Genomic DNA, 72,089 nt, shown 5'->3' with positions numbered 1-72,089 from the left:
TCTGTGAACCCTCAGGTTCTAACTCTGGGAACCTTCCGGTTCCAACTCTATAAGCATGCACAACATAAATCACATAGACATCATGCAGTACAACACATAGCATACATATAACATACACATACTCTATCACATAACTCTGATTACCTACTCAAGGTAAAGTATAGTGAGAAGACTCACCTCGCGTGTCTCGGTATCTCACGATCCCTGGAAATCCCTCGTGCTCGATCCTCCGAGCTCTAATCCTCCTATAACATCACAAGACTCTAATTAACACTTTTTATCTCTAAGGTTGACTATCCCTAAGAAGTCAACACAGGTCAACGGTCAACGGTCAACGGTCAACTTTGACCGGACTCGGCGAGTGCACACGGCAACTCGGCGAGTCTAGACGTTCTCACCAACTCTCTAGGATTCCCTTTCTACACGTCGAGTACTCCCCCCTGACTCGACGAGTTTCACCTGGCAGAAAATCGCGGGGCCACCCCGACTCAACTCGCCGAGTCTCAAGAACGACTCGGCGAGTCCCAGCTCGACTCAGTCCACTTTGACAACCCTCTCTAACTCGCCCTGACTCACTGAGTCAACCCCTGACTCGACTGGACCACTCACTGACCGGTCCAAGGCAATCTTCAAGCTACTCGCCGAGTCTGCTCATCGGACTCGGCGAGTCCATGCCATGCAATCACTCAAACTTGCTTCTAAGGTCAGATCTACTCCAACAATTCATAGATCTGGCCCTCCTAGACTGATTCATCACGTAAAGTCCCAGTCTTGATGCATTAACAACCTCTATATGACCAATTATGAAGAATCATCAACAAATCTCACTACACAAGGTCATGACCTCCATTGTTCTCTATAAAGCTTGATGAATGAGGCTCTCTGGACCTCTATGGATCCAGATCCGAAGTCTCATCACTAGCATGGGACTATTTGGCCATCAAATCAACTCAACAAGGCCACAAGAAACCCTAAAATCGATTATACTTCACAAAACAGGAGATGAGCCGAAATCATACCTTTAGATTGAAGGGTCAAGCTTCAAATCCACCAAATAGCAGTCTCCTTTGCCTCCTCTTGGCTAGAGCCTCCCTCTTCTTTGCTAAACAACACACAAATGTCAAGAAATGCCTCCTTTCTCTCTCAAATCGCTAAAGCACTTTTAGGGTTTCTCTCTATGGACTGATGGATGCAAATGACGGCCATAAGGCCATTTAAATAGGTCCCAAACCCGAGAAATTAGGGTTTCATTAAACAGCGTGGACTCGCCGAGTCCATATCCTGGACTCGCCGAGTCCAGACGAATCCCGCGTCCAGAATCGCGACCCTACTCGGCGAGTCTGAGCTCCAACTCGCCGAGTCCCTTCTCAAAACTCAAAAATATCAAAACAATAAAATACCTGGAAATCCGGGCTGTTACAATTCTCCCCCACTAGGATTAGACTTCGCCCTCGAAGTCTCGCTCTAAAAATAGCTCCGGATGTTGTTCCCGCATCTCGCGCTCCGGCTCCCAGGTCATCTCTGATCCCTTCCGGTGTTGCCACTGAACCAACACCAGACGTACCTCCTTGTTCCTTAGAACCTTGATCTTCCGATCTCTGATGGCTACTGGTCTCTCGGCATAATTCAGGCTCGCATCCACCTGAATATCCTCTAATGGAACTACTGCCGACTCATCGGCAATACATTTCCTCAATTGCGACACATGAAAAGTGTCGTGGATTTACCCCAACTCTGCTGGCAATTCCATCCGATAGGCTACCCGTCCTACCCTCGCAATCACACGAAATGGCCCAATATACCGGGGCCCCAACTTGCCCCTCTTCCTGAATCGAATCACTCCTTTCCAAGGAGAGACCTTCAGGAGAACGAAGTCGCCGACCTGAAACTCAAGCTCTGACCGGCGTCTGTCTGCATAACTCTTCTGTCGGCTCTGGGCGGTCAATAACCTCTGTCTGACCTGCTGAATCTGCTCTGTCGTCTGAAGCACGATCTCGGTACTGCCCATCACTCTCTGCCCAACCTCTCCCCAGCAAATGGGGGTCCGACACCTCCTACCATACAACAGCTCAAAGGGTGGCATACCAATGCTCGAATGATGGCTGTTGTTGTAGGAAAACTCTGCCAAGGGTAAATATGCATCCCAGCTACCCCCGAAATCCAACACACATGCTCGAAGCATGTCCTCAAGCGTCTGAATCGTCCGCTCACTCTGACCGTCTGTCTGGGGATGATATGCGGTACTAAAATGCAATCTAGTACCCAACTCCTCATGAAATTTCTTCCAGAATCTGGAAGTAAAGCGCACATCACGGTCCGAAACAATCGAGATCGGCACCCCATGCCGAGATACCACTTCTCTCACATATAACTCCGCCAACTTCTCTGCTGAAGAACTCTCACTGATGGCAAGGAAGTGAGCGCTCTTCGTCAGCCTGTCCACAATCACCCAAATTGCATCAACTCCTCTGGCAGTTCTCGGCAATTTGGTGATGAAATCCATAGTGATCTGTTCCCATTTCCATTCGGGAACCTCCAATGGCTGCAACTTGCCATGCGGTCTCTGGTGCTCGGCCTTAACCCTACGGCAGGTCAAGCACCTCTCAACGAACCATGCGACGTCCCTCTTCATACAGGGCCACCAATACTCTCTCCTCAAATCCAAATACATCTTCGTAGCCCCCGGATGGATCGAAAATTTCGACCGATGAGCCTCCTCCATCATGGAAGTGCGCGTACCACCCACAAACGGTACCCAAATCCGACCCTGAAAGTCATAAGCCCTCGACCATCCGTAACGAACTCTGAAACCAAACCCACAACCCGTTCCCTCTTCTGCATCTCCGGCTGCACAGCCTCGGCCTGTGCCCCACGAATGGCATCCACTACCGGAGCTATCATGGTCAATCTCAAACATACATTTCGCAAGGGAGTGCTTTCCGCCCTGCGGCTCAACGCGTCAGCCACCACATTGGCCTTGCCCGGGTGGTACAGGATCTCACAATCATAATCCTTGACCACATCCAACCACCTCCTCTGACGCATATTGAGGTTGGGCTGATCCATCAAATACTTTAAGCTCTTATGGTCCGTGTATATCGTACATCGAACCCCATACAAGTAGTGACGCCATATCTTGAGGGCGAACACTACTGCCCCCAACTCTAGGTCATGCGTGGGATATCTTGTCTCATGAGGCTTTAGCTGCCTCGATGCATATGCTATCACATGACCCCTCTGCATTAATACCGCACCCAACCCCAAAATCGATGCATCACAATATACCACAAAATCCTCCATCCCTTCCGGGAGAGCTAACACCGGGGCTTCGCACAACCTCTGGCGAAGTGTCTAAAAGGAGATCTGCTGCTCAGGACCCCATGAGAATGCGACACCCTTCCGGGTCAATCTGGTGAGCGGCACTGCGATCTTGGAGAAATCCTTGATAAATCTCCGATAATACCCTGCTAATCCAAGGAAACTCCTGATCTCAGAGGGTGACTTTGGCACCTCCCAACCCATCACCGCCTCAACCTTGGCCGGATCGACCAGAATCCCTTCCTGGTTAACGAGATGTCCTAAGAACTGGACCTCCCGTAACCAGAAATCACACTTGGAGAACTTTGCATAAAGCTTCTCCGATCTCAGCACCCCAAGGACCTCCCTCAAATGCTCCTCATGCTGCTCTCTAGATCTCGAATACACCAGAATGTCATCGATAAATACAATCACCGACCGGTCCAACATCGGCCTGCATACCCTGTTCATGAGATCCATGAACACCGCCGGGGCATTGGTGAGCCCAAAAGGCATCACCACAAACTCATAATGCCCATATCGCGTTCTGAAAGCTGTCTTCTAGACGTCCTCATCTCGCACTCTCACCTGATGATATCCCGACCTCAAATCGATCTTGGAAAACCAAGATGCTCCCTGCAAGTGATCAAATAAATCGTCGATCCTCAGCAACGGGTAACGGTTCTTGACCGTCAGCTTGTTCAACTCCCGGTAATCGATACACATCCGGTGTGAACCATCCTTCTTCTTTACGAACAGGATAGGCGCTCCCCACGGCGAGCTGCTCGGCCGAATAAATCCCTTCCCCAGCAACTCCTGAAGCTGCGAGGATAACTCTTGCATCTCTGGAGGTGCAAGACGATACGGCACCTTAGCTATAGGCGCGGCCCCCGGGACCAAATCAATACCAAACTCCACTTGCCTCACAGGAGGTACTCCCGGCAGCTCCTCGGGAAAGACATCTGGGAACTCACGCACCACCGGTACCTCCTCAACTGAACTTGGTCTCCCGGAAGTCGCCCGCGTATCCAACACATACGCCACAAAACCCTTACAGCCCTGCTGTAGACACTGCCTCGCCCTAGCGGCAGAACAAAAGGCTGATCCCGAACGAGTACCCTCGCCGTACACCGAAAGAACTCCCCCACTAGGGTCTCGTATAGTTACCAGCTGACGCTCACAGTCGATAACCGCGCCGAATCGGCTCAACCAATCCATGCCCACAATGATGCAAACATCACCCATCGCAATAGGAATCAGATCAATCGGAAACTCAACCCCGAAAATCTCTAACACACATCCCCGGAAAACCTCCGTGGCACAAATCACTCTATCATCAGCTATGGAGACTCTCAGAGGCCGACTCAGTGCCTCATGACTAGCACTGATATGCTGGCTAAAGGCCAAAGATACAAAAGACCGACTCGCACCCGAGTCAAATAACACTAAAGCAGGTACGGAATTCACAAGAAAGGTACCTACACATAACATAATATAAGCATAACATCATATATCCAATTAAATACAAGAAAGGAAACATACCAGCCACAACATCGGGCGCAGCGCGGACCTCCTCCGCAGTCAGCTGGAAGGCTCTCCCTCGAGCTCTCGGCGTCTCGGCCTTCACATGCCGACTCTCTGTAACTCTGGTGGCGGCAGGAGCAGACCCCTGAGATGCTCCGCGCAACTGCGGACACTCGGCCTTCCGGTGTCCGGTCTGGTTGCAGTGAAAGCACACTGCAAACCCCTTGGGGCAGTCCTTGGCCATGTGCCCCTCCTTGCCACATTTGTAGCAAGACCCCGCTCGGCAAACTCCGTCATGACCCTTGCCGCACTTTCCGCAAGTGCGGCCCTTCTGGCTCCCTGGTCTGGGATCAGCAGGCTTGGCCCGCTTAGCAGCCGGCTGCAACTGTGCCGGTCGCCGATCCCTCCCCTGAGACTCCGCCTCCTCCCTGGCCTGAGTCTCAAGCTCAATCTCCCTCTTCCGGGCATTTGCCTGAAGCTCGGCAAATGTCCGGTACGAGGAGTTCGCAGCGAACTCCCGAATATCCCGCCTCAAGATGCTCAAGTAGCGGCTCATACGTGCCTGCTCAGTGGACACGTGCTCAGGGCAGAACATCGCCCTCTCATGGAACATCCTCGTGATCGCTGTAACAGACTCAGTACCCTGCTTGAGGGTCAGAAACTCCTGTGCTAAACGCTCCCTCTCCACCTGGGGAACGTACTCATCCCGAAACATAGTGGTGAACCTCTCCCAGGTCACCGCAGAAAGCTCAGCAGGCGAATAATGCGCCGTCACAAACTTCCACCAGTCCTTCGCTCCCAAGCGAAGCTGGTTCAGCGCGAACCGTACCTTCAAATGCTCAGGAGATGAGCAAGTGAAGAAGCATCCCTCAATATCAGATATCCACCTCATAGCTGCCACCGGATCCTGAGTACCATCAAACTCTGGTGGTTTTGTGTTGCTGAACTCACGGAACAGCAACGCATCCCCACCCTGCGGTCTCGCAGCAGGAATCGCTACGGTAGCCGCTGCAGCAGCAGCCTCTGAAAGAGCGGCATAACGCTCATCAAACGTCTCAATCAATGTGGTCTTTATAGACCCAAACATCTCCGGTATCTCAGCCCTGATGGCCGCAGCCACCTCCTCCTGAATGATACGGCGGATCTCCTCCTCACTGGTACCACCGCTCTCGGGCATCAAACGTGTCCTCACCATGATCTACCTCTGAAATACAACATACGATAAATTAGAATCCACACGAGTATTACTCACACTCATCAACTCTTTCCTACTTGATTCTTGGCATTCCAAAGATTCTGACTTGGGCTGTACACCGCCCCGGTGCTTCCAGTAGTACGGGCCCAATACTACTGTCTGCACCGCACCAGAATACACTCCAAGCCCTTCTCTTTGGATCCCAGGTCTCAAGTACTCTATCATGCTTAGACCACTCTCTAATAGATCTCTCATAAATCCATCACTGCTACTTACTCATTCTCAAGCATCTCACAGCAGCTCACCTCTTCCTAGGCTAAGGCATCACAATTCAGGCCACTCTAGTCCTAATAGCAATACCTAGCCTACTCTAGCATGCGAATACAGCATAACAATATCATTATCTCATAATATACAAGGGTATTTTGGGAAATCACCGTTTGGGCGCTGACTGATCGTACACACATCTCTTGCTCTGCATTTTTCAAAAATCTTTTACTCTCTTTTTTTTTTTTTTTTTTTTTTTTTTTGAAATTCATTTCAAATCCTCAGTTTGAGTTCAAATACGCCCGAAGGTGTACTCGAATCCCTCAAACCAAGGCTCTGATACCAACTTGTTACACTGTGAATTTTAAAATAATTTTTCGCAATAAAAAAAAACATTTCTCGTTTAATTTCATAAAACATTAAGTTTCAAAATATGTATCATACAAATCCCAAGATCACATAAATATATCGAAACCCCCTACGTGTGTACAGATCAAGCCGGCGCCTTCCCACGGTCATCGATGGTACCTGAAACAACAACACTAACACTGTAAGCACGAAGCTTAGTGAGTTCCCCAAAATACCACATATAACACATATTAGCCACTCAAGGCTATAACTCTGTGGGTCCGTGCACCCAAACTCTGTGAACCCTCAGGTTCTAACTCTGGGAACCTTCCGGTTCCAACTCTATAAGCATGCACAACATAAATCACATAGACATCATGCAGTACAACACATAGCATACATATAACATACACATATTCTATCACATAACTCTGATTACCTACTCAAGGTAAAGTATAGTGAGAAGACTCACCTCGCGTGTCTCGGTATCTCACGATCCCTGGAAATCCCTCGTGCTCGATCCTCCGAGCTCTAATCCTCCTATAACATCACAAGACTCTAATTAACACTTTTTATCTCTAAGGTTGACTATCCCTAAGAAGTCAACACAGGTCAACGGTCAACGGTCAACGGTCAACTTTGACCGGACTCGGCGAGTGCACACGGCAACTCGGCGAGTCTAGACGTTCTCACCAACTCTCTAGGATTCCCTTTCTACACGTCGAGTACTCCCCCCCTGACTCGACGAGTTTCACCTGGCAGAAAATCGCGGGGCCACCCCGACTCAACTCGCCGAGTCTCAAGAACGACTCGGCGAGTCCCAGCTCGACTCAGTCCACTTTGACAACCCTCTCTAACTCGCCCTGACTCACTGAGTCAACCCCTGACTCGACTGGACCACTCACTGACCGGTCCAAGGCAATCTTCAAGCTACTCGCCGAGTCTGCTCATCGGACTCGGCGAGTCCATGCCATGCAATCACTCAAACTTGCTTCTAAGGTCAGATCTACTCCAACAATTCATAGATCTGGCCCTCCTAGACTGATTCATCACGTAAAGTCCCAGTCTTGATGCATTAACAACCTCTATATGACCAATTATGAAGAATCATCAACAAATCTCACTACACAAGGTCATGACCTCCATTGTTCTCTATAAAGCTTGATGAATGAGGCTCTCTGGACCTCTATGGATCCAGATCCGAAGTCTCATCACTAGCATGGGACTATTTGGCCATCAAATCAACTCAACAAGGCCACAAGAAACCCTAAAATCGATTATACTTCACAAAACAGGAGATGAGCCGAAATCATACCTTTAGATTGAAGGGTCAAGCTTCAAATCCACCAAATAGCAGTCTCCTTTGCCTCCTCTTGGCTAGAGCCTCCCTCTTCTTTGCTAAACAACACACAAATGTCAAGAAATGCCTCCTTTCTCTCTCAAATCGCTAAAGCACTTTTAGGGTTTCTCTCTATGGACTGATGGATGCAAATGACGGCCATAAGGCCATTTAAATAGGTCCCAAACCCGAGAAATTAGGGTTTCATTAAACAGCGTGGACTCGCCGAGTCCATATCCTGGACTCGCCGAGTCCAGACGAATCCCGCGTCCAGAATCGCGACCCTACTCGGCGAGTCTGAGCTCCAACTCGCCGAGTCCCTTCTCAAAACTCAAAAATATCAAAACAATAAAATACCTAGAAATCCGGGCTGTTACAAGAGATATAGATTCACCTTATTCGGTGTATAGATCAGGATGGCAACGACCCGTAGCGGAAACGTGAATGCAAATGGGAACCGAGATCAACCCCTAGTGATTGAGCAAATACCTGTTGTAGTAGCCACTCCTGTGCCAATCACGATGGCCGGAGTTCAAGCGTTGATCCAGTTGATGTTGGATCGTCAAATGGAGGAAACAAGGCGTTTACTTCAACAAACTCGAGAGGAACTTACGATGCCTATTGAACAGCCCGAGCTGAATGACGGGCAGTCTGAGGAAGGGAACGACAGCAGGACCGTTGGTCAAGCTGATCCACCGGTGATTAGGAGGAACAATCAAGATGACGAAGTCGAGAGGAATGGATGCATGTTCAAAGATTTTCTAACTTGCAAGCCATCGAATTTCACTGGGAAGGAAGATCCGATCGGAGTCATGGATTGGATCTTAGAAATGGAATTTGCCGTCATGACATGTGGTTGCAAAGGCAAGCTACAAACCTCGTTTGCAGTACATCAATTCAGAGGAGGCGTTGTTCGCTGGTGGACCACCCTGGGGAAGACTCTAAGCCCCAATGAGCCCCTGCAATTGACATGGGTAGAGTTTTTGGTGCAGTTCAAACGTAAGTACTGCTCTGCCCAAAATCTACTCAAGCTAGAAAACCAATTCCTATCCTTGAAGAAAGGAAGCATGACCATCGATGAATACACTAACTGATGGGTTTTAGCCATAAGAACTTTCCTATGTGCGCATGCAAAACCCTAATGCTTGGATCTAGGCTTTCTAATTAAACATGCTTTAATCCAAGACTTGTAATGACTAATTAGGTATAAGAACAATACAAAATCAGATCTAGAAGTTTACCTTTGAATCTCTTGTTTGATCTTGTTGTCTTGGAGCTCTAGAGTCACAATTGTCACTCCTCTAGAGGCTTACAAACACCAAATAGCAAAGAGGATGATTTGAGAGAGAGGTTAGGAGGAAATCAGCCAGGGATTCTCTACTTTAGATGAGATGCCAATTTCCCTTGGCCATGGGGTCTATTTATACTTGTAGACTCCTTAAGGGTTTCACCTTAAACCCTAGTTGGATAATCTTTCCTTAAAGCAATCCAAATCCTTTCCTTAGATAAGCATTGGACGATTGGAGGCTATCCCTAGCCCTGGAATCCGTCCACCCTTCATCCAATAAGGATTTACAGTCTAAAGTGTAACTATCAAACAATTGACAGTTTATACCCTCTTATTTAATTAATCTCTTTAAGTCACCAAATTAATACTAATTAATTTATGACTTATATTAATCAAATAACAATATTATTATTCCTTATATTATTCTCATAATATATTAATAATATTTATTATCTCATAATAAATCATCCTATCAAGTTGCTATGGTGAAGGCAACCCAAAAGGACCATGCACAATCGGGCCAAATACTTGCCTAATATAGTTGCAGCCTTAGACACTATTCCAACAGTCTCCCACTTGGATAAGTCTAGTAACTATATGCACAAGCACAACACGATTTGCAATCATAGCTCTCAAAGACGCTGTCAAACTCTGATCTAATCAATCTTGTCCTTTAGATAAGGGATCATACAGTCGTCTGTTAGATATCATGCTGACAATTCTATGGAATGATTAGTCAAGCATTCAGGTTTCTCGATCTCTGATTTATTTGACATAGAACTTAATCGAACACATCAATTCAGTTCTGACCGGGCCCGACACATAAGTCAAATCAAATCATCGAGCGACTGAGATATCGCTTTTACCTTCTTAGGATAAAAGTTACAGATAAAATTCGACTTATATGCATTTACTTATTCATTAATCAACTATACACAACAATGTGTTTTATAACATCGAGTTACTGATGCGTTTTCGCATTATCAATGTACAATCAATTAACAAATAACAAACCATATATCTAGGTTTTAAGACTATATGATATTATCGTCTTGCGATCACCCTTTTATATCATATTCCATAAGGTGATTCCAACAAGCGCGGGTTTGTTCCAATGCTCAAAACTAGTTCATAAGCACTCATGAACATTGCAGCAACCCTTTGCTATGTCTGAAACCATTTAGACAATCTACACACCAATTCATGACAATCTTCATTCATATCTACTTCCAACATATGAACGATTGTGGACAATTTGAATAATTCGATTATTCTTAATAAACTCAATTATTCTGGAAGTCAAAACATGCAAAATGAAACAATAGTAAACAATTAACATAAGACAGTAACATTACTCATAAATAATACTCTTTTATTTAATCATCAAATGTTAATTACATTTATCTATTACACGTTTCTACTACTATCTAATCTATGCTAATATCATCCTTCAGCCCAATACTCCTAGCATGCTGCAAGTGCTTAACCCTACTCAGTCCCTTCGTAAGCGGATCTGCTGGGTTATCTTCCGATGATATCCTCTTCACTACGTGTTGTCCTTCTTCTACACGATGTCTAATAAAGTGATATTTTATGTCGATGTGTCGAGATCTACCATGATCCCTTGGTTCCTTGGTCAAGGCAACCGCTCCTTCATTATCACAGAAAATCTCCATGGGCTCCTTTATGGCAGGTACAACTCCAAGATCACCGATGAAGTTCTTCAGCCATATTGCCTCCTTCGACGCTTCGCTCGCTGCAATGTACTCTGATTCGCACGTTGAATCAGCTATGGTTTCCTGCTTGAAACTTTTCCATGTCACTGCTCCCCCATTCAGGATAAAGACCTAGCCCGACTGCGAATGGTAGTTGTCCCTGTCGGTCTGAAAGCTGGCGTCACTATACCCTCGCACCTTCAAGTCATCACTCCCTCCGAGGACCAAGAACCATTCCTTCGTCCTCCGAAGGTACTTAAGGATATTCTTTACCGCAATCCAATGGGCTCTGCCAGGATTCCCTTGATATCTGCTAACCATGCTCAAAGCAAAGGCTACATCAGGGCGAGTACAAGTCATAGTGTACATGATTGAGCCAACTGCGGAAGCGTATGGTACTCGGCTCATTTCTGCTATTTCAGCTTCGGTACTCGGACTTTGAGTCTTACTCAACTTGGCATTACTTTGTATCGGTAATTCAACCTTCTACAAGTTTTCCATACTAAAACGTTTTAGTACCTTCTCTAAGTAAGTGTTCTGACTAAGTCCTATTAGTCTCTTACTTCTTTCTCTCACTATCCTTATTCCCAAAATGTAAGAAGCCTCTCCGAGGTCCTTCATAGAAAAGCACTTCCCGAGCCAGGACTTAACCTCCTGCAGAGTCGGGATGTCATTTCCTATGAGTAATATGTCATCGACATATAGAATGAGAAAGCTTACTATACTCCCACTGGCTTTGACATATACACACGATTCATCTTCGCTTCGTACAAATCCAAACTCTTTGACTTTCTCATCGAAGCAAAGATTCCATCTGCGAGACGCTTGCTTAAGTCCATAAATGGACTTCTCAAGCTTACACACTCTATTCGGATGCTTCGGATTCACAAACCCCTCTGGCTGAGCCATGTATACATCCTCAGCCAACTTTCCGTTAAGGAAAGCGGTCTCGACATCCATTTGCCAAATCTTATAATCATGAAATGCGGCAATAGCAAGCATCACTCTAATAGATTTTATCTTCGCAACTGGTGAGAAGGTCTCATCATAGTCAACTCCGGGAGTTTGAGTAAAGCCCTTCGCAACCAATTGCGCTTTATATGTGTGTACGTTTCCATCCACGTCGGTCTTCTTCTTGAAGATCCATTTGCACCCAACGGTCTTACGTCCGGGCACATTATCAACCAAATTCCAAACTTGGTTATCATACATGGATTGGATCTCGCTATCCATTGCCTCTTTCCATTTCGCAGACTCCGGGCCTGCCATGGCTTCCTTATAGCTATTAGGTTCATCAAGGTTTATTAGTGTACCATCACTAATATACGTGTCCCCTTCGGTAGTAATATGAAAACCATAAAACTGGGGTTGAACTTTATCTCTTTCGGAACGTCTAGGAGGTAAGGACTCGTCAATCGGTTCAACCGGAGTTTCCTCCTTGGGTTGAGTGCCAGCGGTAGAGGTTCCTTCATCTATCGACTCTTGAATCTCTTCAAGCTCGATTTGCCTCCCACTGTCTCCTTGGCTTATGAGTTCCCGCTCTCGGAAAACTCCTCTCCTTGCAACGAAGACAACATTGTCCTTCGGTCTATAGAAGAGATATCCAAAGGATTTCTGCGGGTAGCCGATGAAAATACATCGCTCACTTCGTGGTTCGAGCTTGTCGTGAGTATCTCGTATTACGAAAGCCTCGCAACCCCAAACCTTGATATGTGCTAACGAGGGAGCCTTCCCTGTCCACATCTCGTGAGGTGTTTTGGCAACCTTCTTAGTAGGGACTCGGTTAAGGATATGGGCAGCAGTCTCTAAGGCATACCCCCAAAAAGAGATAGGTAGTGAAGCACGACTCATCATAGAGCGAACCATATCCAATAAGGTTCGATTACGCCTTTCTGCCACACCATTCAATTGTGGTGTCCTAGGAGGCGTCAATTGTGAAACTATTCCACACTCCTTGAGATAATCGTCGAATTCAAGACTTAGGTACTCTCCTCCTCGATCAGATCGAAGCATCTTGATTTTCCTGCCCAATTGATTCTCCACTTCGTTCTTGAACTCTTTGAACTTTTCAAAAGTTTCTGAATTTTGCTTGATTAAATAGATATACCCATATCTACTATAGTCATCGGTAAAAGTCACGTAGAAGCGGTTCCCATCATTCGTGGTTGATCTAAACGGTCCACATACATCGGTATGTATTAAGTCCAATAGACCCTCACCCCTTTCACACGTACTTGTGAAGGGTGACTTAGTCATCTTTCCAAGTAAACAAGACTCGCACGTGTCATCTTCCCTAAGGTCGAATGACTCCAACACTCCATCCTTTTGGAGTTGGGCTATGCGCTTCTTGTTGACATGTCCAAGACGACAGTGCCACAAGGATGCTCTATCCATACTATTGGAAGAATCTATGTTCAAAACATCATTTTCTAAGTTATCAACAATCATAACAGTTTCATAAATTCCATTACATGGTATAGCTTCAAAATAAAAGACACCATTTAGATAAGCTAAAATAGAACCATTCTCATTATTAAAAGAAAAATCTAAAACCTTGTCTAAACAAACCATGAAATGAAATGATGTTTCTAGCCATTTCTGGCGAATAGCAACAATTGTTCAAATCTAAACTTAAACCATTCCTAAGCACTAAAGAATACACTCCAATCTTGGTTACAGGCGACGATCTTCTGTTCCCCATGATTAGATTTATTCTTCCAGCCTCCACATTCCTATTTCTTCTTAGTCCCTGCTCATTAGAACAAATGTGGTAACCACAACCAGTATCAAGAACCCAAGAAATAGCATGAGATGATTCGTTAGATTTAATTGTGTATATACCTGCGAAAGATGGCTTGATCTTTCCTTCCTTGATGGCTTGCAGGTACTCTGGGCAGCTTCTCTTCCAATGTCCTATCTTGTGGTAGTGGTGGCACTCTGCCTCCTTTGGGTTAGGGAAGGGTTTAGCAGGATCAACTTTGGTCCCACTAGAAGAGGCACCATCTCGGGCTTTAACCTTGCGATAGTTCTTAGACGAAGCCTTCCTCTTCTTTCCCTTTCCTTGTCCAATACCCAAGACAGGAGCAGCGGTTGGATTGGGAGTTGGTGCAACAGACTTGTCCTTGAAGTTTCTCTCAACGACCCTCAAGAGACCTTGGAGTTTGCTTAGGGTGACCTCCTCTTTGTTCATGCGGTAGGTCATCCTAAATTGATTGTAGCTCGGAGGCAAAGAGTGAAGCACCATGTCGATCGACAAGTCTTCCCCAAAGTCAACATTCAACTTGCGAAGGCGGTCGACATACCTTTGCATCTTTTGCAGGTGCACGGTAAGAGACTCTCCATGACCCATCTTAGCGGAAATCATGTTAGTGAAAATCTCATAACGCTCTTGTCTCGCGTTTTGGTGGTATCTCTCCAATAGGTCTTGATGCATCTCGTACGGGTACATGTCCTCATAGGACTTTTGGAATTCGGAGTTCATGGTGGCTATCATGATGCAATGTACCTTCGTTGCATCGCGCTCATGAGTTTCAAAAGCGGTCATTTCAGCCGGAGTAGCGATTTCAGGGTTGATTTTCTCGAGCTTCTCATCGAGGACATACTCCTTATCCTCATAGCGAGCAATGGTGCGAATGTATCTTATCCATTCGCTAAAGTTCGTCCCATCGAAAGTGACCTTTTGACAAAGGCTCATCAATGTGAAAGAACTAGCAGCAACGTTGTTTGCGTTCGACATCTACAAATAGAAAGGACAAAGATAGATTAGAATATGAATCCCTAATTATCACCCAATAAGAAAATTAGGGCTAGGATCCAACAACAATATTTACATATTAGAAAAGGGATGCCGTAATCCAACATGCAAATAATATGAAGGTAAGTGAATGACGATTCACTAATTCTCCACCATAAAAACATAACTTTAAGTCCGAAATGTATTGAGAATTCCTAGGTTCGGATGAGATTCATTGAAACTATTCAATGGCATGTTTAAATCTCGATATGCCCCTCTTGTTTATGACTGGGATACCGAGGATCACAAAGCGGGTGTGAATTACCATGCAAATTCACATGGTGCCTTCATTGTAACGATCACCTATTCGATGTGCCGGTAAACCACACACGCTCCATCGAACTATGATAAACAATGAATCACCCTTTGCCACCTTTGCTTAGAACCAATTTGTGTGCCGGTAAACCACACACGCTCCACTAACTTCTTAGCAAGGGAGCAAAGTGTAATTTCATGGGATTGCATCAATTCACTTTTCCTAAAGTAACTAAGATTGAGAAATTAAAAAAAAACATGTAGTTACTTTTTATTTCATATTATACTTTTAATGAGAGGATAAGGTTGCCCTATCCTACCCGTTCGGCTAATGACCCTCCACCGATCAAGCAAGCGGTGGGTGTGAGTGTACACCCATTAAGCGCCATTTTATAAGCCGCAACCTTATACCCACCTTATAGATCGGCTTCGTGAATGAGGCCTACTAACGGCAAGACTAACATTTTAGTTATATATATATATATATATATATATATATATATATATATATATATATATATATATATATATATATATATATATATATTAATCTTGTAATATTATATTAGTATAAGGTTGTATTTTAAACTTTTAAAAATCTAGGGTTTGAAATTTAAATTGTCTAAATTAAAACTTTTAATCACAAAACATAAATTTCAAAACTTGAGGACAAGTTTTAGACATTTAAAACATGGAGGATCAAATAACAAATAATTTTAATTAACAATTAATTCCCTAATTATCCATATTTGATTTATTCAAGATTTCTTGCAAGATAATTACCAATTTAATCAAAATAATTAATTAATTATCATATAAGGAAATTAAATATTTTATTAGTTGATAAATATCTTTAATTAGATCAAGATTATAGTCATATATATCAAAAAATCGGATTAGGGTTGATCTAATATGATTAAGGTAAGTTTCCATAAGATAATCATCAAAAAATCCCGAATCTGGCCTTTCCTGACGCTTGGACTCGTCGATTTCCCAACTGGACTCGTCGAGTCAGGCCAACTCATCGAGTTCACCATGGGACTCGTCGAGTTCATGACACAGAACCACAAAATTCGAATTTTGCAAGCAAGGAACAAACAAACAAGCAACAATTTAATAGAAACTAATCTAGGCTCTGATACCACTGATGGGTTTTAGCCATAAGAACTTTCCTATGTGCGCATGCAAAACCCTAATGCTTGGATCTAGGCTTTCTAATTAAACATGCTTTGAATCCAAGACTTCTAATGACTAATTAGGTATAAGAACAATACAAAATCAGATCTAGAATTTTACCTTTGAATCTCTTGTTTGATCTTGTTGTCTTGGATCTCTAGAGTCACAATTGTCACTCCTCTAATGGCTTACAAACACCAAATAGCAAAGAGGATGATTTGAGAGAGAGGTTAGGAGGGAATCGACCAAGGATTCTCTACTTTAGATGAGATGCCGATTTCCCTTGGCCATGGGGTCTATTTATACTTGTAGACTCCTTAAGGGTTTCACCTTAAACCCTAGTTGGATAATCTTTCCTTTAAGCAATTCAAATCCTTTCCTTAGATAAGCATTGGAAGATTTGAGGCTATCCCTAGCCCTAGAATCCGTCCACCCTTCATCCAATAAGGATTTACAGTCTAAAGTGTAACTATCAAACAATTGACAGTTTATACCCTCTTATTTAATTAATCTCTTTAAGTCACCAAATTAATACTAATTAATTTATGACTTATATTAATCAAATAACAATATTATTATTCCTTATATTATTCTCATAATATATTAATAATATTTATTCTCTCATAATAAATCATCCTATCAAGTTGCTATGGTGAAGGCAACCCAAAAGGACCATGCACAATCGGGCCAAATACTTGCCTAATATAGTTGCAGCCTTAGACACTATTCCAACACCAACAACTTCACGGACAAGATGGAGTTTGCTTTGCACCTTGTCCCGGACGTGCTGGCAAAAATTGACAAGTACGCAAAAGGACTACCATGGGAATATGCGGTGCCAGTACGTCAGGCACCTACTCTGGAAGTAGCTATCTGGGCTGCCAAGTCTGTTGAAGATATGATCAAGGGAAGAGCCGCCAGCAAGATGGAGGCTGGCAAGAAGAGAAAGTTTGAAGGATCTTCAAGGTCCAACGAGAAGAGAAAATTCTCGAAGTCTGATTCAAAGAAGTTCGAAGAAGGAATGCAATGGTGTGACAAGTGCAGAAAGAAGCACATCGTGAAATGCTCTAAAGAGATGACCTGCTTTAAATGCGGGAAGACTGGTCATTATGCTAGCGAATACACAACCAAGGGAGAAGTCTGCTTTAAGTGTGGTGAAGAGGGACACTTCAAGCAAGACTTTCCAAAGAGAGAGGAGGCTACAAAGCCAAATGTGCCGCCAAAGCCAAAGGCGAGAGTATTTCAAATGATCCTTGACGAAGCAGATGATAATGCGAGGATTCAGGAGTAAAGGCTAGTCTTACCGTTAGTAGGCCTCATTCACGAAGTCGATCTATAAGGAGGGTATAATTTTATGGCCTATAAAATGGTCATTTAATGGGTGTCCACTCTCACCCACCGCTTCCTTGATTGGTGGAGGGTCGTTAGCCGAACGGGTAGGATTGGGCAACCATTTCTCATTAATAAGTATAATGAATCTATATAAAGTAACTAAATGTTTTTACAAAATTCCCAATCTCAGTTACTTTAGGCAAAGTGAATTGATGCAATCCCATGAAATTACACTTTTTACCCTTGCTAAGAAGTTAGTGGAGTGTGTGTGGTTAACCAGCACACTAATTGGTTCTAAGCAAAGGTGGAAAAGGGTGACTCATTGTTTGTCATAGTTCGATGGTGCGTGTGTGGTTAACCGGCACATCGAATAGGTGACTGTAACAATGAGGGCACCATGTATATTTGCATGGTTATTCACACCCACTTTGTGATCCTCGGCATCCCAGTCATAAACTAGAGGGGCTACCCGCATAAATCCTTTGTATATCTCTTCTATAGATCGAGTGATAATGTTTCCTTCGTTGCGAGGATAGGGGTTTTCCGAGAGCGAGAACTCATAAGCCAAGGAGACAGTGGGAGGCAAATTGATCTTGAAGAGATTCAAGAGCCGAGCGATGAAGGAACCTCTAATGCTGGCACTCAACCCGAGGAGGAAACTCTGGTTGAACCGATTGACGGGTCTTTACCTCTTAGACGTTCCGAAAGAGTTAGGGTTCCACCCCAGTTTTATGGTTTTCATATTACTATGGAAGGGGATACGTTCATTAGCGATAGTACACTAATGAATTTGAACAAACCTAACGGCTATAAGGAAACCATGGTAGGCCCGAAGTCTGCAAAATGGAAAGAGGCAATGGACAGCAAGATTCAGTCCATGTATGACAACCAAGTTTGGAATTTGGTTGACCATGTGCCCGGATGTAAGACGGTCGGTGCAAGTGGATCTTCAAGAAGAAGACCGACGTGGATGGGAATGTGCACACATATAAGGCACGATTGGTTGCGAAGGCTTTCACTCAAACTCCCGGAGTTGACTACGATGAAATCTTCTCGCCAGTTGCTAAGATAAAGTCTATTAGAGTGATGATGGCCATTGCTGCATTTCATGACTATGAAATATGGCAAATGGATGTCAAAACCGCTTTCCTTAATGGGAAGTTGGCTGAGGATGTTTACATGGCTCAGTCGGAGGGTTTTTTCAATGCGAAGCATCCCAATAGAGTGTGCAAGCTTGAGAAGTCCATTTATGGACTTAAGCAAGCATCTCGCGGATGGAATCTTTGCTTTGATGAGAAAGTCAAAGAGTTTGAGTTTATACGAAGTGAAGATGAATCATGTGTATATGTCAAAGCTAGTGGGAGTATAGTTAGCTTCCTCGTATTGTATGTCGATGACATACTGCTCATAAGAAACGACATCCCGACACCGCAGGAGGTTAAGTCCTGGCTCGGGAAGTGTTTCGCTATGAAGGACCTCGGAGAGGCTTCCTATAATTTAGGAATAAGGATAGTGAGAGATCGAAGTAAGAGACTAATAGGACTTAGTCAGAATACTTACATGGAAAAAGTACTAAAACGTTTTAGTATGGAGAACTCAAAGAAGGGAGAGTTACCAATCCAAAGTAATGACAAGTTGAGTAAGACTCAATGCCCGAGTACCGAATTCGAGATAGCAGAAATGAGCCGAGTACCATACGCTTCCGCAGTTGGCTCGATTATGTATGTTATGACTTGTACTCACCTTGATGTGGCCTTCGCTTTGAGCATGGTCAGTAGATATCAAGGGAACCCTGGCAGAGCGCATTGGACCGCAGTCAAGAACATTCTTAAGTACCTTCGGAGGACCAAGGAATGGTTTCTAGTCGTCGGTGGGAGTGATGACTTAAAGGTGCGAGGGTATAGTGACGCCGGCTTTCAGGCCGACAGAGACAACTACCATTCGCAGTCGGGCTGGGTCTTTACCCTTAATGGAGGAGCAGTGACTTGGAAAAGTTCCAAGCAAGAAACCGTAGCTGATTCAACGTGCAAATCAGAGTACATTTCAACGAGCGAAGCGTCAAAGGAGGCGATATGGTTGAAGAACTTCGTTGGAGACCTTGGAGTTGTGCCTACCATAAAGGAGCCCGTGGAAATTTTCTGTGATAATGAAGGAGCGGTTGCCTTGACCAAGGAACCGAGGGATCATGGTAGATCTCGACATATCGACATAAAATATCACTTTATTCGACATCGGGTAGAAGAATGACTCCTTGTAGTAAAGAGGGTATCGTCAGAAGATAACCCAACAAATCCGCTTACGAAGGTACTGAGTAGGGTTAAGCACTTGCAGCACGCTAGGAGCATTGGGCTGAAGGACGATATTAGTCTAGATTAGACAGTTTAGAAACGTGTAATAGATAAATGTAATTGACATTTGATGATTAAATAAAATGTATTATTTATAAGTAAAGTTATTGTCTTATGTTAATTGTTTAACTATTGTTTCACTTTGCATGTTTTGACTTCCTAAATAATTGAGTTATTTTAGAATAATCAAATTATTCGAACGGTCCACAGTCGCTCATATGTTGGAAGTAGATATGAATGAAGACTGTCATGAATAGGTGTGTAGATTGTCTAAAAGGTATTAGACACAACAAAGGTTTGCTACAACGTTCATGAGTGCTTATGAACAATTTTTGAGCATTGGAATAAATCCGCACTTGCTGGAATCACTTCATGGAATTTATTACGAGTGATCGCGAGACGATAATATCATATGGTCTTAAAACCTAGATATATGGTTTATTTTTGGCTGATTGGTTGTACATTGATAATGCGAAAACGCATCAGTAACTTGATGTCATAAAACACATTGTTGTGTATGATTTGATTAGTCAATAGTAGATGCATATAAGTCGAAGTTTATCTGTTCCTTTTATCCTAAGAGGGTAAAAGCGATATCAGGGCCCCTCGATAATTTGATTTGACTTATGTGTCGGGCCCGGTCAGCACTGAATTAATGTGTTCAATTAAGTTCTATGTCAAACGAATCTGAGACTGAGAAACATACTGTTGGACAATGAGTATGACTATGTTCCATGTGATTGTCCGCACGATATCTAGAATAGAGGACTGTACAATCCCTTATCTAAAGGACAAAGTATTGATAAAATCAGAGTTCGACAACGTCTATGAGAGCTACGATTGCTAATCGGAATGTAGTGACATTTATAGTTACTAGACTTATCCAAGTGGGAGACTGTTGGATTAGTGTCTAAGCTCGTAACTATATTTGGTAAGTACTTGACCCGGTTGTGCATGGTCCTTTTGGGTTGCCTTCACCATAGCAACTTGACAGGGTAATTTATGGAGAGAGAGAGAGAGAGAAGATATTATGATTTATTAATATATTATAAGAATAGTATATTAAAAGAGAAATCATATTATTTGATTAATATTGGTCATAAATTAATTAGGAATTAATTTAGTGACAAAAAGAGATTAATTAAATAAAGGGGCATAAACTATCAAATGTGTGATAGTTAAGTTTTGGGCTGGGAAACCTAATGGACTAAGGGGGAACAAAATTATGATGAAGGATCATCATATTTTCGTCCAAGTCCCCATTCCAGAAGCTTCCATGGGTTGCTTAGTGATTAAGTTGTCCATTAGGGTTTTGGCAGAAACCCTAGCAGCCTGCAGTATAAATATGACCCTTGGGCTATGAAAATCGGCTACACTTGATCTCAAGAGAAACCCTAGGCCGATTTTAGCATTCCCTCCCCTCTCTCATAATTTCCTTCTTGCTAGTTGGTGTTTGTAAGCCATTAGAGGAGTTACACTTGTGACTCTAAGCTCCAAGACAAGAAGAATCAAGAAGGAATCAAGCAATCAACAAAGGTAATCATCTAGATCTTATTTGTTATGTTATATTCTGAATTCATTATATTAGATCTAGGGTTTGCAAGTCTTGGATCCATTGCATGTATAATAGAGAAGCCTAGATCCAAGCATTAGGGTTTGCATGAGCACATAGGATGTTTATTTATGTTAAACCCATCAACATCATACATCAATATAACCAACTTACATTGTTTTTACATATTGTTCATGTTCTTGAAATAAACAAAAGAGACAACAATGAATAAATTTCAAACTACATCAAAATAATCTTGAGTCCGCATTCCATTAACCTGCTTATTGATTTCCTGAGTATACAAGTCGTTTGAAAAGCGTCAACATAAAATATGTTGGTGAGTTCATAAGCATTTTGTATAAATATCTGTGTTAATTGGAAAACCAGAAAAATCCCATATTTTTGTATCAAATGGTTTTAAGTCTTTTTTCTAATCAAGTATAGTTGCATGTGTGTTTTAGTTTATCGTTTTTCGAAATCGTATAAAATCATTTTCCCTAGAAAATCATATATTTTCTGATGTATAAGATGGTGGTCTTAAAACCCTAAGACTGGTGTGATAAAAAGCTTCGTTTATAGTATCCAAAACAATAGTTGTCTATAATCGGAAGGTGTAACTTGAGTAAATTTCTAAAATTATACTGTTATATTCTTAGTGAGTCGTTATAACCATACAAATACGACGGAGTGTCTGTTCTGACGTTCTTCAGCCGCCGGTTTTGTTTAAGACATTTGTCACCCTAGATTGGCCGGTCTAGCTGCAGCGAACAACACAGGTGCGGGGTGTCAACCCCGTATAGATCTATACACAAATCCCCGCTCCCCCTCCAGGAGACTCTGGTTATAACTCTTATAGGACTTTAAGCGTGTGTATATATATATATATATATATATATATATATATAGGTACTGTGAAGATTCGTCTTACTAAAATACTAACAGGTGTTTGTGCAAAAATCGTTGTAATCCGTTATTTATTACGTAAATAACAATGATGTATTTTTTGACTAGATATCTCGTTTTCGTTTGTAGAAACTGTTCCTTTTTTAAAAAAAAAATCAGATTTGTCAAAATGGCCCAATATTCTTGATGTTGGCAAAATGCTCCTTCATATTATAATTTGTCAAATGAGACTCATATTTGTCAAAAGGTGGCTCGAAGCTATGGGAATTATTGAAAGTGATCCATTTCCTCCAAAATACTTATTTAAGCAATTTTTGACGTAAATACTTATGGTTTTTGTCATAAAAACTTGTAACTTATATTTTGTAACATACTAGTTCTTGCTTCTTTGTATAATTTGTGAAATATGATTCAAACACTTGAGACTTGCCCAAGATTTCAAGTCCTTGGAATTTTCATAACTTAAGTACATATAACTTAGCAGACAAGCATAACAAGCAAATAAACTAAGGTTTAAAACAAGGTTTTGACTTGTATTCTCCCCCAAAAACAATAAAAACTCAAAAAAGTAGGGGTATGAAGCTCACCTTGAGTTGGTTGGAGTGATGGGGTGAAGATCTCAAGCCTAAGCTCTTGGATGAGTTGAGGAACTTCCTTGGAAGGAATGTTGTCCTAAGGGTTTTTTATCACATATTATTATGAGTAAAATAATATGGCTTTATCTTGCAAATGATGTAAAATACTAGATTGATGGAATATCTTACCTAAAAATCTTAAGGAGAACTGGAAGAGTTAAGACTTAACAAAATCCTTGCTCTTGCTCTTGAGGGAAGTATTTGAGAGAATATGAGGGAATAAGAGAAATGGTGGGGTTTTATATTCTTCTACTGTCATTGTTTTAAGGAATAAAGAAAAAAAAGGGGGGGGGGGGACTATGTGCATGGAAATCTGATGGTTCAAGCATTGTTATTTGGTAGGTAATGCATGGGTTACTGTGATTTGCATGGAGAATGGGGGATTACATCACATCATAAATTCAAACTCTCTTATTCTTATCTTGATTTAAATAATTCCTTTATAAATCTTAAATATTATTTGATGTAAATATGTTTTAGATGTTAAAATTTGGCATAAAATAGGGGTTTAGGGGGTCTAAGTTATGAAAAATATGAGTTGGGTGGGATTCTTGACGTCAAAATACCTTAAAATGAAGAAAATGTCCGAAATGGACAAAAATCTGGAGTGTAGTCCGGAATCTGCGAGGGTCCCAAGAGTATTAGGGAGTTCCGGAGTCATTTGGCAAAATTCAGAGTTAAAAGGGGGAATTCTGAAGTGAAAATAGTGAAATCCGGAGCATTTCCTCGGTTCCGGAGTCAGATGCTAAGTCAGTAGGTCTGGGCCGAAGGTACGAAGTCGGCTAGAAATTATGAAGCAAGTCAATGTGATATCTTCCGGAGCTAAACCTTCTGGATCTGCGAGGATGTCCAAAGCAAGGGGGTCCGAGATGCGAACCTTCCCGGTTCCTTATAAGGTATTCCGGACTAAGAGGGTTTCGGACCAAGAAGAGAGGCTCCGAGATTGAATAGTGTATTCCGGAATGGGCTTGTTCTTTTGAGTTTTATCCTTTCGTTTTGAGTTGTTTTCGACTAAGGGAGATACACAGAGAGATTTGGAAGAGATTTGAGATACATAGAGAGATTTAAGATACATAGAGAGATTTGGGAGATATTTGAGATACATAGAGAGATTTTGGAGAGATTTAAGATACATAGAGATATTTTGGAGAGATTTAAGATACATAGAGAGATTTGGGAGAGATAGAGAGATATAAATGCTTTGTATTATAACAATACATGGTTCATTAGGAACCTTAATGTAAACTTTAATGTGTTAGCACAAGTCTTACAATAGTTAATGTTTACATAAAGATAGAATTACCTAGTTAAAAATACTAGTTGTGACCGTCATTGTTATTTTCTTCATAATTTTTTGATTATCTTTCACATGATTATCCACTTTGTCTTCAATCTTTCTTTTTTTTATCTTTTTTTTTTCAGTTTGCATTCATGCTTGTCAATAGTTTCATATTCTCTTGCTTTGAGAATAAAAACAGAAGTGTTGGGGTATGAAGTTTCGTCTAACATGGAGCACTTACGCCTTGTTCCCGAATTCTACTTAAGGAGTAATATGGATGGATATGGAGGAAAGGTGAGAGATGTCGAAGGAAAATCGTGTTCCCGAGTTTAATTGATGGAAAGAAAGTGAGGGGAATGAAAGGGTTTTGGAGTCATATTTTCCTTCCAAAATTTCCTCCCAAATTGGGTGGATTCTGGAAGAAAGTGAATGGAAGGAAAATCTTTTAGTTTTATTTTCTTTTCCCTCTTAACTCAGGAATACAAAAACTTAAAAATTTCCTTTCATTTCCTTCGAACTCGGGAACACGGAATAAGGAAAAATTTCCTTTACTTCCCTTTCTTTCTATCAATAGTATCCTTCGCTTTCATTTATTGAATTAAAAAAACCCTCAAGAATAAGGTGTTAGAGTTGTAATGGAGCATTTGGAAGTGAATGGAGCATCAGGGATCAACATGGAGCACTTGGAGTTAGAGTGGAGCATCAAGAAGGAGAATGGATCATCAATGTTGCACCATGCATCATGATGTGTCATTATGAAGGAGAAGCACCACCTTGTGTACATGGTGTGTCATCCATGCACAAAGGACACCACCTATGATCAATGTGTGCCACCTTGGTGCTTGATGTGCCACTATTACATGCTGTGTTGTGTTCTAGGAGTGTTGAAGTTTTGTTGATGAACAAAGAAGAAAGGATGTACCACTCAAGTTGAAGATGTGTCATTCATTAGGAAGATGTTCCATTCATGATGAAAGTGTGCCATCATGGTTCTTGATGTGCCACTCAGGTTTCAGGCTCACTATGATGCTCAAGATTGCTCATTGTTGCTCGGAAGCTTGAAGATACTCAAGGAGGATGCTCCACATGGTTGATGCATCATCTTGATGGCAGGTATTGTTGGGTTTTGAGCATTCTAACACTTCCTAAGTGTACATGCAACCCTAAATACCTTGGATCTATGTTTTCTCTATTATACATGCAAATAAGAACATCCAAGGTATTATCCTAATCTAGCATACAAAAACTATGAATGTAACAAGATAGAATACATACCTCTTGATGTAGCTTGATGTCTTCAAGCTTTAAGAGCTTAGCCCCAATAGTGTGGAAGCCTCAAGTGGAATCACAAATCACCAAGACACCTTGGAATACTTTAGAGAATATGATTACTTGGTTCTCTCTAGTGAAATTGGCTAGCCCTTCTTTAGTGTATCCACACTAGTGCCAATTTCACCAACCAAAGACATCTTTATATAGTATGGAGGATTAGGGTTAAACCCTAATACCCATGACCTTTCATTTCCTAGGATCCATGGGTTAAACACTCCATGGACTATCCATGAAAGCTTAGCCCAACCTAAATGAACTTGGCCCATTCCATATATATAAGAGTCCATATTTAATTAGTTCCTTTTGATCACTTAATTAATTATAAATTAATTCTTGATCAATACTAATTAAATAATATGATTCCATATTAATATATTAGAACTTATAACATATTAATATTAATCATAAACATACTATTCTCAAAAGATTATCCATATAAATTGTGTCGGTGAAGTGCAACCCAAATGGACCATGCCGGGTCGGGTCAAGTATATACCAAATATAGTTATGGACTTAGACATTAATCCAACAGGTATGCCATCATGATGCATAATGGTGTCACATGATGATCCATCATTGTTCTTGATGCTCCATTATGTGTATGGTTGATGCTCATGAGGTTAAAGGTTCTAGAAGCGTCTGCATGACACTCCGTAAATGGTTGGAAATTAGGGCATCACCTTAATGAGCTGATTATAGAGGGGTATGGCCCATCAGAATTAGGGTTTCCCATGCTTGCTAATAAATAGGTTCATATCGACATCATTGTAAAAATTGCTAGATTTATGTGAGAGCTCAAAGTGAGATACAATTATGAGTGCTATTTGTCTGATTTGGACCCACCATTTCTGGTTATCCAATGAGAGGAGGACTATTCCACTCCCCTCGGATCTCACACTCTACCCCAGAATGAGACCTAACCAATATCTAGCTTATTTAGAACTAAGTACCTTTTATAAGTCCATAACTAACCCATACTATATTTAAAGCCAAATCTGATTCTGGCATGGTTCCTAATAAGCAATTCTATTATAGCTATACAAGTAGCATGAAGTATAATTGATACAATTAGCAATTAATAAATACTTTTATTAAATTATGCTCTTGAAAGTAACTACGCACTTACTTGACAAATGAAGGCGACTCGAGGTTAGGGCAGCGCTTCACCTTAACACTTCTCGATGACCTAAATGTATAAAGCACTAAGTCTTAGTCTAGTTTTCATAATCTTGGCGACTATATTAACAATATTCTAGATTCCTCAATAATCCAATGTCTACATCAACATCTATCAAGTGAGGAATAACCATTTAGGATCATATTGGAGGTAGGGTCCATTTGGTATACACAATATATTGGTTGGAAATCCTACTTTAAACACCTCACTAATCTAGCCTAGACATTACTCTCGTAAGTAGATCAATCATTATAATGACTTGGAATCACTAATAAATCTTAGTTATAGGTTCATAATAACGACTATAACCATAGTTAAAAGTTACACTTAAAATAAAATAAGCCTAGCTTAACTTACAGAGTATATGCGGGCATAACTCTGACCCAGGAGCTTCTATTCTCCAGCTATCAGACACCGCATGTCCTCGCTAAAGTAACCGGGAACTAGGGAGTAAATGGTACTAGAGATACGAGAGAAATCCAGAGCTTTTTGGGTGAATGAGGTGAAAAATGAGGCTGGAAATCGGAGAATATATAGGTCCAAAAAGTGAAGGCGCATCGCACCTCATGTCTGGGCGCGCCACACAAATGGTTGGCAGGGTGACGTGGCTCCTTCTGAGTGGTGACATGTGGCGAGACTTGGGTGGAACATCAGTGCGCATCGCGTCTTTTGTCGACGCGTGTAGAAAATTCTGATTTCTTTAAAAATTCATAACTTTTATGTACAAGCTCAATTTTCAACATTTTTTATATCCACACATAGCTATCGACAAGATCTACAACTTTCTTTTAGACTCCGTAGGCTAATTTGCACTTTATTTTTAAAGTTATATTTTTAACAGACTTAGAATGCTAAAGTCCTTGAAAAAATTATAACTTTCTCATATGATATCCATTCTCCACTGTCTTTATATTCACGAATAGGTATTGATAAGATCTTCAAATCTCGTTTAGATTGTTTTTCCTAACAATCGACTGATTTCAATTTCGGTTTCTGAGTCATATACTGCTACGCTAAAACTTCGAATAATCATAATTTTCTCTCACGAAGTAAGATTTAATCGTTCTTTATATGTACAAATTTTCTTTTACGGGTACTACGACTTTTGTTTAGATTACTTATCCGAAATAATATTTTATTTTTAATTTATATTTTAGCCTTATTTATTACGTTTTCGATGTAGGATTTCACACAAAAATCAAATACACCTAATATCTATAAAATTCACATAAACTCATATATATTTGAATAGTTTACTTTTATTTATTCTAAAAAATTTACAATTGTTAACTGACAAGGTTACAAATTTGATAACTAAGCCTAGCAGGAAACGCGGGTGTTACACATCTTAAACCCAACTGTCCTGAGTGGGTGGCGGAAGGAATGCAAGCCCCATCACCCATCGTTCGGCAGGAGGTCAAGGCCGAGCCTCTGGAATTTCTAGTATGTATTTTTCTCTTCGATTCTGTCATTACATTTCTATCTAAAAAAATATGTTCCTGGTCCATGTTGAACTAGCAAATAGATAGTCCTTTTGTATGGTGTGTTTGTTAGAGATATTGTTGGAGCATCTGTATATTTTAAGGGATCAAGATTCAATCCTCGGGGTTCCTCGTAAATCAAATAGTGTATTGATTGTTCTTGTCAGGTTCGAATCCGTAATACTTGGTAAAGTTTCCAAGGCCTCCATCTAAGGTTCACGGTTTCTTTATGATTGTTTGGTCATTATCTGAAGGATCATCTTATGATATGTTGCATTCCAAGAGTCAAGGTTGGCATGTACCTGGTTGAGGTGTTATGAGGCTTTGGGATTGCATACATCAGTTAATAATAGTTTGAACCCTAAGTAAGGAAGGACTGAGTAATTTGATTGAAGGATCAACTGATGGTTTGATTTGTGGTTTTAGAATATTGAATCAGAGGAGTCTATGGTACAAGAATGTGATATTTTGGTTCATATTCGTTATAACATGAAAGAAGGAAAGTAGACTACCACCAAAGTGCTGAGAGTTAGGAAGTTTCAAGGATTCATCATAATCCTTCATGGTTATGAAATAATTAAGGTTGGTCAGGCCGCGAGTTTATAGTTAGTTGCCGCCAGGTTCATGCCTTTAAGGATGTGTGTTGTCCTCACATTGGAAGTTGTCGTATGAAGATCTCGTTGTGTCCAGTAATCTCTTTTAGTGACACCAAAGATTAGGTTAAGAGGCACTTGAGCCGCTCAGGTTCAGTATCATGTTGAGGGATTGGTTAGCTCGCTGTGTTGACCGATATCTATAGTAGGGGAAGAGTGTTTGTTGATCTATCAACCAGCTTCAGAGTTTGGTATGTGTATTTTCGCATGGGCTTTGTTCAGTAGTGAGTTGAACCATTGGATTAGTTGTCAATCCATTTTCGATAGATGGTTATTTTGTTCATCGCTATCAATTGAAATTGTTCGATGGTTTTGAGTTGTATCAGTTGAAAGTGTTATGGATGCGTCAATCTTTCGTCAAGATTTGTGAGGTGTATATCTTGTCTCCTACGTACGTGTACCATTAATTGTTGGTTGTGGAATTATTGGTCACAGCATGCTCGAGTTTGGTAGTTGTCCTTTGGTTACAGAAAGTTAGAATGTTGGAGCGACGTTGTTCAGTTTTTCAGGTAAGACCTTGAATCTACGCATAATTAAAATTTAGGTAGGCTACGTCAGTAGGGTTGGTACTTGGGTTGGTTCGATCGCGGTTCTGACAACAATATTGGTTAATTTTGGAACGTTCCTCCGAGTGGGAAATTTTATTGGATAAGTTGTACATTGGTAGGATCTATTCACTTTTATTTAAGATTAGGATATTGCTTTGAGTTAGGAAGGTTTTTATGGTTGGTTTGTTTATTGTTGAGGGATTATAATCCCAAGTTTGAATTCTTGGGCTAATGTTAAAAGGGTTTGGATTTTCTTTACTCTATTGAACGATGGATATTGTTATTAAGGACCAAGTGATGTAGTGTATGGATTGGACCGAAATGGCCATGAAGTGGGGGTGAGGATGAAATCTTATTCAAGTGACGGAGAGTTGTAATGTCTGGTTTCTGGTATGAATTTAACTTGCTAATTTTGAGATTTGAGGTTTGCCACAACATGGTGAAGGGATCACCACGGCGTGGTAATCAGCATGAAATGCGTGTTTCATTAAAGGTCACCATGACGTGGCAGTATGTGTGACACGACATGGCGACGACAGATGTGCTAAACCCTAATTTCCTGTTTAAAGGCCCTATTTAAGGGAAGTGATGTCTAGGGTTTCCTCCACCCTTAGCCTCCATTACATCCCAAAGCACTCTTGATAAATCCTAGCCTCTCTTTGAAGTTTTTGGCTTGTTTTGGTGTCTTTGGTGCACCTTGAATGAAGAAGAAGAAGAAGAAGAAGAAGATTTTGGTGCACGGATCAAGCAAGAAACTACTCTCCATCCTTGGAATCATTCTCTGGACCATTTGTAAGGCTTCAAGATCTTATCTTTTTGGTTCTACTATTGTAGATCTAGGATTTGTAACATCTTCCGGTTCATAGTTGTGATTGGAATGGCCCTAAGAGATAAAGTTTGTAACTTTATGACTCACCTAACGTTATGACACATAACACCACCACCATCGCCATCATGAACTTCCACTATTGTCGGACCACCAGCCAAGACAATCAGGCTACCACTAGTTCACCAAGACCCACCTTTAACATCTCCTAACCACCATATCTGCCACCATCATCTTCATAAATCACCGAACCCCCCACCCCCTATATCACCATATATCCATCAACATCGCACATTACCAGCTAACCCACCTTGCCTTATTTCCAATCAGATGCAGCCAAAAGGGTACTCCCTTGTAATAAACTTCCATCGGTATTACCACCACATACTTAATCATTCACGAGTTAAGCTTACACATACACATACACACATATATGATATTAAACCTAGAAATCAACCACAAAAATCTGCTTCCATGAACGAAAATAACACCTAGATGAAATCAAAGGGTTCGGTTTCTTGATTGTGATGATATTAAACCTAGAAATCAGCAACAAAAATATGATTTTTAGTTCCATTATCAAAATTGAATATCTGTAATCAAAGGGTGGTTGACGTCGGAGATGAAGATGGCAGTGGTGATTGTTTCTTCTTCCCAAACGGTGGTGGCTATTTTCGATTTTGTCTTTTCCCAGTTTCTTCTCCGATCATGCTTCCTATCCTCCGATCTCATCTTTTATCGCCATAGCAACTATCATTGCTTCCTTCTTCTAGATTCGATATCTGAGTCATCGGCGGCAGAGGGGGAAACCACCATAACGGAGGAAGTCACCGGTGATGTTGGAGGAAGAGATGAAGCGACAAAGGCTTTGGAGAAGAGGAACAAGGGTGCAATTGATATTTATCTTCATTTATTTTTAAATAAATTTAATTAAATAAAAATGTAAAAGAAATTAAAAATGATAAATATGTCTTTTTATGTGGGTGATAGACTATTTGTTAAAAGTTTTGAAACCACAGAGACCGTCTATGAGGTTTTTTGAACTTAGGGATTATATCCCAAATTTCTGAAAACCAGAAGGACCATTTATGAGGTTTTGTCTATAATATATGTTGAATTTATGAATAAATTGTTTTTCAGTGGGTTTGTTATTGAATGGGTTGTTTATAAGTTGAAAAATATGGATATCTTTAGGGGTGTTCAAAACTGAATATCTGAAATTTCGGATACGGATTCTGATATTGAAACGGATATCCGAAATTTCAATTTGTATGATTTAAAAATAATAAATAGTAATCTACAACCAACTAAATACGAACTTAATTTACAATTTAACATAAAAATAAAACTAATAATACAATATCAATTAGCCATTTAACATAAATATTTATAACATCCAAATGAATGATTGTTGATTTTGACTTTATTCTAATAGTGATCAAGTGGCATAAACATTTTAAGACATTCAAATTTTAATTCAAGCACTTGACGGTTCATTCGTTGTCCAGTAGCATCAAGCAAGTAATAACACGTTTTGAAAGCTTTTAACGTGTTTGCATGAGTTTTTGGTAATAATAAATAACCATGAACCATTTAAAAGAATAAAGCTAGGAAAGAATGGAGTTGAAAGAATTCTCTTATAACCTTCTTGATTTACATAACGTGTATATAAAAAAGGATATCATGCAAAATCAAACCAATTTGACTATATAGAAGTCATCAAATAAAAAAGATAAACTAAATTTCAAGATCTCTAATCCTATGTTTAATTACTAAACAAAACTACATTACAAAAATATTTAATAGTTAAATACATTTTGAATATCGGATATCTGAAATATTTGAATTTTTTAAAAGGCTAGAAATCAATATCTGTATCCGAATATCCGTATATCCGAAATTTCGGATAATTTCGGATCGGATTTTCGGATATTTTTGAACACCATATCGTGACTAATATCATAATGATTAATAAAGAAAATCAATCAGCTTTATATTCTATATATTATAAAGTAGATGATTATCAAAAATCACAGTTCAATAGATATTCACTCAAGAAAATCGTTTACATTTCTGCTTATATGTGTGCATGTCTATAAATTTTCTGGATATTAAAATTTAATGAAATAAAATTTGTTGAAGAATCCCTTGTGCATTGTGCATGACTAACCAAATTATCTTAATCGTCGTAGGTTAATAGGATTGTTTGCTAAGTTGGAAACATATTTCTGAACTTCAGTGATGTTAACCGCAAACTTCTTCTTTGCATTTCCATTTCCCGTTAAATCGTCATTCGCTATTTATACAAGAAGAGCATGTTTCCTAGAAGAGTCCAAGACAAAGATGGTTTGTGATAGAACCTAATTCGAGGTGGTTAACCTCCAGAGAATGTCAGAGAGAGAAGCAAGACTGGAGCAATTTTTTGTGTTTTCTTTTCATATGAACTTACAATGCTTAAATAAAAAATGATTGAACTAATGCTACTAATATCTAGGGACGTGGGTGTATAGTGGAACCCAACATCTTAGGAATGCATGCAACATGTGTGGAATTAAAGAGAATCCTATATGACTAGTTGACCGAGTAAAAGCTCATAGTTCTTCCAAGTATCTGCTGGGTTTCTTGATGATCCTTCTAGGTCGACTAGTAGCTTGTGGGTCTTCCAATCGGGCCTGTTCTTGGGCTGCTGAATGGGTTGTATCAATACCCCCATTCTCCAAATTGGACTCGTCCTCGAGTCCGGTAGGAAAATCCGGGAACCTGAGTTTGATCTCTTCTGCGTCTTCCCATGTGGCTTCAGAAATATCCTTGTCGGTCCATTTAATGAGTACTTGTTGAATCCCTGACTGGAGCTGGCGTTGATTAATGACCTGTGCTGGAGTTGTTGTTGTGGCTTGGAGATCGTTGATCCATTTAGTTGGAAACTCGTGTGAGACTTCTGTGGTGTGACAGGTTTGCAATAGGGACACATGGAAAACTGGGTGTACTTTGGAAGTTTCTGGTAATTGTAGTCGATACGCCATACGCCACTGGACACATTCGTTCGAGTATTTTGTAGGGTCCAAAATATCGTTTGGATAGCTTTTTATTTTCTCGCGAGACTACTGAGTGTTGACGATAGTTTCGTAAGCGAAGATAAACCAATTCTCCAACTGAAAATTGCTTGTCTTGACGTTTCTTGTTTGCCTGTTTGATCATTCTGGTGCGGGTTTGGCTGAGATTGACATTAAGAAGATCGATGATGTGTTGGTGTTCTAACAGGGAGTTGTCGATAGAGGCTGTACGATTCATCCCCGGTGTGTAGTCGTGAATTGTAGTGGCATCCCTTCCATACATGGCTTTAAAGGGGGTCATTTGGATGGATGAATGAAAACTCGTATTATACCAAAACTCTGCAAGGTAGAGGAATCGTTGCCAAGAGCGGGGTTCATCGTAGGTGAAAGCACGGAGGTAGGATTCGAGGCATCTGTTGACCACTTCGGTTTGTCCGTCAGTTTGCGGGTGGTAGGCACTCGAGTGTTTCAGTTTGGTGCCTAGTTGTTTGAAGAGTTGAGTCCAAAATTGGCTTAGAAAGAGTGGATCTCTATCTGAGATAATTGTCTTGGGGAGGCCATGGATACGATAGATTTCTCGGAGGAAGATTGTTGCGAGTGATATAGATGTGAAGTGATTAGGTAAAGCGATAAAATGGGCAAACTTTGAGAGCCGATCAACTAGAACCCAAATGGCGGTTTTACCATTAGACGGCGGTAAGTGGGTTATAAAGTCCATGGTTATATCTTCCCATGTATGGGTGGGAATGGGTAATGCTTGAAGGAGGCCGTATGGTTTGTGTGTGGGTGTCTTGGTGGCCTGACAATTGGTGCATCTCCGAATGAATTCTGTGACTTCTTGTTTGAGTTTGGACCATGAGAAGGAAGCTGCAAGACGTCTAAAAGTAGCTTGGATTCCAACGTGACCTCCTAGTGTAGATGTATGGAATTCCTGCAAAAGAATAGAACGAATATGTGGTACGTTAGGTATAAATAAATGACCTTGGATGTAAACCAAGCCGTTTTGAACTGTATGGTGAGGTAGTGAAGAGGGATTGTGCTCCAGTTGTGCTAACAGTCTCTGTCCTTTTGGTTGGTTGGAAAAGTAGGATCGTAACTCATCGAGCCATGTAGCTGTTGGTGAGGATAGTGCTAACAGGTGAGGTTTTTCGATTCTGCTAAGTGCGTCTGCGACTTTGTTTTCTTTTCTGGGTTTGTAGTGTAACTCAAAATCATACCCGAGAAGCTTGGTGAGCCATTTGTGTTGGTCTGGTGTTTGGATGGTCTGTGTTAATAGGTGTTTTAGGCTGTGATGATCGGTATAAACTCGAAATCTGCGGCCCAAGAGGTATTGACGCCATTTTTTTATGGATTCGGTTATTGCATAAAGTTCTCGAACATAAGTAGAACTGTTTTGCATGCGATCACAGAGCTTTTTGCTGAAGAACAAGATTGGTTGATCTTGTTGTGATAACACAGCACCGATGGCGACTCCGGAAGCGTCAGTGGTGAGGTCGAACGGTTCATTGAAGTTGGGGAGTGCTAGGGTAAGAAGATGGGTCATGGCTTCTTTTAATTGTGTGAAGGCTTTCTGGTGATGCTCGTTCCAAATAAATGTGGGATTTTTAAGTATGTCTGTGAGGGGTGAGGCAATATGGGCATATGATTGAACAAAACGCCGATAATAGCCTGTTAGGCCCAAAAAGGCTCGTAAGGTTGTAAGGGATGTGGGGGTGGGCCAGGCTTGGATTATGTCTAGTTTTTCTGGGTCTGCATTAACACCTTTAGCTGAGATAATGTGACCCAAAAAGGGTATCTCAACGGTGGAAAAAACACATTTGGATTCTTTGGCGTGGTACTTGTTGGTCAACAATGTATAAAAGACGAACTGTAGATGTTCATAGTGTTTATCCATGGAAGGGCTATACACCAATATGTCATCGAAAAAAACTAGGACAAACTTACGTAAGACGGCACGAAAGAGATCATTCATGGCTGCTTGAAATGTTGATGGGGCGTTTGTTAGGCCGAATGGCATAACGCGAAATTCGTAGTGACCGTCAATTGTGCGAAATGTCGTTTTGTGTATATCTGCTAGAGAGACACGGATTTAATGGTAGCCGGCCCTAAGATCAATTTTTGAGAATATGTTAGCCCTGTGAAGTTCATCCAAGAGTTCATCGACAGTTGGGATCGGGAATCGGTCACGAACTGTGACTGCATTGAGTGCCCGATAATCGACACAGAAACGTCATGTTCCATCTTTTTTTTGAACTAGTAGGACTGGTGAAGAGTATGGGCTTTGGCTTGGTTGAATTACGCCACTATCAAGCATGTCAGATATGAGGTTGGTCATAATTTCTTTTTGGTAATGTGGGTAACGGTATGGTTTGACGTTAATAGGTTTGGTGTTTGGGAATAGTGGAATATGGTGATCATGTTGACGTGTGGGTGGCAACTCGTGAGGTGGGTCGAAGAGTTTTTGGTATTGGTGTAGTAGAGCTTCAATGGTGGTGTTAGGATGTGGTTGTCGGTTTGGATGAATGGTTGCTGGTGGTTGATGGTGACAGATGAGAGTGTGAAGTGAAGCAACTGAATTTTTGCGAATCAGAGTGTGTAGTGAGCTAGGTGACACGGGTGATGTAAGAGGTTCACCACGTAGGATGCATGGGTGATTGTTGATGGTGAATGAGAGTTGGGGGATGGAGAAGTCTGCGACCAGTGGTCCCAATGTACTAAGCCAAGCGACACCCAATATGACGTCTGCTCCTTCAACAGGGAGGACAAATAAAGGAACTGAAAAGGTAGTCTTATTGAGTTCTAGTGGCACATTTGGGAAAAAGCTGTTACACTCTAGGTGTTGGCCATATCCGACCATTACAGGGAAGGGAGTGATTGTTGCTGGTGTGGTTTTGTGTAGGGATACGAGGCGAGGCTGTATAATATTGTGGGTGCTGCCACAATCTATGAGTGTCGTGACCGGGTGTCCGTTGATGTGACCAGTAACGCGAAGTGTTCTGGGTGATTGTAATCCAAAGAAGGCGGCGTCGGATAAAGACAAGAAATGTGGAGTCTGGTCTGTGATCGTATCTGTGATGGTGTCGTTCGTTGTGGTCTCGGCATCCATGGTGAGTTGAGTGGCATCTGATGTGTCCTCATTATGAGCTATTAGGAAGAACTGGGGCGGATTGCAAACGTGTCCCGGTCGGAATTTCTCAGGGCAGCGGAAGCAGAGGCCTTCGGCATGTCTTTTTTGGAGGGCTTCCGGTGAAAGGCGAGTGAACGGTATCGTGGGTTTGGGTTTAGGTGGTGTCGATAAGAGTGGTGGTTGGGTGGTGATCTGATTTGTTGTACTGATGGGTGTTATTTGTTGAGTGTTATTATAGGTGAGGGATCGGGGTGTATAGGTAGGGCGAGGGCGAGACTTGCTGAATTTTTCTTCAATGAGCTTGGCGAGTCCGTAGGTTTGGTGGAGGTTGAGTGGGTTTTGGATGACAATTTCTGATTGTATGTCCTCACGGAGTCCGAAGATAAAACAGTCTCGCAAAGCTTCAATTGGTAAGCCATCGACACAATTGCTATTTTTTTCGAACTCGGATTGATAGGCAGCCACTGTAGATGTTTGGCGGAGCTTGAAAAGTGTTGCCCGGTGATTTTCGTAGGTGGAGGGTCCAAAACGCGTTTCAAGTGCTTGGGTGAACTCAGACCAGGTACCCAAGAGGTGATTGGTGGACATATGCTTGTACCAACTAAGTGCATCACCTGTGAAATAGAAGACAGCAAGAGCAAGGCGTTGATTTGAGCCATCAAAGTTGGGAAGATTAATTTTTGGGGGACGTGGGTTGTGTGGAGGCGGTGGTGGGGGTGGATTTTGGTTTATGTGTTGATTGGTGATAAGATTGACAAGGTTTGTCATGTTCGTTGTGAGGACATCCAGGCGGGTATTAGTGGCGGTGGTTAGGTGGAGTAAAGCTTGAAGATGATCTTGAGGTGGAGGGTTTTCATCGGGTTTAGTTTCTGGCTTGGGAGGCATGGTAAGTGGAATGAAAGCACCAAAGTGATAGAACCTAATTCGAGGTGTTTAACCTCCAGAGAATGTCAGAGAGAGAAGCAAGACTGGAGCAATTTTTTGTGTTTTCTTTTCATATGAACTTACAATGCTTAAATAAAAAATGATTGAACTAATGCTACTAATATCTAGGGACGTGGGTGTATAGTGGAACCCAACATCTTAGGAATGCATGCAACATGTGTGGAATTAAAGAGAATCCTATGTGACTAGTTGACCGAGTAAAAGCTCATAGTTCTTCCAAGTATCTGCTGGGTTTCTTGATGATCCTTCTAGGTCGACTAGTAGCTTGTGGGTCTTCCAGTCGGGCCTGTTCTTGGGCTGTATCAGTTTGTTTACTTCCTAAACTAAGAGGGTGTTTTGGATTGTTTTTCAAATACTTTTTGGCTTTTGCCTTTTTCAAAAAGTCAAAAAATTCAAAAGATATTTAGCAAATAGAAAAGTCATTTTAAAATAACTTTTTGTTTTCAAAAGTTAGGAAATTCTATTTTTTTTATGACTTTTAGCCTTTTAAAAGGTAAATTACAAGTAAAAAAAAACTAGCCATTTAAAAGGTAAATTACATTCAAAAAAAGTAAAAAAAAAAAAACAAGACAAACACTTTTTAAAAACAATTTTTGGCTTTTGATCCCTCAAAAGCTAAAGTCAAAAATGAGTTACAATAAATCCCAAACACCCCCTTAACTCCCAAAAGAATGCATATACCGAAAATAACCCTCCGCCTCTTTTAGTCTCCTTCGTTTTATTTAAAAAAATTAGAAAGTTAATTAATTATCTAATATAATCTTATCCATTGATTAATCCTAATAAAAGGTCATGATTTGTTGTAAAGTTCTTACACTAACTTAAGTTTTATGAAAACGATAATTAGAAAATGAAATGCAAAGAGTGATCATGAAAACGATAATTAGAGAATTAAAATCATTGACAACATCACAAATTGTTTCAAACAGATTGATAAAAACAAACAAAACCAAAAGAAAATACTACTACAACAACAGGGACAATTCACCTTCTTCTCAACGAGGTCATGGAGCAGGTAAGCTCGCAAGAATTTCTCTGATCAACCCGAGCCTCTTTTCAGGCAGTTGAAGATGTAAAAAAACACCAACCCTGATCACGTTTTGGGATAGAGAAGGTACTACTCTACTACAATCATTAAAAGATAATCCATGGTGGCTTACTAAATCACCAAGAGCTTCAGCCAGTCTTGCCTCATAATCTATCGTTGAAGAGGAAGCCCCACAACAAACTTTGTTTCTTTTTTGCGTTTTCTGTAAAAAACAAAACAAAAAAAAAATATATCAAAAACCAAAAGTACTAACTGGTTGTGTTCATGCACTTTTAAACTATTAAGAATAACTTATAGAACTTAATCCATGCATTCATCTTTGAAGTTAGGTCGTAAAACAAATTATTCTTTTCCTTTGTTTACATAACAAAATGGTTCGAAGCAACTTTGCAACTCATACGAACTCAGATTCACCGGATTTTGTTTCGTCATTGTCTTTGAAGCAAAGGTTTTGCATTAACACATCACACTCATAATTTGGATATCGTTATGTCATACTTTCTAAGATATATATAATAAATCCTCATCCTCATAAATTAATAAAGTTTAACTATATGACACAAAATATATTTTAGTAAAACTATTAAATCAACTAAGATTTTATTTACCTGTCCTCGTGTTCCCACCGGGTTGTCAAAACATGAGTCCATATTTATGCCTGGATATATGGATCTCTTTCGTAGTTCCTCCTCTACTCGACGTATCCGTATCTCAAAATCTTCTGCAGTTGAGGGGTCTAATGTCCCTCGTGGTGGTTGTGAATGGATAGAATGAGTGCTGCTCGAAGATGGACCAGAGGATGACACCTCATGTCTCCTAAAGTTATTCCGCAAAGGGGAAGCGATTGGGGACAAATCACCCTTCTTATACGACAAATAGTACTCTGTGGCAGCCTCATTATCGGACACATGCATACCAGATTTAGGCCGATGCATCTCATCCTGAAAATAAAGTCACATGTTGTACATCTTTATATTTTTACGACAATATATATATATATATATATATATATATATATATATATATATATATATATATATATATATATATATATATATAACGAACCTTATCGACATTATAAATGTCGCAAACTTCAACCCACGTCAACCTTCTGATATGCCCCCAACGGGTTATCCGAGGAATATTTTTATTATTATGGCGTATCGAAAATTTCCCACGAATATAAGGAAACATTTCCCAAATCCATATCTAACAAATAAAAATCACAAATTGTTATTATTTACTAAATATTAATATTAGAATATAAAAAAATCAATTACATGTTTTTTTTACCATACCTTAAACGGTGCTGAAAATCCAGACACCGTATATTTCAATTGTTTGTGTTCATTTGCTTTGACATAGACGTCAATTTTTCCAAAAATCTTTCTCAATTCTCCGTAACTGTGATGCCATAAAAAACTGCCCCACGCGAACCTAACATATGAAATAACAACATATAACTATTTTTAAAAATAATTAAATAATTTAAATCGGTTTTATTTTACCTGTTCCAATCATCCAGGTTTTCAATCAGCCATAACCATTCTTTTGTTATTTTATCTGTTTTTTCTTTTCCTAGAAACCCTTGGTTGAGAACGTATAGTAAACAGGCTCTAACGCCATCCTCATCTGAAACCGTCTCAAAACGATTACTTAATATAAAATCCCTCACATCCCCAACGCTTAACGAAGCGTCCGTTCTTTCTGGGAACACACGTGATCGGAACGACGTCTCTTTTTGTGTAAACTCTTTTTTTGTTCTTGGAAATCGTCCGAAATGAAAGCCTGTTATCAAACAAAATTCTTCTGCCCCAAACGACATCCGATACCTAGAAATTTGAAAGTGTAGTCTTTCTTCTGCATCCATTTCATGAGTAGGGCGTAACTGGTGGAGAAACAATCCATGACAAAGTAACGGATCCCCCGTCATTACTTGTACACCCAACCAATATCCGAATGCAGTCGTATGAAATAATTCACGACGTTGACCTTCTAACCGATCAAGTGCTTCCGTTATGTTATTACATGAGCCTTTAACGGTTACACTAGCCAAAAGTTGTTTGTTTGAATGCTGAAAAGGTTGGACAGATAGCATGCTTTAAGCTATAAAAACTTGAAAAATCTTGAGAGCAAATCGCAGATGGTTTGGACATCTGTGATTGTACAAATTGTTAATGCATAGATTGTGCATTAAAGGGTTGTACAATCGCAGATGACATTGCCTGAGGATTAGTCCAATTTTACAGGTCTTTAATGCACAGAGGCTTTTTAGGTATTGTTAGAAGAAATCATTCACATGCGATTGTACAAACCTTTATTGGACAATTTGTGCATTAACAACTTGTATAACCAATGCCATCTATGATTTTGTCTCTTCTTTTTGCATAAATTAGACAAATTAACTAAATATTCCTACTACGTTTCAGCCATTATGATAAAATACAAACTAAAATTACGACTAACTTTATTAAGGGGAAATCCGTGATCTGAGATTTCCTAGCCTTCGAAAGTTAAAAAATGAGGTTGAATTTTTTGTCTTAGGGCTTAAAATTGGGTTAATGGACCACGAAATTGTAGCTAATGTAGTGAAATCACAGGCGAAGGAACGAAAACTGGGATTTCGTTGCTTATTATGGTCATTTTCTTATTATTATTTTTTTTGGCTATTTCAATGATTACGAAAAAAAAGTGTCTACTTCAATTTTTTGTCAAAAAAAAAATACTATTTTCAGAGCTGAATCTAGAACACCCAGTAAGTCAAAAGCAACCTAAGTAGAGTCAAATAAACTTCAACAGAACGTGTGTTTGTGAAACAGAAGGTAATTTAAATTCGGAGTTTCTATATAAAAATTGTACAACAAAATAAACAAATACCGTTATATTTGATGCTGAAGAAGTAGAGCTTTCTCCAAGATCTATAAGCTCGATCTTGGGGGTTTTCATCTCGCAATTTTAGTAATAAATAAGGGGGCGAGGGCCAAAAGAGCTCGTAAACTGCACGTAATGCACAAATGTTGACTTCAAATCGCCAATTTGATGAATCCAAGCAGTAAGTCTCTATGTAGAGTAGAAACAGCATGTAAAACACCACGAAAAAAATCAATGTGTATGGAAATATAGCTCCAATATAACAAAATCATCAATTTCAGCAGAAAAAAAGAGATGAAACATTTTTCGCAAAGTAAAAAAGAGAGAAAAAAAGTATACATTATGAAGCCCTATCCGACGCCGGAGAGGATAAGAAAGGATGCCGGCGTGTTAGGGAGGTTTTGGGTGTGATGGTCAATGGTGATTGAATACACTCAACTTTACTCCACAGTAGAGGCATGGGGAATACGCACGGAGAGAGAGAGAGAGGGAGAGAGAGAGAGAGAGAGAGTCCTGTTTATTTTGCCAAAAGATTGAAATCCAACAATTCAAAAAATAGACTCCTATTTTGTTAAATTTCATTTTATTTTTTAACAGAAATTTACTTATACCATAAATCTATTAAGAGTACCTTCAAGGAACAAATCCGTGGTCTAGGTGGCAACGATTGCCAACCGTGAACATAACCACGGTGGTTCATAATCAGTCATGATCGTGGTTGATTGTGACGTAAACAGCGAATTGCAACGATAAATGGGAGAAAAAAATTGTTTGACTTAGTTGACTAGCTTTTTGACGGATATATTTGATTTTTTTTTAAAAGGAGAATTTCGTATATGTTCTTATTAAGCTTCAAAATATCGTATTTGTCCGAATTTAAATCTAAATAGCATATATATCCTTATTAACCTTTAAAATATCGTATTTACACAAATTTATTTTTAAAACATATTTTAAAATCTTTTAATCATTTTTCATATTTTATAATCATTTTAATTAAAAAAAAAAATAGGGAAAATGACTTATATGGGTAACTATGTTTCAAAATCGTTTAAAAAATACCATTGAAGTTTGGTGTGTCCAAAAACCACCATCCAAGTAAAGCATTTGTACAAAAAACACCGACGAAGTACATTCTTTGTTCAAATTTGACCTTGTGGTAACCGGCAATTACCGGTAAAAATAGGTAAAGGAAAAAAAACAATATGAAATGACTCAAATGGGAAACTATGTTTCAAAATCGTTTAAAAAACACCATCCAAGTTTGGTATGTTCAAAAAACACCATCCAAGTAAACTTTTTGTACACAAAACACCAATAAACTATATGTTTTGTTCAAATATTACCCACCGGTAACTGGCTCTTACAGCTCAAATGATGACTTTGTTTAACTATTATAACATGGTATAATAAGTATTGACAAAACAATAAATGATATATTCCTCCTTTAAAAGTCGATTTAGGGTTTCTTCATGAACGAATGACTTCATCTTCTCCTATGATTGCTCTTCTTCTAAAGTGATGATCTCAAACTCAAGTCCAAAACCCTAATTCTTGACTTAAGGCAAAAAGGGCTCCAATGGGCCTCCCTCCCCCCTAAGGCCCAAATCCATAAAAAGCCCAAAAAGGCATCCAAGCCCAACAACAAGGCATCTAAGGCCTAATAGGTTGCTCGTTGTTAGAAGAGTTTATAGTCTTGACCGGTCCTTCATTTATTATTCGGTCTATAGATAGGCACGTCTCTTGTCCCTTCCTTGTTATTTTATTGTTTCGTATCATTTCTTTCGCATGTTTCCTGGGATATGGTTCCGATACTTGTGTACGATGTATTCGAATTTATATTCGTTTGTAACAAGTCGTGGTGTCTGTAATGCCCATTTGGTGATGGATAATGTAGGTTTTGGGGACCGAGTGTTCGGTTTGTGTTGGAGCCCAAAGACATATCAGTAAGTATCAGTTCGAGCCTTTATGAGGTTTAGGCTTATGTTAGAAATTTTGTAAGGCAAGGGGGAGTTGATAGGAGTGTAGAGCTTCTCGTTTGCTTCCTATGGATATAAAGAATGACGAAATCGGACTTAGAATGAAGAAGTTATGGTCTTCAGAAGATTGGCGGTTCTTGACCCTAGCCGAGTACAATAGGCGTACGCTAGAAGTATGTCGAGCGTATTGGCTTGAAATCCAGATTGTAGAGACTTCAACATATATTGGGCATATGCATGGACTTGTTTAACATAGGCCTCGGGCCCATCTGATTCTAGCAAGTCATTTTTGGGGCTTAAGGCCATGTTGGGTGTTCTTGGGCCATATTGGGCCTTAGAGGCCTTGTAGTTGGGCTTGGATGCCTTTTTGGGCCTTTTACGGATTTCGGCATTATTCGAAGGGAGGCTTATTGAGGCATGGGTAAAGGAGCCCTTTTTGCCTTAAGTCAAGTATTAGGGTTTTGGACTTGAGTTTGAGATCATCACTTTAGAAGAAGAAGAAGAGCAATCATAAGAGAATATGAAGTCATTCGTTCATTAAGAAACCCTAAATCGATTTTTAAAGGAGGAATATATCATTTATTGTTTTGTCAATAATTATTACGCCATGTCATAATAGTTAAGCCAAGTCATCATTTAACCTGTAAGGGTCAGTTACTAGTGGGTAATATTTGAACAAAACATATAGTTTGTTGGTGTTTTTTGTACAAAACGTTTACTTAGATGGTGTTTTTTGAACATACCAAACTTGAATGGTGTTTTTTGAACGATTTTGAAACATAGTTACCCCTTTGAGTCATTTCCTCTTGTTTTTTTCCTTTACTTATTTTTTACCGGTAATTGCCGGTTACATGAGGTCAAATATGAACAAAGAATGTATTTTGTTGGTGTTTTTTGTACAAATACTTTACTTGGATGGTGTCTTTTGGACACACCAAACTTGAATGATATTTTTTGAACAATTTTGAAACATAGTTACCCATATAAGTCATTTTCCCAAAAAAATAAAACTAATTGTCCAAATTGCCCTTTAATCTTGAAACATTTTTCCTTGACCTGGAGTCCAGGATAGATCATATTGCCCCCAAATTGCGTTGTCATCAACTTGAAACAAACTAAAGTAAAAACAAACTAAAGTAAAAGAAGATTAAACAATTCAATATTTCTTTTTCTGGCTTCTATACATATTTCAATGGTTTGTGTCTTGTTTGATATTGATAAAGGTGTAGTATTTATTTGATTGGATATGAAAAATTGGCGTTGAAAGTTTCAGTCCAGAGCATCTACGACGAGGGTAATTTCTCGAAGCAATCAATTGCAAGGTTCAGTTTTTCAGTTATGGTTAACTAATTGTTTTCTCAGTTGATTTCGTTGGTTAGCTCTGGATTAAGAACAAAATCATTTATGGTGTCTGTTCATTGGTGTTGATGGCAGTGTCGATTGTCCCAGTATTCGATTGTACTCGATAACTATTTATTGCAAGTGGAGACAAAAAAATTAATTAGTTATCATAATACAAAAGTTATTCATGTTCTTGTGTCACTTTAACAAGATGTTGGTTGCTTTTCCTGAAAAGAATTTTCTGCAAACTCTGATTTTAAGCTCATCAGATATATGTCATGCGTACACAACCATAGTCACACAAACTCTCAGTAATGGTTTCTCCGGAGATGGAGGGATCTCCGAAGACATCTTTGTTTCCGTTGTATCCTTAAAAACGTTAAAACCATCACCTGATTAGGCTTCCTTCTTAGTATGAGAATCATCCATGGTGATATTGAAATTAAAATCAAAACTGATATGTAGATAACTTGTGCTTCCAACAGAAACTAAATTGGATTGTGATAAGATAGATTAAGAGTGGTTGTGATTCATTAAATATAAGGGAAACTCATGGTCGATCGATATTGATCAACGTACCAAGGCTATTAGGGATTTGGAAGGCCATACCATCTATGTAGGTCAAGGAGAAGGGGTATATATGATATTTTAAATGTTAAGAAGGGTATATATGATATTTAGGTGTTGTTTTTTTTCTGAGATAAAATGTTTGCAGTTTGCGGACCACATTTGTAGATCTCTGCAGTAGAAGAGGTGGACCAAACGTCTGCAATCTGAAAAAAGAAGATTATTTGTTTTTTTAACATCTACGGTCTACTAAAACAAACTGAAATCTAAATAAATTGATTTTTTTAAACTTCAAAGTGATTTTTTAATATTTTTATGACTTTGTCATAAATAATTAATAAATCTAGATCAACTTTTATATATTATTGTATAAAAAATAAAAATAAAAATGGTATGAACTAACGTATATATTTGATAAAAACCAACAACTTTGGTTGCAAAGTTATAACTAAACATTGTAATTAGTGATCAAAGAATTTGATACATAAATGGATGGAAATAAACTTTGATTTTTTCAATTAAATCCATTAAAACGTACCATAAATATTTTCTCGAGAAATTAACGATATTGTATTAAATAATGTTTTATAAAATTTGACAAAAAAAATATAAGAATATATTATGATTTTTTTTTTCATATTTATATAAACAACTTCACCGACTATTATTGTAATAAATCTTTATTTATAAATTTGTCAAAAATATCAGGTTTGTATCGTCGAACGTTTTTTTTTAAGTTTTGGAATTTTTTTTTCCGAATTGTCTATCATTAATAAAGTTATAAAAATTATAAATTAAAAAAAAAAACTTTAAAAAATAAAGATATATATGTTTTTTTAGGCTAGAAGATGTCTGAAAATGTTAGAAGACTCTGGTCCACATCTGCGCCAAGAAGAGGGCGCACAGACATTTTTAAGTCTGCAGTCTTCAAAAAAAACAAACAGTATGCGAAGGCTAATGTCTGTGCGTGGTCTGCGTGGCGCAGACAGAAGAGCTCACGCATATCTGCAGACAAAAAACAAACATTACCTTAGATTTAAAGTCGGGTAAATACGATATTTTAATGTTTAACAAGAGCATATCCGAAATTCTCTCTTTTTTAAATATGTTTTCAACTATAAATACTACTTCATACAACCATATCTTTCACATCATTATTTTCTTCCTCTATTTACATAAACACACATTTCTCTTATTAAACTCCAAGTGTCATGGATCTCAATACGGGTGAGCATGATAACCAAAAAATCGAACTAAAACCAAATTAACCGATATAATTGAACCATAATAACCGAACTATTTTAAAAACCGTTGATTCGGTTTCTAATTTTTGTTAACCGACAACTAACGGTTCGGTTATGGTTTTATAGGTTAACTGAACTGCTAACTTATATTTTAATATATAAAAATTATAGATTATATATAAAATAATATAGTCAAACTTATTTAAGATCCATTAAAATATTGAAAATATAATCCATCAATCTTCACTTATCAGGAGACGTACGACCAATCAAACCATCAAAGGTTGATCACGTAGACATACACAATCTTCCAATCATGCATTGAGTTAGATTATTGATTAATGTTGTTATTCATAATCGGCTAATTCTACAATTTGTAAACATTATTCACAATTAGTTTAATCTTTACACTCATAATCGCAAACGAAGGCTTCTCACACCATTAATCCTAATCAAAGATGTTTTGACTTTATAGTCTTATTCGAATGATTTTTTGACTTTATAATCAAGACTTATAGGTAAGTTAAGTTTTTGGTTCTTTTAAAAACTCCGTGATAAATTAAGAAAGTATTTTTTTAAAAAAAAATTTGGCTTTTTTATTTACTGTTTTTGACTTAATCACATTGAATGTATATGAGTGATTGTCTTTTTTTTATCCAATAACACATAATTTGAATGTTTGGCTATTTTATTTTATAGCTTTTGATATATTCGTATTGAACGTGTATGAATGTTTGACTTTATTTTAATATTAATATCAGTTATCAATATATTAAATTATTAATGTCATTTTTTTTAATGTTTTATATTTCTATTGAAAGTTTTTTACTTTGAATGTGACTATGTATTATCTCACCCTAAGTATTAAAGATACACATTTTATTCTATTACTATAAGTTATGTTATAAACATTGGCATCGAGGACTTTTTGGTATTCTATTTTTATTTTTTATGCCTATATACTTTCCTCATTTATATTATTTTGAACATTATGGTTAACCAATATTAACCATTAACCAAAATCGTTAACCGATAAAAACCGTTAACCATAACCAATATTAACCATACCCAATGGCTACCAAAATGCATTAACCAATCATAATGGTTATGGTTCGGTTTTAACCAATAACCAAACCAAAACGCCCCATACACACCCCTAGATCTCAATCAAAATACCCAACCAAGCTATCAAAACCACAATCCTGATAACATTTTTGTGTTAGATACAACTTCACATCAATACTCGAATATGAAATCACCTCAAGGTGGTTTAATGAACTTGCTCCAAAGTTGTTCATATATGCCACAACCTCAACTTTTTTCAACAATCATATCAAGTTTTCCCACCCTATCAAACAACACTATCCACAACAATTCTAATATGCTTTCGTATACCAACAACATTTCCAAACACAACTACAACCATCACCACACAACTACAACCTTCACCACACTAACCTTCACAACCACATTTTTCACCATCGGATTCAATTGATTTTATAGCCAAAACACAACTAGAATATCCCCAACCGGAAAAAGAATAAAGGAAAAAAACGTTAAAATCACTCAAACCAATCAAAACGAAAGGGTTGCTCAGAAAAAAGAGGAAGAAAAGAATTTAGCACAAGCGTAAGTTTCGGCTTCTCAAGGCCCCTTAGTCGGAGACACTTAAACAACTTGTTTTGGAAAAAAAAAAAATTTGAACTGGTTTTTATGATTTAACGGGAAGTGTAAGCCGAAGTCCTAATCAAATTACTTCAAAGTGGCACGATTTAAGGTTAAAGTGTACCGAATTCGATGGAATTTACATCAATCTTACCAACCTACACAAAAGTGGGGCAAACGATTTTGATGTGTTTAGCATGGGCATGGAAAATATGAAAAAAAAACCCACAAAACTTTTCCCTATATCAAACATTGGCTAAATTTGAAGGATGTCACAAAATGGAAACATATGACAAAAGTGTTGGGTGATAACAAAACAAGTTAAACACTTAAGACAAATATCAAACAAACTTCGATGAACTTGCAGAAATAAACTTCTGAAAAACGTAAATCAAGTGAACACAATATTTAACATGGTTCGGTCTAGGACTGTTCACTATTTGGATAAAACCAAATTATCCAATTTGACAATTTGGATTTGACTATTTGGTTCGGATATTCGGATTTTTGAATTGGATTTCACCAAAAACGAATTATTATTTTGGATTTCGGATTGGTTTTGGTTTATAAAATACGAACCGAATAGTCCAAAAAAAACCGAATAACAATTTATTATTTATTTATTTTTATATATCTATATCCATTTATTAATTTTATAAATTACTTTTTTCAAAAAAGTTCAAAAGGTTTCACCTAATAAAAAAATTAATATGCATTTTCTCTCAAAAATATTTTATCTATTAAATATTAAATTATAATATATCATCTTAGTAGTTTTTTATAAATTATAAATTACAACTAAATGATTTGTTTTTGCTTCTTCTATAAAAATTCGGTAATATTATAATCATATATCGTTTTTAAATGCTACGCCTTTTGAAAACCGAATTATAAAAACCGATCCAACCAAATTGTAATTGGATTGGATTGGATCAGATTTGAATTTAGTTTGGACAATTCGGATCCATATTTTGAAAAGCGAAATCAATTTGGATTTACATAATTGGATCGGATTGAACCTATCCATCCAAACGAACAACCCTAGTTCGGTCAAGGTGACCTACACCCAAGGGCGAACGAGAGAGAGAGAGAGGGAGGGAGAGGGAGGGAGAGAGGGGGAAAGAGAGAGAGGATTTAATTAAGCTTTCAAGAACAATTACAATCACACATAAAACGTTACGCCTCACTTGAGCTCTCAAAACAAAAGAAACTCTCATACTTTCTAACTACTCCAAAGGATGTGCTCTCAACCTCACAATGACTGCTCTTCTGAAATTTATACACAAAGAGCAATGAGTGGGGATATGAGCCTATTTATAGGCAAGCATTGGATACCCTAATTCTGATGGGCCAGACCCATCCATAATTAGCCTGTAACGCCCCGAATCTCAGGTAATAATTTAAATAAATGTTCTTGGAGTTTTGGCCCTACTCGACGAGTTGGTTGCCCTACCCGTCGAGTACCAACGGGATGGATCGCGAGTTTAGTGGCCTACTCGGCGAGTCCATTATTGGACTCGGCGAGTAGGAGCTGGAAAATGAAACCCTAATCCCCGGGGTTTGCACCCCTATTTAAAGAAACTCAAGCCTCTTTCAGTTCCTTTACAGCCTCCCTTGCTCCACTAACTCGTGTGTGTGTGTGCCCTTGTGTGTGAAGCTTGAGAGAAGATCTTTGGTGAATAGTGTGGTGAACCAAGTGGTTTGGGCATGGAATTAAGAGGAGATCCGTGTTCTTCTTCTGTGGTCATCTCTTTGGGAAGGTAATTGATCTTTTCCCTCAATTATTTTGGTTAGACCTCATCCTTGTATGAGTTCTAGGGTTTTAGAGGAGGGGATCAAGTTAGTATGGCGATATATGGGCTAGATCTGAAGTTGTACCTTCATATCTGGACCCCCTTGGATTATTCAGACATAAAGTCCCAACTTCAATCGAGTTTAAGGTCCCCTTTGTCCTTGAGCACCCATTAAGAACTTGATGTTGGCATTTGGAGCTTGTAAAGCCATGCATGCACGTAAAGTTTGCAAGTTTACGTGATAAGTAGGCCTAAGGGAGTTGGATCTGCAATTTGGGGCCTTGCCATGGCTTAAGGACGTATGCATGGTAAAATGGCTGAAAGAACTCGGCGAGTCGCAAAACCGACTCAGTGAGTCATTTGAAGATGTGCATTGAACTCGACGAGTTGGTTGAACAACTCGGCGAGTCAGATGAAGGAAACCGTGAACTCGACGAGTTGGCTGAACAACTCGGCGAGTTGGATGAAGATAGTCATGAAATTCGACGAGTTGAAGAACAACTCGTAGAGTCGTATGAGTTGTAGCCAGGGATGTGTTTGCACGTCGTGTTGCAGGAAGGAAACTCGACGGATGGCCTTAAGAGTTGATCGGGGTTCGAAGGAACTTCACGAGTCACCCCGATGACTCGGCGAGTTGGAATGTACTTCAAGAACTCGGCGAGCAGCCTAGAGTACTTGGCGAGTTGAGGTCAACATGGACTGTTGACCTTGACCAAGGACTTTGACCTTGACCAGGGTTTGACTAGTGGGTTGTGGAGTGCCTTCTAAGGCTAAAGACTTATGAGTATATTATGCTATGGATATAGGTGGTGGAGCCGGTGACGAGTGATCCGATAGTTGGAGCTACCTTTTGAGTCGACATTTGTGAGGTGAGTTATCCTCACTATATCGATAGGATCTATGGCACAAGGCCGACCCTTTAGTTGTTATTGCTATGGAATGCTACATGATATGATCGGTTTGATCGGAATCAGGGTAGGCAGTATGTTATGCTTTATGATCCGTAGGGATTGGTATGTTAGTGACCTGTTAGGTCAGCGCTCTAGTTACGAGAGAATTCTATAGTTGATGATCAGTGAGATAGATATGCTTGATGTTTGTATATGCTAGTATAAATAGTATGCGCACATGGTTACTTGCTTGTTGGATGGGTTGAGGCGGTCCTGCTTTGTGCTGAAGGCCAACATACCCTATGAGCGGTCCGGGAAGACTGTAGGCCCACATGGCGGACCAGTCACGCCAAAGGCTCGGGATAGATTCAGATAGACTGTAGGCCCAGAAGGGCGGACCAGTCAGGCCGATGGCCCAGTATGCATGTTGATTGACTGATTGTTATTGATATGATTTCTGTTTGTACGGTATTGGTATTTTGGGGGTAGCTCACTAAGCCCTCGGGCTTACAGTTTTCAGTTTATTGTTTCAGGTACTTCAAGAGATCGAGGGAAGGCGAAGGCGTGATCGTACTGCTCCCCATCCTTACGATTTGTTTTTGGGACACTCTGATGATAAATGATTTGGAAATGTTTTGTAAAAAAAAATTATTTGTTTCTTTTGTTAATGTTAAAAGTTTAAAATTTGACGTAAATTTCATGGACATCACAAGTTGGTATCAGAGCCTTGGTTTGAGTGAATTGGAGGAACACTTATGTGAATCCAGTCTCAAATCAAGGAGATTTTCGGAAAGTGGAATTTTAAAATGACTTTCAAAAGAAGGATGGGGGAATACAGAGAGTACGATCAGCCAAAGCCTGTAAGTAAGCCCCAAAATACCATACAACTAATTGATATTTTGATATGATTAGAACAGCATGCTAGTGCTAGTTTAGGGATCTTCAGGAATCACATGATAGATTTGCCTGATTATATGATGCCCATTAGCCTAGGGTTCTTATATATGGAATTGACATCATGACTGTAGAGGTTTAGTGTATACACCACGGTTATGTGTAGTCAAGACCTTATAGCCTGAGAATGTCTGATTCGACCTTAGGGTAGGATCGGGTATTCGAAAGTCTATCGGGTCCAGCACCATGTGCAGCCAGTATACACTAGCGCTGCAGGGGTTAATGGAAGTTTCATGAATGTGGGAATGGTATGGAAATTCAGGATCGGTTGTTAGATGTCCCCTGTTAGTAAGGGTTGAGCGCATGGTATGTTGAGTAGAGCATTAGGGCATTGTGGTGATACTTGAGGCGAATATGCGTAGGTGTGGAAGGTAGTATGGGCCCGTACTACTGAAAGTACAGGACCCATACGCGTAGCAAGGAAGTCACAACCCCTAGGGTTTTGGGTTTAGTCTCCTGACATTATATTGTTTATCTGATATTTTGAGTGTGATTGCAGTATGGTGGTGACGAGACGCTTTGCTGATGGATCTGGGTCGGGATCTGGGTCAGGATCGGGGACGGGAGATGGAGGGTCAGAGGTGCCGGTAGCACCTAAGCCCGTAGTTCAGATTGGGACTGAGGAGCTGGATGCCAGGATTCGGGAGATTTTGCATGATGAGGTCACTGCGGCTTTTCGAGCGAAGCTGCCAGAGATGTTTGGGTCGATTAAGACCGCGATGGTGGAGTATTTTGATGAGCGATATGCCGCTCTAGCAGAGACAGCTGCCGCTGTAGCCACATCGAGTGTAACTGCGACATGGATTGGGGGAGCAGCTAGCAGGGCTTTCCAGTACCGGGACTTCGATAATACGAAGCCCCCGACATTTGATGGTACACAGGATGCTATTCGGGCTATGAGGTGGTTATCTGACGTGGAGGGATGTTTCTTCACGTGCTCTTACCCTGCTGACTAGAAGGTCAGATGTGCCCTGAACCTGCTAAGGCTTGGGGCAAAGGACTGGTGGAGATTAATGACATTTTCCTATTCGGATGATCAGCGGACTGCTGTTACCTGGGAGTAGTTCCGGGAAATGTTTCGCACCCGCTACGATCCTCGTGTTGAGCGGGAGCGACTTGCTCAGGAGTTCTTGACTTTGAGACAAGATGGAGAGTCAGTGATGGAGATTACCCGGATGTTCACGGAGAGGGATATGTTTTGCCCGGAGTTTGCATCAGAGCAATCTCAGATGACCCGTTATCTGAGTATGCTCAAGACAGACATACGACAGTTTGTGGCCACCCAACGTTGTGATACCCTCCTAGATCTGCAGGAAGCCGTGAGGCGGCGGGAGTTAGATATAGAGCTGCAGCTGAAGGAGCAGCGTCAGGCACTGGCCCAGTCTCAGTCGGCGCCCAAGCGGTTTAAACCCGTTGATGCACGATCTGGGGGTCAGCAGAGCCGCACTTGTGGGAAATGCGGCAGGGTTCATTCAGGGATTTGTCGAGCAGGAGGTGGGTGCCACAAATGTGGCAAGGAGGGGCACTATACCATTGACTGCCGTCAGTCCGCCCCTCCACCAGATATGAGGATCTGTTATCATTGCCATCAGGTTGGTCACATGAAGACCAACTGTCCGCAACTTGCCGCTAGGCCTGCGCAGGATTCTATCCCAGTTGCTGGGAAGAGTGGGGATGGGAGGCTGGTCAAGGTGGAGCCTCCGAAGGCTCAGGGACACGCCTTCCAGCTTATGACCGAGGAGGCTAAGGCAGCATCGGATGTGGTTGCTGGTACATTTCTATTTCTCTATCTCGATTATTATATTGTGTTATGCTTATTGGTTGTGCCTGTGATTAGGTACGTTGTTAGTAAATTCTTTGCCTACTTTAGTTCTATTTGACTCGGGGGCGAGTCGGTCGTTCGTATCTCAGACTTTTAGTAGGGGGTTCAGTGTGCCGATGGATGATCTCGAGTGCCCGTTGCGAGTCTCGATCGCCAGCAAGCACGGAGTTTCCGCTTCTTCGGTCTACCGGGGATGCGAGTTGGAGATTTTCAGGGTTCCCTTTCCGATAGATTTGATTCCTATTCCCATGAGGGATGTATGTGTGATTATAGGGATGGATTGGCTCAGCCGCTTTGGCGCCATGATTGACTGTGAGGGGCAGCGGGTGGTGGTTCGAACCCTAAGTGGGGGAGAACTCATAGTGTAAGGAGAGGGAACCAGGTTGGGATCAGGGTTTTGTTCAGCAGCCAGGGCTCGATAGTATATTCAGCACGGGTGTGCCGGTTATTTGGCATATGTGATAGATACGCGGAATAGGGAGCAGCTCTCAGTATCAGAGGTCCCGGTGGTTAGAGAGTTTGCTGACGTGTATCCGGAGGAGTTACCCGGAGTGCCTACGGAGAGGCAGGTTGAGTTCAGGATTGATCTAGTGCCAGGTGCGGCTCCTATCGCCAAGGCGTCGTACCGTTTGGCACCGCCTGAGAGGCAGGCGATGTCATCTCAGTTACAGGAGCTGCTGGGGAAGCAGTTTATTCGTCTGAGTAGTTCCCCTTGGGGAGCGCCGATCCTCTTCGTTAAAAAGAAGGACGGTTCGCACAGGATGTGCATTGACTATAGGGAGTTGAACAAGCTAACAGTGAAGAACCGTTATTCCCTCCCGAGGATAGATGATCTTTTTGATCAGCTGCATGGTGCATCTTGGTTTTCCAAGATCGATTTGAGATCTGGGTATCACCAGGTCAGGGTGAGGGAGGAGGACGTAGAGAAGACTGCGTTCCAAACTCGTTATGGTCATTACGAGTTCGTGGTATTGCCGTTTGGACTCACCAACGCACCGGCAGTGTTCATGGATTTGATGAACCGGGTTTGCAGACTGATGCTCGATCGCTCAGTCATTATATTCATAGATGATATCTTGGTGTATTCCAAGACCCGGGAGCAGCATGAGGAGAACCTCAGGGAGCTGCTGGAGGTTTTGAGGCAAGAACGGCTATACGCAAAGTTCTCGAAATGCGAGTTTTGGTTGCGAGAGGTTCGGTTCCTTGGACATCTCGTTAACTAGGAGGGGATTCTGGTCGATCCGGCCAAGGTTGAGGCGGTTATGCAGTGGGAGATTCCAAAATCCCCCTCAGATATCAGGAGTTTCTTGGGTTTAGCAGGGTATTACCGGAGATTCATTCGCGATTTCTCCAAAATTGTGGTACCCCTCACTCGTCTTACGAGGAAGGGGGTGGATTTCCGGTGGGGCCCGGAGCAACAGAGGGCGTTCGAGACCCTGCGACAGTGTTTATGCGAGGCACCGGTGTTGACACACCCCGAGGGAGTGGAGGATTTTGTGGTATTTTGTGATACATCCATCACAGGCTTGGGGGCACTCCTCATGCAGAGGGGACGAGTGGTAGCCTATGCGTCGCGGTAACTGAAGTCGCATGAGACTAGATACCCGACGCACGAACTGGAGTTGGGAGCGGTGGTTTTCGCCCTCAAGATTTGGAGACACTATCTGTACGGGGTCCGTTACACGATATACACGGACCACAAGAGTTTGAGGCACACCATGGACCAGCCAAACCTGAACATGAGACAGCGCAGATGGCTGGATGTGGTCAAGGACTATGATTGTGAGATCCTTTACCACCCTGGTAAAGTGAACGTGGTTGCGGATGCTTTGAGCCGCAAGTCGGCTGGGTCGTCTACCTCAGCCCGATGTATGAGGATAGCGTTGGATTCCCCGCTGGTGGGTTTGGTCAGAGATGCTCAGATCGAGGGTATGAAACCGGAGAATCAGAAGTTGGAAAGGATTAAGGGCGAAAGTTCCCGGTTTGTTCAGGATATTCGCGGGCCATTGACCCGTTATGGTCGGATTTGGGATCCGATGACCGGAGGAGTCAGGTAGACAATGATGGAGGAGGCTCATAATTCTCGTTTTTCTATTCACCCGGAGGCCACCAAGATGTTCCGTGACTTGAGTTTGAGTTATTGGTGGCCTGGTATGAAGCGAAATGTCGCTTGGTATGTCGAGAGGTGCTTGACCTGTAGGATGGTCAAGGCCGAGCACCAGAGGCTACATGGAAAGCTGCAGCCTCTGGAGATTCCCATGTGGAAATGGGAACGGATCGCGATGGATTTCATCACGAAGTTGCCAAGGACGGCAAAGGGATTCGATGCTATATGGGTCATCGTGGATCGATTGACCAAGAGTGCTCACTTCCTAGCCATTTGGGAGAGTTCCTCGGCAGAAAGGTTGGCCGACCTGTATGTCCGCGAGATTGTCTCTTGCCATGGAGTCCCATTTTCCATTTTTTCGGATCGGGATGTCAGGTTTACTTCACGATTCTAGCAGAATTTCTACGAGGAACTGGGTACGAGACTGCATTTCAGTACGACATTCCATCCGCAGACTGATGGGCAGAGTGAGCGGACCATCCAGACCCTCGAGGATATGCTGAGGGCATGTGTTATTGATTTTGGTGGGAGTTGGGACTCCCACCTACCGTTTGTGGAGTTCGCCTACAACAACAACTATCATTCCAGTATTGGCGCTCCGCCTTTCGAGCTGTTGTATAGGCGGAAGTGTAGGACCCCAATATGTTAGGGCGAGGTTGGGCACAAGGTGATGGGTCGGACGGAGGTAGTTTTGCAAACTACCGAGATGATACAGTAGATTAGACAGCGACTGCATACCACTCAGAGCTGGCAGCAAAGTTATGCGGACCGACGCCGATCTGAGCTGGAATTTCAGGTGGGTGACATTGTTCTCCTGAAGGTCTCACCCTGGAAGGGTGTGATCCGTTTCAGGAAGAGGGGAAAGTTGGGTCCCCGCTATATTTGGCCGTTCAGGATTGTTGCCAGGGTGGGCAAGGTGGCTTATTGGTTGGAGCTCCCGGAAGAGCTCAGCAGGATCCACAACACATTTCATGTTTCCCAATTGCGAAAGTGTGTTATGGATCCGGAGGCAGTGGTGTCGTTAGATGAAATCCAGGTCGACGAGCGTTTGAACTATGTGGAAAGGTCGATGGCAATTTTGGAAAGGAAGAAGAAGATCCTACGGAATAAGTAAATACCTTTGATAAAGGTACAATGGGAACATCGGAAAGGATCCGAGTGGACGTGGGAGCCAGAGGCGGAGATGCGCGAGCACTATCCGGCTCTGTTTATCCCAGCAGACTTCGAGGATGAAGTCTAGTTCAAACGGGGGAGAGTTGTAACGCCCCGAATCTCAAGTAATAATTTCAATAAATGTTCTTGGAGTTTTGTCCCTACTCGACGAGTTGGTTGTCCTACTCGTCGAGTAGCAGCGGGATGGATCGCGAGTTTAGTGGCCTACTCGGCGAGTCCATTATTGGACTCGGCGAGTAGGAGCTGGAAAATGAAACCCTAATCCCCGGGGTTTGCACCCCTATTTAAAGAAACTCAATCCTCTTTCAGTTCTTTTAGAGCCTCCCTTGCTCCACTAACTCGTGTGTGTGTGTATGCCCTTGTGTGTGAAGCTTGAGAGAAGATCTTTAGTGAAAAGTGTGGTGAACCAAGTGGCTTGGGCAAGAAATTGAGAGGAGACATGTGTTCTTCTTCTGTGGTCATCTCTTTGGGAAGGTAATTGATCTTTTCCCTCAGTTATTTTGGTTAGACCTCATCCTTGTATGAGTTCTAGGGTTTTAGAGGAGGGGATCAAGTTAGTATGGCGATATATGGGCTAGATCTGAAGTTGTAACCTCAGATCTGGACCCCCCTTGGATTATTCAGACATAAAGTCCCAGCTTCAATAGAGTTTAAGGTCCCCTTTGTCCTTGAGCACCCAATAAGAATTTGATATTGGCATTTGGAGCTTGTAAAGTCATGCATGCACGTAAAGTTTGCAACTTTACGTGATAAGTAGGCCTAAGGGAGTTGGATCTGCAATTTGGGGCCTTGCAATGGCTTAATGACGTCTGCATGGTAAAATGGCTGAAGGAACTCGGCGAGTCGCAAAGCCGACTCGGCGAGTCATTTGAAGATGTGCATTGAACTCGACGAGTTGGCTGAACAACTCGGCGAGTCAGATGAAGGAAGTCGTGAACTCGACGAGTTGGTTGAACAACTCGGCGAGTTGGATGAAGATGGTCATGAAACTCGACGAGTTGAAGAACAACTCGTCGAGTCATGTGAGTTTTAGCCAAGGATGTGTTTGCACGTCGAGTTGCAGAAAGGAAACTCGACGGATGGCCTTAAGATTTGATCGGGGTTCGAAGGAACTCGACGAGTCACCCCGATGACTCGATGAGTTGGAATGTACTTCAAGAACTCAGCGAGCAGCCTAGAGTACTCGGCGAGTTGAGGTCAACATGGACTGTTGACCTTGACCAAGGACTTCGGCCTTGACCAGGGTTTGACTAGTGGGTTGTGGAGTGCCTTCTAAGGCTAAAGACTTATGAGTATATTATGCTATGGATATAGGTGGTGGAGCCGGTGAAAAGTGATCCGATATTTGGAGCTACCTTTCAAGTCGACATCTGTGAGGTGAGTTATCCTCACTATATCGATAGGGTCTACGGCACCAAGGCCGACCCTTTAGTTGTTATTGCTATGGAATGCTACATGTGATATGATCGGTTTGATCGGAATCAGGGTAGGCAGTATGTTATGCTTTATGATCCGTAGGGATTGGTATGTTAGTGACCTGTTAGGTCAACGCTCTAGTTACGAGAGAATTCTATGGTTGATGATCAGTGAGATAGATATGCTTGATGTTTGTATATGCTAGTATAAATAGTATGCGCACATGGTTACTTGCTTGTTGGATGGGTTGAGGCGGTCCTGCTTTGTGCTGAAGGCCAACATACCCTATGAGCGGTCCGGGGAGACTATAGGCCCACGTGGCGGACCAGTCATGCCGAAGGCTCGGGATAGATTCAGATAGACTGTAGGCCCAGAAGGGTGGACCAGTCAGGCCGATGGCCCAGTATGCATGTTGATTGACTGATTGTTATTGATATGATTTATGTCTGTACGGTATTGGTATTTTGGGGGTAGCTCACTAAGCCCTCAGGCTTACAGTTTTCAGTTTATTGTTTCAGGTACTTCAGGTGATCGAGGGAAGGCGAAGGCGTGACCGTACTGCTCCCCATCCTTACGATCTGTTTTTGGGACACTCTGATGATAAACGATTTGGAAATGTTTAGTAAAAACAATTACTATTTGTTTCTTTTGTTAATGTTAAAAGTTTAAAATTTGGCGTAAATTTCATGGACATTACATAGCCCATTAAGGGGATGCCCTAATCTCCAATTAATCACGGAGTGCCATGTAAACGCTTTTGGAACCTTCAACCTCATGAGCATCAACCAAACACATGATGGAGAACCATGAGCCATAGTGGAGCATCATGATGCATAGGTAGTGCATCATAGTCATTAGTGACCCAACATCCATCATGGTGGCACAACATGGTGTGTTCCTTGAGCAAAACCAACTTCTGATCATCGTAAAGGACTTCATAGCATGCATGGATCATCATGGTACATCCTCTACCAAGTTGGCACAATGACACACAAATGAAGATGAAATCCAAATCTTAGCACCACAATGGGACTAGAACAGTTAAAGATTCAACCTTTAGCCTTGGAGTTGTCCAAAATCCAACTCAAATCCATCAAAAAGGCCAAAACAAGAATATAAATCACTAAAACTCCAAATACTCTTAGATCCATAGATGAAATGTAATAAAGCAAGAATCTTTTAAACTTAGAAAGGTAGATGAAGGTAGGAATCCACAAGATTCAAGCTTCCAAGAACAACCTTTCCTTCCTTTCTTCTCCAAAACAACCAAATATGCACTAATAGAGGTTCAAGGAAAGATAAAGAGCTTAAATCATGAACATGGAGGCTAGGGTTTACTCCCAAGGGCTCTATATATGATGGAAGCTAAGAAAAATAACCTAAAACACAAGACCATTTCCTTTAAGTATGGTGAAAACCTAAATTTAAGGGTTTGGGCTGCACAATCACCACTTCGTGGTCACAATCTTACCAAGCCATGGTTACGAGCTTTTGCTCATTCCTTTCCAATTTTAAACAATCATAACTTCTTTGTTTCAAATCAATTTTCAATGATCTTTATATGAACGCGAAGGTATTAAGAAGCCCCATAATTTTATCTAATTGCTTTTGACTTAACATATACGAAACTAAATCCATTAATTCATGCAAAGAGTCTCGAAATGTAACGCCCGCAGATTTGGGCTAGTCAATTTAGAGACAATGAGCGTCAAAAATGAATTTTGATAGAAGATTATTTAGAATAAATAATCTTAACCAAGTTATAGTATATGTATCAAAGGTTCCGTATATATAAAGAACGCCGAAATTCGATTTATAACGAAGAAGTTATGACATGTCGAAGTTTTACGGCAAAGTCGGCACGGCACAAGGAATCGTAAAAAGTGAATTTCTTATAAAATACTTTTTAGCCTTATATATCTAAATGAAAGTTGTAGTATATTTTAAACTGAGAGCGTGCATAAAAAGAACATCAAAATCTGACTTCGTATGAGGAAGTTATGATTTTTCTAAGATTTCGTATAACAGTATACAGCCCAGAATTCGAATATTTGATCGACCGATTTTTACCCAACATAACCTAAACGAGAATCGAAGGACTCGTTAATTGTAGCTCAATGGTAAAAAGACAAACGAAAACGGACATCGGATGAAGAAGTTATGAATTTTTAACGGACATTTCCTATCCCTGCCTGTTAAAAATATAACTTTAAAAATAATGTTAAAATTAGCCAACGGAGTCTAAACGAAAGTTGTAGAGTACGACCCCAACTACGTGTGGATATAAATAAAGTCAAAAACGGAGCTCGTATGCAATCGCTACAGATTTTAGAAGATAATTAATTTTTAGAGTAACCAGCGAGTGAGACGTGGCGCAATCTGAGCCGCACCTTCTTCCCCACGGCTTTGCATGAGATCGTGACACGTGGCACATTACACCCAACGTAATTTTGATTACGCTTAGTGTAACCCTTAAAAACCCATTACGCTCAACGTAATTCTTGAGTACGCTCAACGTACTTGGCGCTGGCAACCTATAAATAGAGGCGTTTTTCCTCATTTTTCTTCACACCTTTTCTCAACTTCTGTCCCATATACCCCCAAAGCCTCAAGGCTTATCTCCAGACTTTTTTAGGAGTTAGTAGCGAGTCTCGGAGATCCACGAGGCCCCGAGAATAAGAGCTTTCGACTCAGAAGTTCTGCCTGCGCAGAGCCCAGTTCTTCGCTAAACTCCAATATAAGTGAGTTATGTCTACCCTACTTTAAATATAGCTTATTTTTTAACTATAATATCGTTATTATGAACCTATGAATAAGATTTATCAATGATTCAAATTCCTTATATTGATTTATCTACTTACGGGGATGATGTCTAGGCTGTGATTTAATGAGGTGTTTAAAGTGGGATTTCCAAACAGTATACTTCGTATACCAAACGGACCCTACCTCCGATATGATCCTAACTGGTTGTTCTTTACTTGATAGATCATGAAAGTAGACTTTGAGTTAATGATGAATCTAGAGTAATAATTAGTCGTAATAAAGATTAGACTAAAACTTAGCGATAATAATGCTAAGTTTCATTGAAGGAAAATAGAATCGTTAGAAGCGAAGCGCTGCCTGAGTTTGGAATCGCCACTTTGAAAAGTGAGAGCATAGTTACCTTCATCTTAGACATAGATATGAAGTATTTTATATAAATTACATGTTATGTGTGCATATTATCGATATACTTGATATCTATGTTGGATGAAAGATTTTATACATGTTTTAAATGATTTAAACTGTATATTTATTTTATATCTACGAATATGTTGGGTAAAACATTGGTAGATAGACGATGAGAGATGAAAGATGATATGAGTAAACATTGGCAGCTATAGACTTAGTGCCTAATCAATAACATCGGCAACTATGGACTTAGTGCCTGTTAGATAAAAGATGGTAGATATGGACTTAGTACATATTAGATAAACGCTAGTAGCTATGGACTTAATACCTATTAGATAAACACTGGCAGCTATGAATTTAGTGCCTGATAAATGAAATTTAGCAGTTATGGATTTAGTGCTTTACGAACGAGCATTGGCAGCTATGGACTTAGTGTCTGTCGTATAAACCCTGGAAGCAATTGACTTTAGATTGAACGAATGTAGGATAAATGATTCTTAGGGTAGGCCCTTAAGAATAAAGAAGATATTAGGGATGAGTAATTGGGTTAACTGTTTAATGATTAAACATAATATTTATATTATTGTGGGTTGAAAACCCTATGTACACACTAGGTTTCCCAACCTGACCCACTCAATTTATTTGTATCACATGTGTTGATATGTAGTTACATTACACTGAGATATTAAGGAAATGTAAATCACTAATGATAATGAATGTAAGTTCTATTTATGCTTATGTTTTTGTATTGACGATGACATCCCAATGTTGTAAAAATGAATAAAATACATTTCTTCGGAAATGCTTGATAACGAATTTATCATGTTTTTTTGGGAACAATTTCCGCAAAACTTTTCTTTAAAAGGTTACTCTGATTTTCAAAATAAAGCATAAACAAATCGGTATTTTCTGGTCGTGAAAATGGGGATGTCACACGAAATATCACTTTTCTAATTTTACTCTTTTTGGCTCCAAAACACAATTCAAGGACTTAAATCACTTAACCAACGTCATCAACATCTAATAAGGTCTAAACTTTATTTACCTGAAGCCCAAAGCCTTTACTTGATCGAATTACATCCCGTTATTCTGAAATTAGAAACATCCAAAAATTGGGTGTTACAACTGTCAGGTGGGTGGACACATTGAACCTGATCCCACATCGGTTGGAAATGAGAACTAAGCATTCTTTATAAAAGGGTGTGGATACCTTCCCTAGCATAACACATTTTAAATTCACGTGGAAAACAAATCCCATAAGAACTCTATAGTTAAGCATGCATGGGCGAGAGCAATTTAGGGATGGGTAACCCCTTGAGAAATTTTCATGGCGGGAGCCCAAAGTGGACAATATTGTGATATATGCTAGATGGGGATGTTACAAATGGTATCAAAGCCTAGGGTGTAGGTCTATGTGTTCGATAGAGACGTCAAACCCTATATAGGGGGGTGAAGGTTGGTGGACACTTGTATTGGATTAGGTGTCTAAGCCCATAACTATAATTGGTATGTACTTGAAACCGATACAAGCATGGTCCATTTGGGTTGTAACACTCTGGAACAATTTGATAGGATGAATATTTGAGAAAAAGGTTAATGTGCTTTATTAATATATTATAAGTATAATATATTGATGGAGAAATCATATTATTTAATTAGTATTGATCAAGAATTAATTTAGTGATCAAAAGAGACTAATTAAATTAACGGGGACTGATTGTGTAAATCAGTGATATATATATATATATATATATATATATATATATATATATATATATATATATAGTTTGGGCTAATAATCCATATTAATTAGTAATAGACTAAGTTAATGTAAGACTCCATGAAGAGTTAGTCCAGAAGGCTTATCATATGGATTATTGGATTAAGGCCCACGGAAGTGGATTAGGGTTTAAGTCTTGGATTCTATATTATATAAATGCAACCCCTAAGCCAAAAATCATGCAATAATGATTCCAAGAAGCTCTAGACGATTTTTGTGTCTCCAGACCTCTCTCTCAAGTTCTTTCTCTTGTTCTTGGTTTGTTATAAGACATTTGAGGCATCACACTTAAGGTGCTAGACTCTTGAAAGACCAATTCCTACAAGCTACAGTTAAGAGGTATTCTTCTAACTTACTTTTATGTTTCAACTAGTGACGAATCTCACGTTGCGGGTTGGAGGGTATTTCATAGTCTTTTATTACCAGATTTGCCCATGCAGTTACCATAAAATGGTGAATAGGGTGCTAGCATGTTATGATGCAAAAATGAAAACATTAAAAATGAGAATTATCTATAATCTAAAAGTCAATGTAACAACAAAAAATAAACAATGCTCAAAGATGGCAGAAATTTGAGTCTTTTCAAATCCAATTCCAACTACAGAAATCACATGCTGCTATCTCAATTTACAGGTTGAGCTTCTTCCTCCAACGCTATAGCATGGCCCCAACTTAGCGTATGGCTTCCATATGATTGCCTGAAAACATCAGCCAAACAATTTAAAAACCCTAGTAGATGAAATGAGTCAATGAAACGGAAAACCAAACATCTTTTAAACAAACAGATGAACAAAAATCCATCTTCAGCAACATACCATGGTGACAAAACCTATATCCCATGCAATTGGTCAATCCTAAAAGTTGTTAATAGAAAATAAATTAGTTTTAAAAGGATAAAAAAAAGAACATGCTCCATTATTTAAAATAACGGAATAGAAATGGAATTAGAGTCTGTTTAAAGATAATTGAAGCTTACTGAACCGCAATAAGGTATAATAGAAATTAGAGTAAACTATAAATTGGTACCTATAGTACACTTAGACTTAAAATTTGGAATGAACTTGCAGGACCAAATTTGTAATTTACTCTAAAACTCATATCATTAATTTATTTTTAATAAACAAAATAGCAACTTAATTAAAATAGTAAAAGAAATTCTAAGGATATGTGTCATTGAAAATTACATTATAATAATAGGTTAAATTGCACTTTTTCCTTTCATTTCATGATGGAATGAAAAAATCAAATGGAGTGTAGCAACAAAAAAATAATTTATAAAATGATATATTTAAGATTTCACACAAGAATGATTTTTTTCTTGGTATATCTGTCAATTTCTCTATCTCAATTAGTTAAATGATATTTAGTGTATGCTAGCCTATCAAATTAATAGGACAAACATAAATACACTAAGAGATTAATTTGGTTTCAAAAAGTGAAAAATATGATCACAACTAAAACTTTTTTACTATTTTTAAAAGTTGCCTTTTTACATCTAGGAACACGATCTTAGAGGAACTTCATCCTGTAATTAGGAATCAAGAAGAGACGACCAATGTTTTGGTACTTGAGATATGATTCAAGAAAAATCTCAGGGCTTCACCAAAAGCTATTCACAAATGATAAACAATGGATGAACTTAATGATCAGAAGTTTTGTAAAAACCTGAACATGAAATATGATAGTTTGTGTAGCAGGCTGTTGAGCATGGTTTGAGTTGCTGAGTGCCCAAAGAATCAACTATGTATTGTGCATATCTCCACAAAAGAATAGAATATATAATACAAATTACCATTTTAACTATATTCGTAGGAGAAAACAACATACCTCAATAGGTTCTAAAAATGAACTTGAATTCGGGTCTGGCAGCAAATCTGAATTCCTTACTTTTGATTTCTCATCAGATAAACTGAAAAAAAAAACAATTTTGTAATAATAGTTAGAAAGGGATCAGACTTAAACATATGGGTGCTATCAAATCGATGAGGTGTTATCAGAGAACTGGGCAAGAACTGATGATAAATTCAAATGAAAGTTTGATGTGAATCTTGCTCAAGAAAATTTTAATAATGAAAGTTTTAGAATATGAAATTTGAAAAGATGGTTTTCAATTTTAACAAACACAATCAAATTTTAATGTTTGGAAAAATGATATGATATAAGAGTTTTTATCTAACAAAAGATAGAAACATGAGAAGGAATAAAAGATTTTTATTTGACTTGCAATCTTGAAACACTTGCATTCAAAAGGAAAACATATACCATACAAAACTTACATCATAAAACACTTAGGAACTAGTTTGTTTGATGTGAATCTTGCTCAAGAACCCTGCAAAAAATTTTCAATAGTATCAATAAAATTCAAGTTCTTGAACTATCCTCCATTGCCAATCATGAACACAACTAAAATCATAAAAATTCAGTGTAGTAATCAATGTCCAAAAAAAACTATGTAATTTGTTCAAGTTGCAACAGTTAAAATTGTGTTGATGATCTGTATGATTATAGTATGCACTCAAATAACTAAATGAAGTACAAGTATGTTTTTGGCATAAAACAAAATTAGTACCCCTTTGGATTTAAATAGATCGAGAGTAGGATTCATGTGCGGAAGCTTCGCTCTCACATTTGTGCACATCCTGGAACAGAAAAGCATGGAACTTCTTCACCATACCCATATAATAAAGCAAGAGGCTATTCTCATTCATAACTATACGGGAAATAGTCGACCACGACATCAAATTTCGTACTTCAATACTGGAGATGTCAGAGACCATTCCATTATCCAACCTTCCTTTGATGTTCTACTGGTGATTTCTAGTGGTGATGATAAGAAATTATATCAGAGATGACAGAGTATAGAGAAAGAAAGGGAAGGATACACCTCCATTTTGTTCTGAAGGTGTCATTAGTCATCATTGATTCTTGCTTCCTGTGTTGGTGGTCTCCCTATATAAAAAAGCCCTAAAATAGATGAACAAAGAATTACTACATACAAATTAATAACAGAAACATACTTTATATAAATGGAACTTTCAGTATTCTACATGGTTGAGGTGCTTCATCGATACAGAAGGTTAGAAATCCAGTTCGAACACTTGTTGGACAAAGAGGGTAGCAGACAACAAAATTATAAAGTGAAAAGTAATAGACAATCCTCAAGTCGAAAGATAGGGCTCAGAAGCATCTATCCAGATCTCCCCTTGACTGGAGCACAAATTTCATGTAGATCCGAGCTTCAATTGTTGAAAATCAATGAAAGCACAAGATGGAAAGAAGTGGCTTAAATTATAGAAGCTTCAAGCTGAAAGAGACTTCAATGATACTAAAGTAAAATTTCCCTTAGTGTCTGTAATTATGAACTACCACTACATGCCTGATTGTAAAGATGAAAAAAATAAATTGAGCGAATTGGATAGATATGTAAGAGAATCGATGCATTTACTCAGGCCGGTCCTGAAAAATGAAATATTCCTAAAGGCCTAGGATGAACAAGAAAAAAAGGCCCTTATCTTTATTATAATTTTGTATTTTTAAATAAAAATATATAATGAAAAAAATTGGCATGTGCAGCTGCCCACTTTACCCCCCCTCTAAGCCCCCCATGCATTTACTTAAGCCATTTTGTGATGGAAAGGAATTCCCTTCTTGGGAGGAGCTTGTAAGTAGGCATCAGGGGGCGATCGTCGGACTCGTCTCTGCTGGTAGGATGTCGACCCCGAATGGTTGATGATCGGTTGGGTACAAAAAGAGTCGATTTGGGCAACCAGTGGTGGAAAGTAGATCAATTTGGTGGATAGAACTGAAAAAAATTGAACCGTCTGAAAATTAAGCAAATAAGCAGTAGATGAAGCAACAGAGGAATTATAAGAAGGTAGGCGGCGGATTGTTACATGGAGGAAGTAAAGTAACGAAAGTGACGGTGGTAGAGGAGAAGACTACATGTGTAAACGATGAACAATATCTAGACTCTATCCAAACACAACAGATTCTTGGAGAAAAGCAAAAAAAAAAAAGTTTGGTCCAATAGGAAGCAAGTCGTGTTTACCAAGGACCTCTAAATTAGTACTATATATATATATATATATATATATATATATATATATATATATATATATTGTATGTTAGTTGTAGGTTTCAAGATTTGGAAATTTTTGTTGCATGTATAACTAGAGAAAACTTAGATCCAAAGCTATTAAGGTTGTATGTGCACCATATGAGTGTTATAGTACACAAAACCGAACAATGGTATCAAAGCCATGGATGTTTTCTGTTATATAGATGCATAGATTAATTGTTTAAAGTTGAAAAAAAAAATTTGAAAATGTACATTCTGACAGGAGGGACTCGCCGAGTCCATATATAAACTCGACGAGTTCATGATGAACTTGACGAGTCCATGAGCTGACTCGACGAGTTCAACAATCTGTTTGCAATATTTTGGGTTTTTTTGGCCATAATTGTATTTGGATCATTACCTTAAAGTGTTTTGTATCATAAAATCTGTTTTTCTGATATAGTAATGATTATCCCATCCAATTAAAATTTAAATTGTCAAATTATAGAATAATTACTAGATTATATAATAAAATAGTTATTAGTGTAATTTGATTTGAAATTATCTTACTACAAAAGTTGTATTATGATCAAATTGGTAAAAGATAAAATGGTTATTTTATTACGTTTAAAATTTGATCTAAATGTTTTTAGAGAGCTACAAAACTTGGTTTTAAGTTTTGGAATTCTAAAAGTTTTTTTAGGAGTTACAATATTTGTCATCAAATTTGGAACTCAAAAGTTTTTGAAAAGTTTCATAACTTGTTCTCAAGTTATGGAACATGAAAAGTCTCACTCATAAAAAAAACATCAATTCCTTAAGTTATGGAGTTAAAAAGTTTTCAAGAATTACTAAACTTGCCCTCAAGTTTTAAAAGTTGAAAAATACCAATTAAGAAACATTGAATTCATAGAAACCCTAGTAATTTGAAAATTTTTCAAAAATGTAACTCATTGATTCATAACTTAAAATTAATTAAATAGTTTTAATTTGATTTAGCATCTTGATGTTTTTTGAATAGTTGAATTAACTCTTATGGACTTTATTAATAGTTAATTAAATGTTTAATTAAAAGAGTATTATTAAATCCATAATCATATTGTTTAAGTTTAATTTTAAACCATCAAGTATTTTAAAAGTTTAAAATACACCCTTATATTATATAAAATTAAATATATATATATATATATATATATATATATATATATATATATATATATATATATATGTATAACTAAAAGACCAGTATTACCTTTATTAGGCCTCATTCACGTAGCCAATCTATAAGGGGTATAAGGAAATTGCCTATAAAATGGAAGTTAAATGGGTGTCCATTCTCACCCACCGCTTCCTTGATTGGTGGAGGGTCGTTAGCCGAACGAGTGGGATAGGACACAAACTTCCATTAAAATTATAATGAAAATACTAAGTAACTAAACACTTATAAATCCCCAATCTTAGTTACTTGGGAAAAATGTGAATTTGATGCTATTCCATGAAATTGCACTTTTCACATTGTTAAGTCGTCAGTAGAGCGTGTGGTTAACCGACACACTAATTTGGGACTAACAATGTGTGGAAAAGGGTAGCTTGATGTTAATCATGGATCAATGGAGCGTGTATGGTTAACCGACACATTGCTTAGGTGAATTGTGACATTAAGTGTACCAAGCTAATTTGCATGGTTATTCACACCTTTTTTTTGATCCTCGACATCCCAGTCACAAACTTGAAGGGCATAATCGAGAGTAACATGTCATTGAAAAGGTTCGATGAATCTCAAAAGATCTAGGAGTTTCCTTTCATTTAAAACCTAAAATTCATTTTCATTTTTCATGGTGGAAATTGGTAAATCATCATTTACCTACCTTCAAATATTTTGCAATTGGATTACGACATCCCTCTTCCGAATTGTAAAATATTGTGTTGGGTCCTAGCCTTAATATTTCATTTTGGGTGTTATATTAAGGACTTAAATCAACGAAACTTGAATTTCTCCCTTGTAGATGTCTAGTTCAGACAACTATGGTCTTTCCAAATCTTTTTGAAAATAAGCTTTCCTCATGAAGATGATGTTCCCAGAAATCATATTTCACTTCCTCCACCTCCTCCAATATCCCTAACCCACATGTTCGAAGACTTGAAAAGTTCAAGATCACTCAAGCCCTATTGGCAAGCAAACATGAAGATGGAAAGCCCTATTGGCCATGATCAAAAGTTTTGATCATAAGAGAAAAGCCAGTTTTAAGATAGTTCCTTGTGCAAATGCCAAAGAGTCCACTTGTTTCTATTGCCAATAGAAGGGGCACTGGTTGCGAAACTGTCGTATCTACCTGAAGGACCACAAGCATGGTAAAGTCAAAATGTTTGACTCTGCTTCAGGTAAGTGCACTATCTAAGGGGATGTTTGTTTTGCACTTGTTGGGTCTGTTCAGAGTTGACTACTAACTCGGTCAGCAGTCAGGCCATTTGATAAACATAAACTTTCGCTTACTCGGTCAACTATCGCTGACCAAGACCCTTACTCGGCCCGCCGCCAATTTTCAGCAGCTGACCCAAAAGAAAAAAGCAGTTGCCTATCTTGCCCTTGGCCCTAAACGAAAAAACACGCATAATCCACAAATTGTGCTTCTTGTTCCATGCATCGGCGCTTCCTTCTTCAGCGATTCCTTCCACAGAGCACATCACCGGCGACACCTTATCAGCCTCTACAGGCGGCAACCTCCACAGTAGCGCAGGTAACCCGATTTCTTCTTCTTCTTCTTCTGAAATCAATAGACAAATATTTTGTTTCCATGTTTCCATGACCTGATGTGCTAATGCTCTTTAGTTTTATGAATTTTGTCTATGTTTTTGGAGGTATAACTTTCTTAATTTTTCTACTGTTCATTGCATTTTTCTGTATAAATGTGTCGATTTCTTAGTTCATGTCTTGGGCATAGGACATTTTTAGACGATTGACATACCACTTCAGTGGAATCCAATATTTTGAGCTCAAAAGGATTAATTAATTTTCCTTTGTTTTGTTTTCAAACGATTGCACATAAAGTGTTTGATGGAATGCTTAAATGAAATTTTTGATTAAAATGAATCTATATCTCCCTTTCTCACACCTTTAGTATAATATCCCCAAGTACTTTTTACAATTGACAATTGTTCTGTCTTTATGGTGATTTTGTAGCCATGGTCCTTGCTACTTTTTTTCTTCATATCTTTGAATTATTTTTTGTTATATTCTTGTAAATGACTAGTCAATTATTTTTGAGTGCTTTTGATGGTTGTGATGATATTAGCAGAGATGAAGGGCAAGGGCTTAAAATTGATATCAGTTGTCAAACCTTACGACTCTAAAAAATAGGGCAAGTCATCATATTTGTGTGCTTTTGATGGCTATACTGAAACCTAAACAAAACAAAAGCAAAGATGATCCAGACAAGCATGTTGATAATGGTAGAACCTTTAACAACAAGCTCTACTATTTTTCTGCAAAATGTGGTCTTTTTATTATAATTTAGGTTATGTATTTTGTGATAAAGAATGGTTGTGGGAGAAGAGTACTTGTATTTTGTTTGATATGGCATTTAATTATAAAAGGGAATATCGGTTGATGTTTTCTTATTGATTTTGTGTACATTAACTACCAACAGGGTTGTAAGTTGTTTTTTTTAAGTTTGTTGGGTCTGAGATTAATATTTAATAGTACATGCTTTTGTACTTCTTTTAGTTTTCATATTTTAAAAAATATTAACAATAATATAATACTTTTTATAAAAAATAAATTGAAGGGTAAAATTGTCATTTTCATCATGCAGCACAAGATGTGGACTCAATCAGAATATCTAACTCGGTCAGCTTCTAACCCAGTCAGCTCTAACTCAATCAGCGACTATCAAATGACCCCTAACTCTATTAAGTTCATATTTGAAGATTCTTAATACATGATGTGATGAGATCACATTTTGATGTTTTGTGGGATCGAAGGAAAGAAAGGAAGCTTAAAGGAAAAGTATGTTGAGTCTGATCACGAAGAGATGGATTTCGATCACATGATTCGATGATCAGAATTGTGAGCTACTACTTAAGAGCTATGATAGATTGCTTAGAAATATGTAGTAGCATAGTTTTCATTTGTAATTGCATTGTATGGACAAGTTTTTATAAATAAAGAAAATATTTCTTTTATCTTTTTTATATTTCCTTGTAATGGCATTTGTGAAAATTGATGTTTGTATGTTTCTATTTTTTTAGCAATATGGATTTGATTCTTTCGTTTGTGGTAATGTCTAAATTTACAAAATAAGGAAAGATTCGCATCACCAAGTTTCAATTGGACAGAAACTTGGAATCATGCAAATTGTATTGTATGATGAATGAGAACCTTCATCTTTGGGAAATTATGAGTAATTCCTTGTTCACATGTATATGTGAGCTAAGTGAAGGACTAGGGGATCGGGTACACCTGGTTGTGCATTGGTTAGGTCCACCACAAAGAATGATCAGACTATTCATCATGATTTACTAAAAGTTTAGTAAATATGGTTATGCTTACAAGATTAAGTGTAATTCTGAATCATTGAAAAAGTTTCAATGTATAGCAGAACGAATAAGAAGAATCAATTAGGCAGAAAGATAAAAAATTTCTCCAATCTGAAAGCAAAGGAGAGTACTTGAGTATCGTGTTTTATGATCATCTTGGTGATTATGAAACCATATCAAAATTGATCCTTTAAGGACATCTTGGTGCATTTGTATGGCTAAGAAGAGGAATCGTGAATTGTTGAAATGGTTAAACCAAGAAGATGATTCATACTTCGTTCCAAAAT

General features: G+C 39.4%; 1 protein-coding gene and 1 long non-coding RNA gene across 7 annotated transcripts; both read right to left on the bottom strand.

Annotated features, from left to right (window-relative positions):
- Window positions 1-38,253: 38,253 nt before the first annotated feature.
- Window positions 38,254-41,838, bottom strand: LOC111900166 (uncharacterized). Of its 2 annotated transcripts, none has more exons than XM_042897750.2 (7): window positions 41,647-41,838; window positions 41,314-41,496; window positions 39,945-40,510; window positions 39,735-39,858; window positions 39,502-39,645; window positions 39,045-39,377; window positions 38,254-38,638 (listed from the first exon to the last, which is right to left on the bottom strand). In XM_042897750.2, exons 2-7 carry the CDS (start codon window positions 41,380-41,382, stop codon window positions 38,393-38,395), a joined length of 1,482 nt encoding a protein of 493 aa, XP_042753684.1. In that variant the 5' UTR covers window positions 41,383-41,496; window positions 41,647-41,838; the 3' UTR covers window positions 38,254-38,392. The 2 variants fall into 2 exon arrangements, with proteins under 2 accessions (XP_042753684.1, XP_023751809.1); XM_023896041.3 differs by having other exon boundaries at window positions 39,735-39,873; window positions 41,647-41,837.
- A 21,866-nt stretch (window positions 41,839-63,704) lies between these two features.
- Window positions 63,705-67,219, bottom strand: LOC111900165 (uncharacterized). 5 transcript variants are annotated; one of them, XR_008225997.1, is made up of 5 exons: window positions 65,779-67,219; window positions 65,486-65,538; window positions 65,037-65,118; window positions 64,875-64,966; window positions 63,705-63,907 (listed from the first exon to the last, which is right to left on the bottom strand). It is a non-coding gene; the product is annotated as an uncharacterized LOC111900165 (long non-coding RNA). The 5 variants fall into 5 exon arrangements; XR_008225998.1 differs by having other exon boundaries at window positions 64,875-65,118; window positions 65,779-66,158; window positions 66,227-67,219; XR_002853134.2 differs by having other exon boundaries at window positions 64,875-65,118; window positions 65,779-66,173; window positions 66,257-67,219.
- Between the last annotated feature and the right edge of the window lie 4,870 nt (window positions 67,220-72,089).

The sequence above is a fragment of the Lactuca sativa genome, chromosome 8 (genome assembly GCF_002870075.4).
Source record: "Lactuca sativa cultivar Salinas chromosome 8, Lsat_Salinas_v11, whole genome shotgun sequence".
Taxonomy (NCBI): domain Eukaryota; kingdom Viridiplantae; phylum Streptophyta; class Magnoliopsida; order Asterales; family Asteraceae; genus Lactuca; species Lactuca sativa.
Note: the sequence above shows the minus strand (reverse complement) of the source record. Positions and strands in the feature narration are given on the sequence as shown.

Bases quoted from the DNA above. Each gene is read 5' to 3' on its own strand.
- LOC111900166 (XM_023896041.3), bottom strand. From the start codon at position 41,382: ATGAAAACCCCCAAGATCGAGCTTATAGATCTTGGAGAAAGCTCTACT. The intron at 40,511-41,313 runs GTATTTGTTTAT...CAACCTTTTCAG, and splicing joins CTTCAGCATCAAATATAACG to CATTCAAACAAACAACTTTT. The intron at 38,639-39,044 runs GTAAATAAAATC...TGTTTTTTACAG, and splicing joins CGGTGGGAACACGAGGACAG to AAAACGCAAAAAAGAAACAA.